General features: G+C 38.2%; 6 protein-coding genes across 6 annotated transcripts in view; 4 read left to right on the top strand and 2 right to left on the bottom strand.

Moving 5' to 3' along the window:
* LOC140244735 (bcl-2-related ovarian killer protein homolog B-like) overlaps positions 1 to 8,415 on the top strand; it is a 14,085-nt gene extending 5,670 nt beyond the window's left edge. The window contains exon 2 of the mRNA XM_072324348.1: positions 8,257 to 8,415. Within this exon, the coding sequence (XP_072180449.1) occupies positions 8,257 to 8,415 (159 nt within the window). The remainder of the gene's footprint in view (positions 1 to 8,256) is intronic.
* Positions 8,416 to 14,057: 5,642 nt separating this feature from the next.
* Positions 14,058 to 28,844, top strand: LOC140244196 (uncharacterized). Its single transcript, XM_072323829.1, has 8 exons — positions 14,058 to 14,298; positions 15,992 to 16,066; positions 17,582 to 17,684; positions 17,884 to 17,973; positions 21,308 to 21,371; positions 21,915 to 21,981; positions 24,016 to 24,142; positions 26,243 to 28,844. Exons 1-8 carry the CDS (start codon positions 14,238 to 14,240, stop codon positions 26,376 to 26,378), a joined length of 723 nt encoding a protein of 240 aa, XP_072179930.1. The 5' UTR covers positions 14,058 to 14,237; the 3' UTR covers positions 26,379 to 28,844.
* A 2,087-nt stretch (positions 28,845 to 30,931) lies between these two features.
* LOC140244970 (EF-hand domain-containing family member C2-like) lies at positions 30,932 to 42,153 on the bottom strand. The gene is made up of 11 exons (XM_072324578.1): positions 42,006 to 42,153; positions 40,899 to 41,235; positions 40,040 to 40,263; positions 38,909 to 39,268; positions 38,146 to 38,284; positions 37,299 to 37,464; positions 36,328 to 36,470; positions 35,653 to 35,849; positions 34,273 to 34,406; positions 33,248 to 33,538; positions 30,932 to 32,499 (listed from the first exon to the last, which is right to left on the bottom strand). The coding sequence occupies exons 1-11, from the start codon at positions 42,045 to 42,047 to the stop codon at positions 32,298 to 32,300; spliced, it is 2,235 nt and encodes a 744-aa protein (XP_072180679.1). The 5' UTR covers positions 42,048 to 42,153; the 3' UTR covers positions 30,932 to 32,297.
* A 1,925-nt stretch (positions 42,154 to 44,078) lies between these two features.
* LOC140244607 (cx9C motif-containing protein 4-like) lies at positions 44,079 to 46,768 on the top strand. Its single transcript, XM_072324228.1, has 2 exons — positions 44,079 to 44,328; positions 45,368 to 46,768. Exons 1-2 carry the CDS (start codon positions 44,271 to 44,273, stop codon positions 45,532 to 45,534), a joined length of 225 nt encoding a protein of 74 aa, XP_072180329.1. The 5' UTR covers positions 44,079 to 44,270; the 3' UTR covers positions 45,535 to 46,768.
* Positions 46,769 to 52,372: 5,604 nt separating this feature from the next.
* On the bottom strand, positions 52,373 to 57,766 carry LOC140244707 (UDP-sugar transporter protein SLC35A5-like). The gene is made up of 6 exons (XM_072324322.1): positions 57,670 to 57,766; positions 57,129 to 57,227; positions 56,242 to 56,375; positions 55,022 to 55,089; positions 53,267 to 54,059; positions 52,373 to 52,496 (listed from the first exon to the last, which is right to left on the bottom strand). The coding sequence occupies exons 1-6, from the start codon at positions 57,764 to 57,766 to the stop codon at positions 52,425 to 52,427; spliced, it is 1,263 nt and encodes a 420-aa protein (XP_072180423.1). The 3' UTR covers positions 52,373 to 52,424.
* Positions 57,767 to 63,970: 6,204 nt separating this feature from the next.
* Positions 63,971 to 71,177, top strand: LOC140244690 (FUN14 domain-containing protein 1-like). Its single transcript, XM_072324306.1, has 5 exons — positions 63,971 to 64,038; positions 68,465 to 68,615; positions 68,992 to 69,067; positions 69,561 to 69,689; positions 71,018 to 71,177. The coding sequence occupies exons 1-5, from the start codon at positions 64,026 to 64,028 to the stop codon at positions 71,093 to 71,095; spliced, it is 447 nt and encodes a 148-aa protein (XP_072180407.1). The 5' UTR covers positions 63,971 to 64,025; the 3' UTR covers positions 71,096 to 71,177.
* The last annotated feature ends 723 nt before the right edge of the window (positions 71,178 to 71,900 follow it).

Genomic DNA, 71,900 nt, shown 5'->3' with positions numbered 1-71,900 from the left:
GTGTGTGTGTGTGACAGACAGAGAGATGACGAAATCTTGAAACAATGATGCGCTGTCATTTTACTTATTTAAAGTTTTTTTCATTCTTATTTGTGAAAAGCACACACTGATGCACTTATGCGTTTATACGATTCATAATTGATATTATGTAGAATATGTATATTGCTTTTTTTACTAAGTTGTATTTTGTACACTTAAGTTCTTTGTTGAAAAAAAAAGAATTAAAAAAAAAATGAATGCCGTCCCTTTGCCTTTCTATCATAATCAGTTTGATATCCACAGTATTATATCATTACTCAAACTGCGATGCCTTCAACTTCAGAGGGCACCAAGTTACACCGGAGCCGAATCAGCTGCGAATCCACCCGAATACACGTATTCGGATAGATTCGGGAGCATTCTGTTCTCCTTGCCTGAATGGGCGAAAATTCGGAAGGGATTCTGGAACATTCGTGGAGGGATTCGGCTCGTTTTGAAATGTTCAAAACCAGCCGAATACCCTCAAAACTACTCCCGAATATGGCCCCGACGAATTTCATTCGGGCCACATTCGAGATGTATTCAGATGGAATTCGGTTGGATTCGGGGAGGCATTCGGGGCATTCTGGGCTGATTCGGGCCTATTCGTATCATTAGGGGAGTAACGGCCCCAATCATCTAGCCAAGACCCGAATATCACGAATAGAATGCCCCGAATACCTCCCCGAATCCATCCGAATCGTTACCCGAATACAGAGCAGAATACAGGCGAGTGAGCCGAATAAGTCAGAACACGGCCGAATAGCAGCCGAATAGGTCGATTTAGCGACCAGAATTGCCCGAGTAGCCTCGCGAATATAGCCAGATTGGCGATTCTTCTCTGATTCGGGACCTATTCGGAACCTATTCGTCTCTAATTCGGGGATATTCGTAGTAGTAGTAGTCTAGTAGTAGTAGTAATGGTAGTAGTAGTAGTAGTAGTAGTAGTAGTAGTAGTAGTAGTAGTAGTAGTAGTAGTAGTAGTAGTAGTAGTAGTAGTAGTAGTAGTAGTAGTAGTAGTAGTAGTAGTAGTAGTAGTAGTAGTAGTAGTAGTAGTAGTAGTAGTAGTTTATGATAGTAATGAAAATAATGACGATATAAAGATCATGATGATCATGATTATGATAATTCTATTTGTGAGTCTAATGCAAAGCAACCGTATCAACCTTCGAGCTGCTGAATTGTTATTTCATAATTTGAATGAATTATAGTCATTATCATTATCATCATTATACCACAACGACTCACTGCAATCAAGATATGAAATGTGTGGTGTTAATACGATCAGGAAAAATGATATTGTTGCGAACATTCCATGCCAAACGCTCTGCTGTACTCCAGTGTGGTGGAGGCCGATGGTAGCCGAGACCAGAGAGGTACAAACCCCTGGGATGCGGCTCTTATCCGCCACACCCTGGTGCCCTATATAAGGAGACGGTGACCTGCCTTGACATTCTCACAGCATGGACCTTCCCTGTACTTTGAGATCAAAATTCAATGCTCGCAGACCTGTGTGCTGTGAACGACAAGTGCTCCCGAATCCCTAGCTCTTACTTAAAGGGATGGTATAGTTTTTGTTGAGATGGCGATTCAGATTTTAACTTTTTGCGAGATGATTACAAACCACTTTTGAAAATAGAGCATACAATTCTGAGAGGAATTCAAAGTTTATTTGATGAAAATCGGTGTCGATATGGCTGTGGAATCCCCAAACAATGTAAAACAAAGTGATCCTAATAATAGGTGAATTTCACCTTTTGCAGTGGACTCCCGTTATAACGAAGTCCTCGGGACCGGCAGTTTTCTTTCGTTATAACGAAATTTCGTTATAACCGAATGAATAAACAATAAAAATACATAGAGTTGATAATGTTGCGGCCCTAAATTTTATTTCGTTGTAACCGGAATTTCGTTATAACCGTGTTCGTTATAACGGGAGTGCACTGTATTAGGATTTCTTTGTTTTTGGATATGCCAACCGTTTCAAATCAATTTTCATTAAATAAATCTGAATTCCTTTAACATGTTTAAAAATTGTATGTTTTTTAATATTTCATGAGAGGTTCCCTCATTATCTCACACACACACAAAAAAAAGTTGGATACCTGAAGCCACATCTCAATTCTTTCACCTGTATAGAGAGGCATAGTATTATAAGAGCATGACAGATCGGAAGGGGGTAGAGAGTGGTGGTGGTAGTGCATAGGGGAGTGGGTGTGGCTGGCAGTTTGTTTGTTTTTTTATGTTTCTCCCGTCTTGCGAAGATGAATAAAGATGTTTATCGCCGAATGAGTATGCGTTGCTCTAGACAGTCTCCTTGAGATGGAAATCATGCAGAGTTTGTATTTCTGCATAAATTCACAAACGTTTTGATTCATATAGCGTGATCTTCATTTATCTGTCATGAAATTTCTGTTTGTCTCTCAGTTTGTTTGTTGTTGTTTTTTATGGGAGGGTGAAAGACGGCTTCATTATTAGTGACATCTCCAGTAGGCACGTGACAGGTGTAACACAATGTAGTCCCGAGTATTCTCATAGTTATGATAGAACATGTAGAAGAAGCAACATCAGTATAGCGATAACATTATTATTGGAAATGCAGCTGTACCATAGAGCTCTATAATACAGCTCTATGAGCTATACTTAGTAAGTTGCAGTGATGTAGTGATAGGTTAGTCGTACGTTTGTCTGTGAACATCTGAGTAGTATGAGTAGCATATATATACATTGTACCTTTTTGTAAACTGAATAAAGAAGAAATGAAATAAAATAAAATGGATGTAGGTATTTAAACTGTATACTTTCTCATGATATCATTCAATAAGACTAAAACTCTCTATAGCTGGTCGGAGGTATACTTATTGATTATCGAATGTATTAAATCAAAACCGAGAGAGGGGGGACACTGAGCTGAAAGGAGATAATTAAAAATGCAGACCGACGGAAAGAAAAAATCGATTATGGAAGAAAAAAAAAACCCCAAGACAGTGCAACTGAGATAACGACAATAAACGGAGGAAAGAATATAAAACTTTGTCACTTTTCCCAGATGGAGAGAGTCATAGCGCAATACCGAGGCGCTCTCCCTTGCGGGCAAGTGTCATACCAAGCGTGTCTATACCAAAGGGCGGGAAAACAAACACCATGTCGATCAACCGGCTGTCTGACTTCCGCGCGTTTGAATAAACAGAGCACAGGAAGTTATGCCCAATGAAACCAATTCGAAGAAGCCTGTATGTTTGAAGCGCCTTGACGAAACACAACCGCTATATGGTTTTATTTTCCTCGTCCCGCCTGCTCACTTTCCTTCTTTCTTTCTTGCCTTCTTTTCTTCTCTTCCTATATACTCTTTCTGTTTCTTTCATTCTGAGAAGTCACGTGAGCAGGCTACATTATTTTCTGCAGTAGTCATGAAAGGAGGAATGCTTAGGCCTATTAATGATGCCAACCATTCCACTGCTATTGATTCAATGTTATTTTAGAGAGAATTTATGCGGAATTCGGGATCAGTCAAGGGTTATTAGGGGGAAAAACTCTCAGTAGCTGCTGACATAAGAAGAAATGAAATGACGTATGGGCACATCTGGGAAAGACACCGTAGGGTATGTTCATAATGTGAGATATTTTGTATGATGTGTGTGTGTGTGTGTGTGTGTGTGTGTGTGTGTGTGTGTGTGTGCGTGTGTGTGCGTGTGTGTGTGTGTGTGTGTGTGTGTGTGTGCATGTGTGTGTGCGCTGGCGTGGCTGTATTTCTCTGTCATAAGAGACACGAAGAGATTATACCAAAAGGTTATGCCAAAGGTTATGCCAAAAATTATGCCAAAAATTATGCCAAAAATTATGCCAAATTATGCCAAAAAATTATGCAAAAAGATTATGCAAAAAAAAAGTGTGTGTGTGTGTGTGTGTGCATGTGTGTGTGCGCTGGCGTGGCTGTATTCTGTCATAAGAGACACGAAGAGATTATGCCAAAAGGATTAAAATGTCACACAAATGGTGACAAATTCTGACTACACCATAAGCAAAATTTACAGCTGGTCAAACGCTGCTTTCCATACATTTAACTATAGTGACAGTAACCTGAAGACTATGCATTGTACTTGAATATTCTCTTTCCTGCCGTGTTAATGCCTTCCCAAAATTTTTCATGTTTACTGTCGCCGTAAAACAAACCTCATCACTAAAGCTTGTGGGTTCCCCCCCCCCCCCTCCATTCCCCGCCCACTCTTCCGTGGCTTGTTCCGCTCTACTAGCTCATACATTTTGTGTAAACGAACGTACGTATAATTGAACATGATAATGTTTTATATAACATTGTCAGACGAAGCTGCATTGCTCATAGAGCAGCGACGTATACAGTTTAATGGTGATGCGTGGTCCACGTTTTCAGGGTTTTGAAAAGGGTGGTGTTTATGATCCTCCCACGTTACTGTTCAAACGTTTCAGGCAAAGAACACGAACAACCGACACATCAAAATAGCAATAATTGTAATAGAAATGCTGATGGTAATAATAATGATAACGTTCTATGAAATGAAATGCGAAACTGTTTACGACGTACTCGCTTGGCTTCCTCGCATTTATCAATTAGATAATAATGCCCAATTTGTTTTATACAAAGTGACATAAACATCTTGGAGCTTGCTCGCTTCGCCTCCCTCATATAACTGTAAAGGTTTGTCTATTGTATCATACACAACATCATGGATAGGAAATAAAATGCAATACCATACATTTCACCCCTCGTTCACTTCGTTCGCTCCCTTTGATAATACGTCGATTAATATTTCCATCTAAAAATAATTGGGATTTTTTTTTTTACTCTAGACACCATTATGATAGGCGCAAAATTTGATTTTTTGATTTGATTTATTTATTCACCGTAAATTCAGCATAAAAAAGAGTACAGTAAAAGTATGACAAGCAATATACAACATATGATCAACAGTAGAATAATACATAGAATGCATCAAATATGGAAAAGAGATAGAAAACAAGAGAGGGAAATAAGCAACGAATATGTACGGTAGGATAGCCCATTCAGCTCAGTCTACGAAGACATGGCTGTTCTTCCATGGGGTCCTGGTATATAATTATAGACCTCTAAATCATTACTTATAATGATCAAAAGTATCGTATGTATTATTGACTTGCTTAGCTTTTTCCCTACCTATTTATCAGTTTAGTTTTTTTTTATAGTCTTTTTAGCGGCACCGATATCGTGGAGTCACCCTTTAACCACCCCTCCCCCTCCGAGAACCAGGGATCTGCTGACGCTTCTACAACAAATGCATGCATTGACATATATATATATATCTATATATATATATATACATATGTTTATATAAATATATAAATTTATGTATATATATATATATACATACATATAATATATATATATATATATATATATATATATATATATATATATATATATCATATATCATTATTATGCATATGTATATGTATATTATTTCATGAATGTGTTTGTGTTCGTGTGTATGTTTGTATAATGTGTATGTATGTATGTGTATGTATAAGAATTTGTTATTATTATTATTATTATTATTATTATGTACGTAATATATATGATAATATTATACCTGTATTATATGAGAAGGACAGACAGACACAGATAGAGAGAATTAAGGTAGTATACACTATAATTCTATTCTCTCATATATCTCTTTTTCTCTCATATATCTCTTTCCCCCTTCTCCGTCTCTTTCTCTCCCCACCACGTGCTATAGTATTCCTCTCTTTAGTCTGCTCAGTCTTCACCAGCAATATTATGTTTCAGTTTCATTTTTCATTTCAAAAAGTGCCATCGATATTTGTCAAACACCACACTCTAACGAAATAATACAATATACATGCCGTAGAGCAGCTTTGTTTGTTCACCTGTAACAAGCTCTCCCGTGAACAAGTTTGAGTCAACAGCAATGTGGCTCGATCAACAGCAAGAATACACATTTCTGTGTAGATTGTCTGTATCATGTTTGATAAGACATGTAAGATGAAAAGAAAAAAAAAACAGAGGAAGCAACGCGCAACGGATATTGTAAAACATTATCCTTGAAAATGTTTGGGTGGGAGGGGCATAAAGCGAGTCATGCATGCCACACGATTTAATGATGAAGATGATGCGAGCATGCGTAGTTGATGGGCATGATGGAAGATAATGTCGCAGAGCTGTCGCTACGACGGCCCGTGGATGACAATAGAAAAGTCAATTAACGTGGAACAAAGACTGCGCTATAAATTCTTCACGCTAAAGCAATAAAGATGCCACCAGACTTATTCTTGTCAGGTCGGAATGTGTAGTGCAGCGCAAGTGCTGTTGTGGTCATAAGACCAATCACGAGTATTTTCACTTATTAGTGCCCATCGTGTCTGACATTCAATGTAATATATTCTTTCCGATTCTGCTGTCTACATAAATGATTATAATAGCCATTGCTTTTTAGTAAGTCAGTTATGTTTATTCAAAATATCGCGCTTAGGATGTATTGTTTTGTTTGTAAGCTGGGTTTCTGTAGTCGGAGTCTGATCAGTCTCATTTAGTCTGTGTATTTTGGAAACGCTTAGAGTGAATGTTAGGTTCATAATTTGTAAACCTAAATCTTAATATAGCCTTCAGTTCCATCATCAAAAATTCCCTCTGCACATGTTCAGTTCAGTTCAGTCGAAATGTACTTTGATTTATTTCCATCTAACAAAAGGCAATACGTCAGTACGTAATGCAAAGTGTTATATCTGACAAATTATGTTGTTTAACAATTTGTAAGAAGTATACATGTCTTAAAGTTTAATACGCAAATGATATACAATAATGACTATAATGCTGGGAGAAACAATGCATATACTTTATAGTGGTGACAAAAATTAAATGAAATAGCGGTGAAAAAGACTGATCTATATACTAAGGTCTGTAATGGTGGCCTCCATTGACATTGAGACATTGAGAGTCTGGACGTGACTTGAAATTCGCGCAGTGTGATTTTATACAAGAGAAGAGCAAACTCATCCTATTCCAGCGTCGGCAATTATTCTTTGGCTTCTCTTCTAACCAATTAATAGGTACTAGTACATACATTCAACATTATTCCTGGTCCTTCGAACTAGCCTCGCTTCAAGGATGCTCAGTGGTCTTACCTGTTATTGTGTCTTTAGTTATGTCTTGTATATGGGGAATACTAATAATGTCCTTTGACTCCTGCCGCCTTCTCCAAGACTAATGCCCGGAGGACCATAAAAGCTCTAAAATTGGTCAGCTCGGTGAAAAAAAAAAAGATAGCTGCTCATCGGTTGGGTCTAGGGAGAAATCTCACAATATTGCGAGTTTATACAACTGATGAAAAAATGTGGCATTTTTTTTTCTACCGCTGGAAGTAGATCAGATCAATTTTGTCAGTTCTACAAATATACTAACACAAAACAGCCACTTCTTTAATGTGAATTATTTGTTATACATTGACATAATAATCATCCGTAGTCCTTTATCATATATATATATATATATATATATATATATATATATATATATACATATATATATATATATGCATATATATATATATATATATATATATATATATATATATATATATATATATATACATACATATATATATATATATATATATATATATATATACATATATAATATGGGGATTAAGCTTAGTGGGTTAGTCTGATTATTATGCAATCAACCTCATAATCATAAATTACACGATGGCCACAGGGATAAGTAATAACTGTCTTATCGAATATAGCATGCATTGCGTGAATGAATTTGTATTGAAATGATTTGCACCTAAATTTCATAAAAGAATCATAGTTACTTGCAATCGAGATGTCAAGAGTAGTTTAGATACACGTGTCAAAATTATGATGACATGTTGATCAGCAATACACACATGTAAGACTTTTTCGAGACAAAGCCATCTTTATGAGGTTGTAGATAGATATTTGTTGCCGTTATTTCTTGATATACCATATTCCTCGAATTTTCCCTCAATTTTTGATGAGGTAAGTGATTTTCACTTTCGTACAATTATAGCATAATTGTTTTCCACATACATGTGATTTTGAAGAGGTTTCTGTTGTTTTGATTGCAACCCTCAATGTTTTTTTATTTTTTTTATGGCATCAATTTTTATTTAAAAACAGCAGCCGCAAAAACAAAATGGCCACCATTGAATATTATGTGTCCATTTCATTTCGTGTCTTTTGCAGGTGGACCTCCTGCGGACGTTCAAGCGAAAGAGGCGAGACACTAGCGGCTACTGGGTCATGACTCTAGGTGCTGTTCTCTTCGGGTTGGCACTGATACTAATAGCCGCGAGGATGTCATTCCACTCTCCCTGGACCATGCTCCAAGATCCTCATCAGTAAAGGACAAATCTTTACCAAGACATGTAATCGAGATTAAAATATATTTTTATTACTGTGAACATAGAGAACGCCACCAGCGTTATGACGTAACGGAAGATTGTGGACGCGCATTTTCCAAAAATCCTGATATCATCACTGTTCACAAAGAATTCAATAATGAAGTCGTTTGAGTTACAGAAATCATGTATACGTGCACACGACATTCAAGGATCAGTGATAAAGTCGCAATGGTCATACACGGGAACTCTTTGTTTGCAGGTGATGGCCCCGCGTCGTTTGATCGAGAGTAGTGTTGGATACTATAAGGCCTACTGCTCGTTTATTGGTTGATCGCCGGTTACCTGGATACCTGCATCGACAAGAGATGGCGCACTCCCCTTGCTGAAGGATCAGAATTGATAAATGTAAGATTCACTGAAAAGTGCATTGAATGAAACACCTCGGATTAGAATCCAAGGCAAACTGAAGACTGTCCAAGGGTTTGACGAAGGAGATCTTGCCCACAGATGCTATATCACATTGAGTTTTGTTTATCTTTGATGTTATATGGACGACACAATACTATGGGAATTATAATGATCAGTACCTTTGCAGCAGTAAAAAAAAAAAGAAAAAAAAAGATAAACTCTATTAATATGCTAACTGCAAATTTCGCTATACAGCTTATGTATTTTGTGTGATTTTATTTCGCCCAGAGTTGTCACTATGATCATTAAAGGTATACAAGGACCCTTATTCCAGAGGGCGCTGTTGACTGACGTAGTGATCTCGGGTGCACGTCACGAGACCGACACCCACGAGTCATACAGCCCACGAGTCATAGAGCTCACGAGTAATACAGCCCATAAGTTATACAGCTCACGAGTCATACAGCCCATGAGTTCGACACTAAGCTAACAAGGCCCACGAGACCGACACATTAAGGCCCGTGTTGTATCTGTCGAACTCGAGGGCTGTTTTTACCTAGTGTCGAACTCATGGGCTTTATTAACTTGCCCAATGTCGAACTCGTGGGCTGTATGACTCATGGACCTCTTTTCAATGTCGAACTCGTAGGCTGTATGATTCATGGGTGTCGGTCTTGTGGGATGACCCCGGTGATCTCCGCCGTCTTTATTACTAAGATCGACGATGTAAAGCTGGTTATCTATGCCGTATTTACATGCGAGTTTCCGCGTGTAACTATATAGCAAGCAGACCTTATAAAAAAAAAGCGGAACCAGAGAAAAAGAATAGCCGGATATAAATATATGATATATATATATATATATATATATATATATATATATATATATATATATATGATATAAAATTTTCAACCTTTTTACGACAATTGGGGCATATCTTCACCGTTCGAAAAATGACTGATGCATGGGTCCATACAACAATAACCTCTTGAATCATGGGTCCGTTTCCCTTTAAGACATACTAAAACTTGTAATGACCTTGCAATATCTTACTCTGCGCACTTTTGATACAGCAGACCCTATACGTCATGGAGAAACGATGTGGTAACGTCGCCCATGATCGCTGTCGTTGCAGTCATTATATAATCAGGGTTGATTTTATTATCATTGAAAAAACTATTGACAATATCAAGGCTGCCAGAGAGTTCTAGCATAGCTTAGTGTATCACACAGCATATTCCTAACTCATGAAATTGCATAAGCCTATGGTCTTAAATTTCCAAAAATTCTTGTGTTATACCCCCACGTGGTCCGTGTCCACCAGAGTGATGCAGACTAAGCTTATTTTCATGGCGACATAATGCCTATATAGATTCTACATCTAAATAGAATAGAATGTGGCCAATTTGAGCCCGCCTGGAAACTGCGGCATCACAAATCGTCCAAGAGTCTGTACCGTTTGGCACAGGATGTAACAAGCTTTGCTCTAAAAATAACTTTTGTTTAAAATGCGAATTAAAGTTGAAACTTGGAATAGAACTCGCTTTCTAGTGATCAGAATTTCTGAAAGATCAATGTTCTTATAATAAATCGGAGCCTTGTGACTGAATACTAAAGAAACAAAAAAAAAACAATGTTGATGTGGATCTTAATGAAATTGTTGGCTGAAAACAACCACATGACCATTCTTTCATTTTGCTAGTCTGGCTTCCAGACCCTCTGCCCGTACTATTTCAGGATATTGACACCCTTAACGTCGAGGGTGGTTTTGTCCTGTATGCCTTCGGCAAAGGCGGCGACTTCTTCGCCGCGGAGTCCAGTTGGCAACGGTTTGGAAACCAGACTATCACTTTGCCTGACATGTCCAGCGGGCCCTGTACTATAATGTCCGGTAATAACAACCAATCAGAGATTTCCTTGATTAAATATTACGTGGCTTTCTTTATTCAGTTGGCTTGAGATGTCTGCAAAAGCCTTGTTAAGTCCTTCATAATTATAGAGGATTTAGCTCACAAAGTGTCGAATACGCATTGTATCCGAGCAGAAATTAGTTTTCGGCCGAAGCTATCTGTGGTTTAGTTGTCCTTGACCTGTTAATTTCCAGGGTAACCATTCTAAGTACTTAATTTCTTATGTTATAATATAGACCTTTTTTTCTGTACAGCACAATGCTTGGATATAAGTTGCACACAATGATCCATGTCACCATTTTATAAAACAAATAATGCACATTACGTAGTCGGGCGTTAATAAGAATTTTCCACCCTCTTTAACTTTGGAACAGTCCAAAACATGCTCGGCTTCACCTCCTATGTATATGTTTCAGACTGTTCAGAGGTTACTACTGGATGGGTAATTCTTACTGAAAGTACATTAATGACAGAACTCAACATAATTAATTACATTACTCTTTAATGTACAATACTGTGTTCCAAAATATCAACCTGTATAAAAGTATGAAAGGAGGATTCACACTGCTGGAAACCTACTAAAGTGCTGCACCAAATGAGTAAACTTGCTACAAGAAAATTGAAGGAAAACTAAGAAACATTCTTGTCTCTAACAGCAAAATCATATCCGGTTTTATATCATGTATTACATGCCGTGTTTGTGACCATTTCTCGCTTCACAATGCCTGATAGAAGAATCCTGATCTGGAATACAAGTTGTCCTTGTATCCCAGGAGTTTGAACACTTATTTTCACTTTAACACGACTCCTCTCCGTACCCAGCTGTGTAAACGGAAGTCGCGCATTTCTGTTGTTGGGTGTCCAACAAAACTGGTTTGCTCCCCACGAATGGGCCGAGCAAGGGCTCTTACCGAGATAATGATTCCCGAAACCTTTTATATGATATTCTATAAAACACTGTGATCACTTTGCTATAGGGTGAGATGGTGCTACATCGAAACATTTTGTTGTTGTTGTTGTTGTTGTTTCATTTCACTATAATAACTTGCATGGAATCATTATTATTGTTACGCTATTTTGTTACAAATTGATTAGGCTTTATAGCCCATAAGGGCAACCGAATTGCCTTTGTATGTGACTGTACTTTAATAATGTAAAGCCACCGATTGCCTTCATATATATCTGTGTGTTTGACAGAATTATAATAAACCGATGAAAATTTTGAATTCAATTAGTGATGACTCAAAGCAGGCAGGCAATGGATGCCCTTGCCTGTATGTTTGGTGTATGTGTTTCGTATCAGAGTGTATAATGTATACCAAAATTATGGCGCGGACTACCGCAGCGAGAGAAATGACGTCATTTACGTGCTTGCAGCATGCACGCAACCATTAATATGTGACATTAGTCATGCTGCATTGAAGAGTGTGTACTGTCACATTTTTACCTTTTGTTGTTGTGGTAGTAATGGTTTCATATTGTGTGTCTAAAGACCCTTCAAAACCAGCTGCCCCTTTCTCAAGAGACAATATTTCCCTCCTTGACGGTCAGGTTGAAATCAATATACGGTCATCAAGCATATGATATAACGACAAAATTATTGTCTCCGTTCATATAGGAAATGAAATATAAATGAATATAACAATGTATATGATATTATACATACATTCAAATACAAATTCAAATTCAAATTCTTATTTTCACTTCTTTTTTTTTAAACAAAATGTCCAAGAAACAATCTGATGAATTTGACATGAGAGTCGTTTAGAATACACATAGCCAGACAGGGATAACAACATGTTCATGTCTACATGATCAGTACAAAAAAAGAAAAAGAAAAAAAGAAACATACACTCTGCGAAAAGAAGTGGAGATACCCACTCAATTATTATTATATATATATATATATATATATATATATATATATATATATATATATATATATATTATATATATATATATATATATGAAGAGTTTGTTTGCAAAAACCGATAAGTCCATATTTGCCAAATGGAGATATTTGCGATTAAAGGTCAAGAAAAATAAAGAGAATAATAAGAAATTTTTTGCTTCTTTTGACCATAACTTCAAAAATATACCTCTATATGTAGTGACCAATATATCATTTAAAAGGTATTATTTTGTACTTTATGACAGAGATCGTACTTCAAAATCTTCAAAAATGGACTTATCGGTTTTTGCAAACAAACCCTTCATATATATGTATATATATAATCTATAAAAGCGAGAGAAAAAATACAGAGAAATTGACACATAAAAATGCAGACTGTATAATGTATGTAGGCCTATATTCAAAATGAAACCGTCTCGGATGTGGTATCATTGAAAATTCATCTGCAGTCACTACTCACGTCATAATCAGCACCATTATTATCATGGCCGTCGTCACGTTTTCAGAAGTATTGGAGGGCAGTTTCATCCGGGTTTCTGCAGCTGACAAGCAGGAAAAAAAGTCTTCAGCGCAAAAACAAAGGCCTTATACCGCGCGCACTTAAATATAATATAATATATATATATAAGTGGTCCACGTCTTGGCGTGATGATATCATCAAAAAATAAAACTGAAACCAAGTTCATGCTGTATTTACCAACAGTTTATTTCGGCACACAAATTTTCGAGCGATTCACTCTTTGTCAGTGTTCTTTATTTTAATATTATCCTTGATGTGACAGACAGAGACGTATTTTCGCATAACAAAAGGGGTCTTGGAAAAGTGTTTCTCTTTTACCTTTAATGGGGCAACAAATGGTATAAATGCGCAGATCAAGCTTCGGTACGAATCCTATATGTAAACAAGCCTTCGTCTGCTGTGACTCCATGATACAATCTATGATAATTCCTTCGAAGGATCAAGCATGACCAATAAACTGTAGGTCCTCTACTACAGTGTATTTAGCTTTCCGTCGCTTCGCATGTGTGTGTGTGTAATAATGTTCGTACCTGCCTTGTCGTACTAAGTACAATGTACTAGTATCTAAATTACAGTACCAGTATGCCCCCCCCCCCCCCCCCCCACCTCCGCAGAGCCCTCTCTCTGTAAAGGGCTCTAGCCCTCAACCATACAGCCTTCCCTCTGGCCCTTCACAGTGCCGTACACGGCACTGGCACTTCACTCTGGACTACGCCCTCTTGTGGTGTAAAACTCTTCGGTGCGCGGTACCACATTGACACCATAGAGCTGTATTATACGTATAATGCGATATGTAAATACAGCTCTATGATTGACACAGAACTCTACACACACGTGTGTGTAACCCGTTAGCTGTGTACAACATTGATTTCGGCGGCTGCCAACTTTCTAGATCTAGCTAACGTTAGGCGCTAGGCCTAGCCTACACTCGAGAGTATGTATAAATGTACATAGGCCTACTCTTTGTTTACTGAGTGAGTCACATACAGTACCCCTTTGATCCTTCGCACAAGTGTAACGTAACAAATCGACATAGACAGCCACCATAGTGCATTGGAAAGTGAAGTGAAAAGATGGCAGCCAACTCTTTCCATGCGGAAATTTTGTCAAAAAGCATCACTGAACTTCAGCAAGGTAGGCCTACAAAATCTACAGTAGTTTTTCGTAAATTCGTATATGTACTAGGTATAAATAGACAGTTGTTGTTGTCCTTAAATTGTATGGTATAGAGATCTACTAACGTTAAATGCACGTGACGTAGTCTAACGTTGTCGTTAGGCCTAACCCTTACTTAATAACGTAGATGGACTAGAGTCTAGAGCTGGATCTATCTAACACTACTTCGGGAGAACACACTAACTGGTGGTAAACCCACACACTATGCTAAGTAGGCCTAGGCCTACGCCTAAACATAAAAAAAGGAGGACTAGGCTCTGAAGGTTCCAACAACCATCTTTGAATACCGTTTCACTTGCCGAAGTTTTTAACTTTTCTAACAAGGGCCTGTGTACTGAGTAGACCTGCTGTATTGTACTCGTAGATAGGCCTAGCGAGCTAGGTCTAGAAAATACTGTTGGTGTTAGATTCTGAATAATCATGGTATGCTGTAAATTGGGGAATCGGATTCTGGGTTAGTCAGAATCCTACTCACCTAGTTGACCTAGGCCTAACACCGTTAGGCTTTAGTTTAGACCCACTCTCTACCTTGAATGTTACTTTGTGTCTTTAGAATATGTTTACATCTTCATTAGATTAATTTTATTAGAAATGCTAAAACACATTTTGTTGTGCAGTGATCAGAATCAGAAACAAGTTTGATATTAGTAGCTAGTCTAATGCAATCGTACTGCCTGCCTTTGAATCCTGCAAAGGCAGAGGCCTGAGTCTGAGGCTGATGTCCGTGATGAAGTGCATCACTGTTTGAAGTAGACCATCTAATGTTAAGTCTTACCGTTGGCGTTATAGCAATAAGTGTAATTCTATAATGTAGAAACCATCTCTACCCTTAAAAATGTGCAAGTGTTTAACTTTGTTTTGTTTGACGGTTGATGTTAACAAAAAGAAATGCAATGTAGAAGATAAGTTAGAATAACAAATGAAAACTGTTTCTATGCTGACCAAAAATATAAGTGTACATTAAAAAAAAAAGAAAATGAATGAACACAAAATGATTGCCACCAAGAAATGCATATCCATTTTATTCTTATGTCACTTCATGCTTTAATTGCCTGATGATATCTAGCGTTAGTGTGATTACTCATTGATTCATGAAGTTAACTATGCAAAAGAAATTCCAGTTTCAGGCTGTAACTGTATAAGTTCTGAACATGTACAGTGCACTCCCGTTATAATGAGCATGGTTATCATGAAATTCCGGTTGCAGCGAAGTAAAGATTTAGGCCGAGGCATTATCCCTCTATGTATTGTTTATAGTTTATTTGTTCGGTTATAACGAAAGAAAACTGCCGGTCCCGAGGACTTCAATATAACGGAAGTCCACTGTACCATGAACTAGCAGTGGTAGTCTACAACAAAAAGTAAGACATCCACATTTCGAGTAGACTCCATCACTAATAAAAACTAAGAATTGTAACTTCATATTAAATGTAATATTCAAATACTAATAACACATAATTTCACGGGTTGAGCAAATAGATAGGGGTCGAGCTCACACTTTGATGCTAATGCCCTATAAGATAATTGTACAAATGGAGCTTGCTATTCTGAGTTCTAATGGACACAAAAATATTACTTTGTCTAACCCATCCCCAAGAGGCAGCATAATAAAATATTGACAAGGTCTTGAACGTCTTTGCTCTCAATTCAGAGAAAGATAGGTATGAGCAGAAGTTGAGAGACATGAAAAACAAGAGGAAGGTCTTGGAGAAAAAGTATGAGACAGGTGAGTATACAGTAACTTTATGGTTTAGGATTTCAAGCCAATAGATACTAGTAACTAAAGATTGGTATAACATGATGCAGGTTTGGCAGTAGCCCTGATATGTAGAGTATAAATTTGTAACAGTGTGGATTACATGAATGGATTTTTTTTTTTTTTTTTGCTCTGTAATGTATTAATTTTCATTACATATTCATCAAACTGATGAATTATCACTTTACCAACGCTCCCCCTTTTTTATGGGAAGACAACTTTTAGATACACAGTCCATAATGAAGTCATTGCAAAATGCAATTTCTGACTAATGTCACTCAGACTATTTGACTATACAAACTAGTATCACTTCAGTTGTGCTGCAGCAATTATATTGTCATGGTGGCCATTAAGGTGAACATTTAACAAATTAGTCAATATTTTCAATGTTTGTGTTTTTTGTTGTTGTTGTTGTTGTTTTTTGGTGGGTTTTTTTTTTTTTGGGGGGGGTGTTTTAAAACATATTGACCCTAGTCAGCTAGTAATAGAAGTAGATGTATCTATTTTGTAGACCATGATTTTTATTTTGATTTCTGTATTAAAGATAATCGGATCCCCCAGTTATAATATGGTCTAAAAAAATATTTGTACTTATGTTTCCCAAAATCTGATTTTATCACGGGACCTGCGGCTCTATACAAGCTTGCTTTTACGCAGGCCCCATCATATTTTTTCGCATTATGATCTCAGTTTAACTCGCATGTATACAGACCTTGTGTATACCAAGACAAACTTTTGAACATTCCGGTGAAGTTCTATTTTGAATTATGTTCTGTATAAATTTCGCATCAATTTACTTTATATTGTGATATATGTGAGAAAATATGAAAATAAATTGAAATAAAAAAAAAATGAAAAAATATTAACTCGAATTGTAAGGCATTTATTACCATACCCAAAGGATTTGCCAGATTGTTTTGAAAATTACAAGCAATGCTGTGTGAGTGCATTGATAACCAGGAGTAACATATTGAACAGAATAATTTGAATATGCAAGATGTGCATGTGTATTGCTCACATATTCTACAAATCTGATATTTAAAGGGTGTGTACAGTTCTGGTCGAGGTGAGGATTTAGCTTTTAACGTTTTGCGAGATATTCAGAAACCACTCTATGAGATGTCAAAGAGCATGCAGTTCTAAGGGGTATCAAAAGTTTATTCGATGAAAATTGGTTTTGAAATGGCTGAGATATCCAAACACAAGGTGAAACAAAGAGATACTAATAAAGTTGTGGCATGTCGCCTTTTATTATTAGCACTTTTTTGGATACCTCAGCCATTTGAAAACCAATTTTCATAAAATAAACATTGAATCCTTCTTAAAATTACATGCTCTTTCATATTTCATAAGAGGCTTTTCATTATCTCACTTAGGAATGTTCAAAACATGAATCCCCACCTCAACCAGTACTGTACAGTCCCTTTTAACCATGAAGTGCTTTAATTGTTAATGAACTGCATGGTATTCTTTTTGACTGCAAAGATGTGCTAAAGTTCAAACAGACTGATGAGAAGCGGTCCAAGATGACCGAAACAGTCAGGATTGCCCAGCACAAGGTGACCCAGTCCCAGTCAGAGCTGGACAGGTGAGGCAAAATAAAAACTATATAATATTATGATGATGGTAACACTATGTAAGCCCTACTTGAAATGATGTTATCTTCATATGTGTGGACGTCACAAATCCATTAAACCCTTTGAACATACATACAGCCTGTATATCGATCTTGATCTATAACATGCTGTACATCCCAGATATTTTCCCTACTTTATCTCGTCCATTAGTCAGCAGACGGCAAATAATCAGCTGCAAGCAAAGATCCGGCACATTGAAGAGTCCATACAGGCCAAGGATGATGCTCAGAATAAAGAATTGTAAGTTTGCTCGTCATCCTTTCTTTCCAACCCTCGACCAGCCCTTTGTTTGTTTTGTGTATGTCTCGGTGTGTGTGTGTATAATAATAATAATAATAATATCAATTTATAAAGCGCAAAACCTATAGACATATATTCTTCTGCGCTGCAAAAGCTTCTGATGTGCTTGATAATAACGAACAGTTAAAAGAAGAGATGTGTTTTGAGTCGTGATTTAAAGACTGCTACTGTTGGGGATTTCCGGACTTCTAGTGGTAGATCATTCCAGAGTTTGGGAGCTGCACAGGCAAATGCTCTGTCTCCCAATGTTACTTTTGTTTTACATGTTGGAATCTGTAAAAGAAGAGTGTCCTTAGAACTGTATGTCTGTCTTTGAAGCAGTGATTAGAACAAGTGTGATGAAAGGCATGATTGTAGTGATTTAATCAAAAGGTACTTGATGAATTTTGTCATGCTTATATCACTGTAAATAATAGAAAGGATTTCAAGACAGTCGAGCTTATTTTCTTTTCACCTTGATCTCAATATTTCATCTTTATTTCCTGTCCCTTGCCAACAGAAACAGACATTATGCATCCCCTTTCCTTCTCTTTCCAATTATGCTTTCTGTACTATATAATGGAAAATGCTACCTCATTCATACAAGAACGTCAAGTTGCTTCCACGCATGACAACTTCCCTTTATGCTGATCAGTCGATCAGTTTGATATATATGTAAATGTATGGCAAATATTTCCTTTCTGTACTTGCAAAGCATGGAGTCCTTTTCAAAGTTGTTGTTTTGCTTTGTTTGTTGTTTTGTTTTGTTTTGTTTTGTTTTGTTTTGTTTTTGCTTTAAGATTTGATATAATGCACCTGTAGTAAAGACATTCTACATACTTTGTCACTCTCGACCAAGGTGTATACAGGCAACACCTCTTATAACAAAGTCCTCAGACCGGCAGTTTTCTTTCGCTATATCGAAATTTCATAACAGCCACGCAGTAAAGTATGTATAAGAATATATAGATGATCATTTCATTACCTGAATTTTTACTTCGTTGAAACAGGGATTTTGGTAACCGTGCCCACTATAATAAGAGTGCTCTGTAATTAGGTACAAAGTAACTCTGCAGTAACATTAATGGCAGGAACCTCTTGGAGTAGTGCTTACACTGAAAAGGCTACCCTGGGTCAGTAAGACCTTGAATTACTATAGTTGGCATTCTCAGAAAAGTTGAATTCAGGAATGATGATTGTGTTGTTTGCTAAAAGGTTTCTGATGTGATTTATTTGGAGAGCTCTACAATTAAGAAATTAAGTTGTAAGATATTTGTTAACTTACTGAAGAAGCGATTTCTTCGTTTTCTCTGGTTACATTTTACCAATAGCAGACTTGTCTTTATCAGGCGTTTTCACATCAGCCCGATGTTTCGAAATAGTGCGCTATTTTCTGACTTGGGAAATTAACCTGATCACGAAATAGGGCGCTATTTGATAATGTGAATACAAATTAGCGCGCTAATTGATCAAGAAAATTTCTCGAGTCCAACTCGGGACAGTCCGAAATAGCAGGATAATTACTAAGTAATGCGAACTAGCGTGCCATTTGATAATGTTCGGGCTGATGTGAATAGGAAATTAGATAGCGCGCTAATTTGCGATTGCGAAAAATATCTCAAGCTTGGATTTTTATCGGGCTGATGTGAAAATGCCTACTTAGAACATTCACATACAAATACATTCATGTTGCAAAATAACAGCACATCAATATGGGATATTGTTAAAAGAAACTACACTTTTGCTTCCACGTTGATTTATTATGCTTGGATTATTTGCATCTGCCAGTTCATGATATCAGGTAATCTTTGCTAGATTCTTCTGCACCTGATTCCAGAGCAAGACAATAAGTCAAATGGAATCATCTTTTGAGCTAGTCCTGCATACAGATTAGTTCAGAATGGATATTTGTTCATTTTTGTTCATTTTTTTAAAGCAGGCTGCACTAATTTTCTTGAAAGTGTTGACCTACTTTAACTGATGATCTAAATTGTCTACTACTGCTAACAATGCTTTGCAATTAGCTGGGGGAAAAAAATCTGAAATGAATTGCTCAAAGGCAGCTTCACCTACGTAAAACAATCATCTTGTTTATCTGATGGATATTAGCGGTATTCAAGGAAAGCTTTCACTTTGTGTGCTTCTACTACACTGTATATGGTATTTTGTCTACAACTGCTATAAACACTGCTTTGCAGTTAGCACCAAAAAGTGTAAAAGGAATTGGTTTGAAACAACTCACCCTACACAAAACAATCCACCTGTTTAAGGAGGGCGGGATACAGAATATGTGTAAAAGATTTTGTGTATTTTTTGCATGATCGATTTCTTTTCATATTCTGGAAATTTCAAGAGGACTTGATGGAAATGCAATACTTAAGTGAAACTCTGTAGGGGTGACCATTTGAAAATGGTGGAATGGAATTCAATATGGGTAATGAGGAGGGCAATGAATATATTCATTCAGTTGAGTCAGTGACATTTTTTCTTGCAAAATGTACATTGTATAGAACAAAGATGTCAACATAGCAGCTGTTGTGACATACAAGCCAGTATGTTCACATCAGAGGAAGATTCCAGTTGCAATACTGCCTGTCCCATCACTCTGTTTCCTTCAATTAACCCGAAATTTGCTGAGTGCATTTTTGGAATTTTTAGTTTGGGGGGCTACACAAATATTTTGGATATTATTTGAAAATATTTCATTTCTAGTTTTTATGCCTCCGCCACAAAGTGTCACCAGAGGCAGTAGTATGTCAAGTTAAACCTCATTTTGAAGCAGATAGATTGAAAATTTGAACTAACAAAATTTCAGTAAATTTTCAGTAAATTTCAAATATCATTTTCATATTCCAATCAAAGACTCATTTTTGTATTGAAATAATACCATGATTGTCATTAAAAATATGAAAAGACACCACTATGCAGTAATACACAGTATAATACCAGCTACATCAAGTACTTAGCTCTTCTGGATAAGGTCAAGAAGAATGTAATGTTTTGATTGTAAAAAAAAAAAAAAAAAAAAAAAAAAAAAAAGCCAAACATTTTGTCTCGCAGGAATGTGATAACTAACCACCATGGGAAATGTTGTAAGGATAATTCAATCATATTGGTGCAAAATGAGAGTTCATTTCTGAGAGCAAAATCATACAGTGACACATTGGATAGGGTTTAATTGCTTCCAGAGCCTAGATTTCACCAATATTCAATTCAATTATTTCTCAGTCACTCTAGTCTCGCTCTTTTTTTTCTTTCTTTTTTTTTTCTTTCTTTCTGTCTCCTGTTCTCTCAGGGAGGCATATGAAGAAAAGCTCTCCGACTTGGTGGATCAATTTCAGCGTGCCAGGCACTTCTATGTAAATATGAAATTCCCCAATGCCATAATTCAGTGTTTGATTGACACTGAACTTTACTCTCTCTAGCTCAGAAATACATGTATGAATACAAACACATTCAGTGGACCCTTAAATCCATGAATGTAGAAGGGGAAAAAAAATTTATACCACGTAGTGTATCTGGAATGTCTACAGTACAAGTTGATGAAATATTTTCTGCTCACATGTCTTTGATTATGAGAAATATGTGTTCAATGAAGCACATTAATCTTTCCTTCTTAATTCTTCCTCCTCACGTTTTCTTTGGATTGCATGTGGGTATTTTATTCAAAGCCAGTGAGTGCCACAGCTATTCTATAAGATTCACTTACGTTTGCAGCAGACTTGCAGAGCTTGATTGCTTATGAATGTTTGACTCACAATCGTGAGATTAGTTAAAGCTGGGTATTACATGTCTGGAGTGACTTTGGGTATTTACAGTCCGTGTGAATTAGCTGGGATACAAGAAAGCTTTTGAGTTTTACCTTGTCTCAACAAATCTTGTTTTCCTCCTTTCACTTTCAGACAGATGAATCACTCCTCAGTGAGATCAGTCTTATGAAGCAAAAAGAACAAGAATTGGAGCAAGAGAGTATGTTTTACAGATCCTAATTTGAGAGTACTACAAAGCCAATATCTATGAAACAGTGATATTGATAGTACCGTAATCATTTTGTAATATCAATAGAATATTTGCATTTGTAAAGCTAAAAGACTTGCATTTGACAAGCAGAGGAATTTTTGTTTTTTGTGCAGCAACAAAGTAAACATGAATTTAATTATTCTGTAAATAATATCAACAAAATATTTTTATTCATAGGGCTGGTGTGTAAAGAACTGCTGCATGGCATAACGAGAAGAATTTTGTATTTTTGAAATTCATGAAATTCTTCCATCGAGATATAAATATAAAGACACAATATAAATAAAAAGATTTTTCTCACTCATGTACTTCACTGGTTACTAATGGTGCTAAGGCTGTCGGTTACTTTATTGCATTGTGTGATGAAAACATACGTCGATGTAGGGCCATTTATCAATCAGTTGCAATTTTGTGTTTGTTATACTGTAGTTGTTCATCACAATTTCAAAGGTGATTGGTATCTCTTCATTTGTTTATTTTTTATTGTCCCAAACAGCTGGATGGGCAATTGCCCTTTCTGTTTAACCAATGGGTATTTAACCAATTTAACTCGAGCAATTTTCGCTAAAAACACAATTATGTATACAGGTCCAAAATATTGGAATGATCTCCCAACAGAAGTTAAAAGCTGTTTGTCATTATCAGCCTTTAAGCATGAACTCAGACAGCATGTATTGAATAGTTACAACACACAAGTGCACTAACATTCCTTTTTATTATGCTCATGGCTGTTCTGTTATACTACTCGGTTGTTGCCATGTGAACAGACTTATGCATATATATACATTTAGTTACATGCTCTCTCAAATTCCTGAACATCGGTGTTTTTCCTTCCACTTCTAGTAAGACCTTCGGTCGTGTAGCATAGCGTCCATAGTTTCCCCTTCTTTCTTTCTTTTCTTTTTTTTTTTTTTTTTTCATGCAGCATTGCAGCTGGCTGGTATATCACATATAGGAACTGCAATTGTTCATGTTTTCCATTTTTCGAATCTTTCCCCGTGTCTACGGAAGCCGGAATGTTTAAACCCTAAAATTATGTCGTATTCACAATATCACTCCCATGTCAAAATTGCTATTAGAGCAACTGCTATAGTGTGCAGCATGTGGTTACTTGTTTTGTTTGTTTTTGTTTAATAGATACTTTATTTTCTGCAAATCAACAGATCAATCAGCAAATCAATATACATAAGGCACATGATCATGAATATGTGGAAAATATACAAAATAGATTCAAAACAGAGTCGTTTGACTTGCGTAAACAAAGATATAAAAGGTAATTAATGATACAATATACAGTATGCATGTCTATGCAGCGGGGATTACAACAATTATAATTATGGAGCGATAATGCAGAGGGCCGCCATTGTAAGCATAGCTTGAAAAGATGGCCGGCCAGAGGAAAAGGTAGGGGAGTGTACTGGTAATACTACAATACAATACAGATTCTGCTGCGAAGATAGCAGGGGAAAAACGTGATGGTGGTGGATGTGCGTGCAAGTGCTAGAAAGTTCTCATTTTATCACACACTTGCATACATATGTGAGAAGAATCTTCTGTACCCCCGAATATTAATAGTCATTCTCTTTTGTTTATCCTTACTTTTTGTCTTTGATTTTGATTTATTTCTCTTTGCATCCTTCACTTTGATTGAAAATGACACATCGACCGCTATGTATTATGTTTATCTTCCTATTTCTTTATGTATGTATCCAAGCTGGACATTCTGTATTATCATATTTTGTTATATCATGTATTCTTCATCGAGAAATACGAAAATAAAATTGAAATGAGATGAAATAAAAAAAATACCTGAGATCACTATTATCAAAACAAAACAAAAAAGTTTATTCTGACTCATTTATGTACTTCACTTCTTATTAATGGTGCTAAGTCTGATGGTTACTTAATTGCACTGTGTGATGAAAACATTCCACATTAACCCTTCTGTCCTTGAGTGTATCTTTTCCTTCCCACTTGCCATAGCTGTAAATGTCAAGGTCGAGAGCGAGAGGGTTAGCGAGGCATTCCAGGAGCTGAGCAAGACTCTGGAGCAGAGAAAGGAGGCAGAGGAGAGGGAGGGTTTCACAGTCGCAACCCAGAAGGAAATTATGTAAGCTGTATCATCAATTCCTTCATCAAATGTCGCATTTTATTTCATTTCATTTCATTTATTTTCATATCCAAATAATACAAAATTATTGCAATATTGCATTGTACAGTATGTCCCCCCCCCAAAAAAAAAAAACTAAATAAATAAATAAAATAAATTTTAAAAAAAATTACGATCGGATTTTTGCATTGATAACTTCTAATATGATTAAATTGTCTGAATGCTATTTCAAGGGCAAAAAAAACAAAACAAAAAACAGAAAACAAAACATCTTAACTATATTTGGCAGAAAACCCCATTCAATTTGGTCACAGAGAAATGTGAAGCGTTTTGAAGCATGTTGTGGATGTGATTCTTCCAAGTTAAGCACTTGGATGCTCTTGGAACTGCATATCAATGTGTAAACACAATGGACAGAACTTGGAGGGAAGGGATTCCTGACATGCTCTACAAAAGTCCTAGCCCATTTCTCTTTGACCACTGAAGCAAATCAGATGGGGATTTCTGCAAGACGTAGGTAATAAGTTATAGTTTCATACCCTGAAATTGTATATGGATTGATTCTCTGTTTTTAAAGTTATAATTGCGGAGAGTCCCGTTGTATTTTTTTTTTTTTTTTTTTTTTGGGGGGGGGGGACATTCGATATGCATTGTCAGTTTGTGTAAAGGATCTCAATAGTAGCTACAGTTGTATTGAGATGACAGCAGCCAGTATATGACATAAGTGAAGATCCTTTGTGGTAGCTGTGAGGATTTATGTCTATCTATATATCAGTATTCATTTATGATAATGTATTCTCGAGAGGTATCACTTTCCCAATGGCCAACTGTATCCATGAAAGAATGGGAGATGGGAGAATTTGTGACAGCTTGGATTGCTTTGTGCAACATTTATCTGTCTAGCTACCCACTGGCAGGCAACAAAGAAAAATCTAACGCCCTGTAATGACTGTGTATATATTGCTTGCATATTTGCAAGAACTACGTGCTAATAGAGAAGCAAAAAGACACCTGTACAAACCTAAATAGGAGATCACAGATTACAGTGCTCTAATTGTGGAATAGCATACTGCTACCAAATTAAGGGAATTCAACATTACTAAATACCTTTGAATCAAAATTGAGAATGCATCGTTTCTCTAAAATATTCATGGTATTGTGATATCAGAGAGAGTAGGATATCAAGTTATATTTATCTACTGGTATTTGTCATTGCATATTTCTTCTGTATTGTATTATAGACCACCGTAATTCTGGATCAAAATTCATGTCACTTCTTTGACTTCAATCTCTTCTCTACAAGAACATACACACTACAAGTCATGGTGATACTAGTAAGCTTATCATGATAGAAATAAGTAAACGAATAAATAAACAAAACCAATAAAACTTCAGGCATGTGTTACTGTCTCTGGTGCAAGAGTTTCTGTTCACCACAGTAGACCTAGAGTTGCATCATTTAATTTGACAGTGATCTATTTTAGAAGCAACTGCTTGGATGGTCAATATTTCTAAATAGATATTTGAGAGCATTCTAACTGTAATGTTCTTGATCCATTTGTTATGTGTGCATGACATCGGTGGATTCATAACTCACCAATATGCCATTGCCAGAAAAAGGTCAATGATGAACAGTACTCAATGGGATGAACCTCTTACGGAAACCTGACTGTAAAGTGATATGGTTTGTGTCATATAGATCTGGGTCACAAAGATTAAATGACCAAAATCATTCAGTGCTTTAGGAAGTCCACAGCAAAACATTCAGAGTCGTGATGTTGATGTTGACAAATGTTCAATAGCAAAAGTGCAGATTAACTGATATTGTTGATCATTTGCATGTTTTAGTTGGATGCGAAACAGTGCATGACAGATAAGAGTGTCCTTCCTTTGTTTTGTGCTTTGTGAAAATGATTATATCACACAATACAGCACAGAGGAATGACATATGGGTGTATTAAGCAAGTTACAGACAATTACAGTGATATATCCAATACTGTAACCTTTCTTTAAAAAGCCATCTAGCACAAGTTCTCTCTCCTTTTCCTTCTCCTCCCTGCTATTTCTTTCCCTTTCCTTCTGTAATTCCTCTCTGATCAGCTCTATGCTAACTGCTGAGAACCAAGAATCGGAGAAAGCCTTGAATGACCTGAAGGAGAGGAAGGCCCAGATCGATGAGGAGCTGAAAAATCTTCGAGATTGGTTTCCACCAGAGGATGCGCGGATTGAAGAATAGTAGGAATTTCAGGGCACAGTAAAAGTGGAAAATTCTCAGCATGAAAATTTTCACCTGATTTACTATGGCTTGAAACTATAGCACAAAAACTGAAACACATGAAAATTTTGCGTGTTGTAATACTATTTTATATTTTGATTTCGCAGAATTGAAGAATATAAAATTTATCTTAACCAACTGAGTGTGAAAAACTACTCACGAAAATTGACCACTTTTACAGTATAATATGGGATATAGGCTAAGACAATGTTGTGCCTGGAAAGTATCATTACATAGGTCAGATCCTATTAAAACCAGGGAACAGTCTTAAATTCTGTCTTCTGTAAAAGTGTTGTCCAAAATCACAATAATTTGAGTGGAGTGAATAATGCTGCTAGGGTAAAAATCAGCTGTAAAAATAAAGGCTCTAGGCTTTGTGAGTGCATTGCAAACTCGAACTGTGTAAATAACAAATGCTTGATAAAGCTGTAAAGGCTCTCTGTATAAAAACCCTGTCCTATGTTGTGTGTCATAAAGTTCTGAACTAGGATAGTGAGTAGAATTATGACGTGGAGTTGACCGGCTTCAGATCTTCTATATGTTTTGTTTGTGAAATATTTTTCCAAGTTTCATACCTTTTTGGGTAATTGGATTTATCATGAGCACGTGAAATACATTGCTGGCAGTTGCTAGTAACCTATCACACATCCTTCGTTTCTTTGCCTGTGATTTTTCAAGGCAACAATACAAAGCCTCCCTGTCTTTTGCATCTTTTCTGTTACCTCATAGCATAAAAAGCTATTCAATCTTGCCTTTGGAAATATTTCAGATTTCTCCTTACTCTTTAGTAGGCTCCTCAATTAGAAATCTTGCAGCGATTTAAAACAAAAGTCAACATGCAAAGTGATGAGATTAAAATTTTGCCTTATCCTTACTCTTCAGTAGGCTCCTCAATTGAAAATCTTGCAGCGATGTATAACAGAAGTCAACATGCACAGTGATGAGATTAAAATTTTGCCTTCCAGGTGTAAAATATATTAAAAGGTCCACGTTGTCTTGCTACCTTGATTTCAGTATGCAGTCAGTATTGTGCTTCCTTTCCAAGAGGGAGATAGAGGCTTTATACGTTTTTCGTTTGTCTGTCCATCCATACATCCACAAGTCCATCTCTACATTAATTTGTGTGACCCAGATTTCATTATTGAAATTTGAGGGAAAAGTCCATGCTGAATCTGTCAAAACTTGATGCAAGTATGGTATATAAGCAATGACTTTGGCTAAAATCAACTGTTCTTGGTTGTGATTATGATTACATTTTATATATTTTTAGGAGAAAGGTATAAATACACAAGTTTATATGTAAAGGGATTGAAGAGGTCTAAAAGGTGAGGTCATATCACCAAAACATGTTTGTGAACTTCAGCTGAAATGTCATTTCCCATGCATGACTTCAGCTACAAAGTTCATCTGAGAATGTAATGTACCAAGAAGGGTAGAAATGATGGAGAAATGTTGATGCAAAGGGGGTCATTCTGCAAGCCGGGTTACTGAACATTGATCATTTTTTTAAGTCAACTGCACGGCAATCATCAGATTGCTTGTTTTTCTCTTCATCTTGTAGTCATGTGACATGCATCCATCTGAGATTGAAATTTCTTTTCGATATAAGGAATTTTCTCTCCACAAATTAAACCCATTAGACTACTCTGCTGAGGGAAGGGAGATGATGTTCAAGGCAAGTCATGAGGTCCTGAAAGACCAATAATTGAGTTCCATTGATGAATTCTAGTGGTCCTTGTAAATACATCCTGATTTTCAGACAAATACAGTCGACCTTGCTTAAGTCAACCTTGCATAAGTCGAATAATCGCCTAAGTCAAAGGTCTTTTCAAGTCTTCTTCTCTTTATATTCTAATTTTAATTTAATCCCTCATAAGTCTAATTTTTTCTAAGTCAAAGCTATTTCTCCAGTCCAAATAGATTCAACTTTTTAGGCAAGGTTGACTGTATATTGATCGAAGCATATCATATAAACACACATCTATCCCCTGTTTTGGCAAAGTTCACCCTGACTGCAAGCTTGTAAATAAATATTTATTTGTGTTGTTCTGTGAAATTCTGAGTAATGTGTTTGAGGACCATCAAATTATAAAAAAATGTGACTCGCTCCTCACTGCTGAAATTTAAGCTAACGATATCAAATGCAACCGCTAGCTGGTATTGAAACCTTGAAGCAGTCCAAAATATCTGCTCTGCATGTCCTTGTGTGCTTCCTGTCGCACGGCTGTGTTAGAGTGTTTGCACGGTGCAGTTAAATGCAATGAACTCTCTGTCAAGGAGAGGGAAGAAAGACTGATACAGCTGCTGTAGCAAAGTCATTATATTACCAATCTTGGCACTCGGATTTGTTTCTTTGCACATTGTTTTTTTGCACATTGTTTTTGAAAAGCCAGATGTAATAAATCTTCATATGAAGCTGATCCGTGAGATCTATGAGTGAGATTCATTTGTTGAAGTCGACAGCATTGGAAATGAGAGAATGTGAGGATGAGGGATGGTGCTAAGGAAGAGAAGGAGAAAGAGGTGGAGGAGGAGGAGGGAGAGGAGAAAGAAGAGCGGGAGGAAGGTCATTTAAGGGTTGCTGTGACAACTAACTGCCGTTAGAGATGGTGGTCACCTTAGTGTCAATACTGATGACAGCAATGTTGATGGTGCAAGATATACTATGGAAATGTAAGAGATTTAACCCTAATCAGGCTGGGCTTTTTTGGCTATGCTATATCTGGGGGGGGGGGCGGATTCCGCCCCCCCTTCAGATCTCGCCTATGGAACGCGCGATTGCGCCGAAAATCGGCACACGCCACGCCCGCGACGTATTCTATCAAAATGTATGGTTGCTTTCTCCGAAAAATTTTCCTTATATTTTATATTAATTAATTATTGTAATTTATGCATAAAATCAGTTTTGGGCTCTAAATCACTTATTAATGCTCCAATTAAGCTAATTTCATTTTAAAAATGTTTCTTGTATCATTCTTCTGAGACATAGGATAAAAAAAAATCTGTATCGAAATTAATTTCTTATGTATTTTATTGTTTTTTGAATTTCTTATGTATTTCTTTGTTTTTTGACCTTTTGTTTTTGTTTGTTTTTTGGCCAAAATTTGTCACAGACATTTTTCGCAGCATTATTATGCTAAAATAAATTAATTTCGGCCATTCTAAGTGAAGATATGAATTTTTATGTGAATTAATTGAAAAAACACAATTTGCATTGGATTTGTACACAAAATCACGTTTTGGAGCAATTTTGGGGTTGACAAATTTTTTTCGAACGGGCGTCGCGTCAAAACGGTACGCGCGGGCGCAACAATTTGGGTCTCAAAAGTTGCGCGATACTTCAAAGAAAAAAGTCATGAAACATCGCGGCGGGAGTGTATCGCGTTGCAAAGATATTGCGCGAAACGTCGAGGGGGGGGCGGATTCCGCCCCCCCCCCCCCCCCAGCCTGATTAGGGTTAAACTCTACAAGAACAGAAGCTTTGAGGATGTATGCCATTGATGTTCCCACATTGATTATGCTCTCATAATTGCTACTTATGCAAATACATTGAGCACTGTAGGATATGCTTGGAACTTGGAGATGAGCCTTTCACAGCAATATATTGATGTTTTTATCATCTTGCGCAAGATACAGAGATTACTCTTGATATGCCTCACCATGTGGCAGTCAAAATATCACATTTTGCATGTTAGCTTGCTCCTTATTTCTGCAAAAGGCGGTACCAGTCACAATGGAAACATACCAGCAAGCTGTCAAGACGAAGAACTATCAAATCAAATGAATTGACGTATCAAGTCAGGCAAGTTTACCCTTCTCTGTTTCGGTCTGAGTAGCTTTGACTTATTTATCATCTGCATTAACAAATCTTTCCCTGTGACTTTAAAAACCCGGTTTCATATGATATCATATGCAACAGTCACAACTGTACCTCAAGAAAAAAAAAAAGTTATTGTGGGACAGCGTAATAATGTAGACAGCGCTGAAACACAGGTCAAGTGTGTTGGTAGGTCATCCTACAAGTGACCTTGGGTCATTGTTTTGTTGCGCATCCATAACTGATGTTGCATTTACCTTTGGCGTGAAAAAAGTGAACACTATGCATGTCATTGGAGCCTTTTAGCGTTCTTGCCTATGTGATACCAATACTTTCTCACTTCATGTTGCAGGTAGCTCTCATGATAGTACTAAATGACAACTGACACAAAAACATCTGTGATAGAAGAATTGAAGATCTTATTTAAAACCAGGTTTTGGGCATTTTCTACAGGTTGCACGATACAGATTAACTTGTCTTGTACATGTATCATCGGCTATTGTGTAACCACACTGATAATATGAAGTAATTAATGCATTTCCACAAATTCCAAATATGCCCCCCCCCCCCATACACACACACACACACACACACACACATACACTGAAAAGAAAAGGAAAAAAATCTTTTGCAGATGGCAGCTGTAACCTTTACAAGACGAGAACAAATGCACTGGGTCGAAACAACCATCAGGCACTTACATTTTCAACAATATTTATAGGAGTCTTTTATTTCTGCACAGTATATTTACAAATGTTGAAGAAAAAAAAAATGTCCCAAACTGTATTGGTGTATTCTCAAATAAGCTTCATGCATTGTCATCCTGAAAACCATTGCTCTTGCCTTGGATTTGTGGGATTGTACAATACATTGAGGTATTCTACACATGTTGTATGATGTGATATTACAATGCACTGGTTTCACTTGCTTTAAAAATCACAGTTTACATTAATTCCCAGTATTTTCAAGTGACAGATTGTAGCCATGAAAAATATTTTTCAATGTAAACAGCAATACTTGGTACCATTAATCAATGTTTTAAGGTCTTCAAACAATAATACAAAGGACTATATTGCTCAGTTACACCAGTGATGAAACAAAAAAGCAATGGTTTTCAGAAAAATAAGCCACTTGAACATTTCAAGGAAATCCTTACCATATGTGCACTCGGAAGGCATTGTGATGAATATATTCAACAGGACAAAAGCAATATATGACAATAAATATACATGAAATGCATGATTCTAAAATTTGGGACATTAATGTAGGTTTAATATATCACCAACACATAAAAACGTTGGTTGAGAATGATAAGGGCGTTAAGTTGCCACTAAACCCATAGTGTTCAAGACCACTTAATGCCCTTCTCATTCTCAACAGACGAAAATGTCTTTCCATATACTGTATATGTACATTTCAGTACAGTACTACACTGAATTCTGCAAAAAAAAAACCTTTTCACAATATCACAGCTTGCATTCTTTCCCCACATACATTTAATGGATGGAGGGTTAACATTAAAGTTTTATTGGTCAATGAGCAAGAGGCATCCACACACACCAGGTGGAAATAATATATTTCTGATGCTGACCAGAATCATGAAGTCAGATCTGCATGAAAGTTCACAAAAAAAAGAAAAAAAAATCATTGACTAAAAAATATATTTGCAAAGCGATCCACTCAAACCCTGGGTATTATTCAAAAGTTTGCATTTGCACTTGCATGCAAGATATCTGCTTATGTGCTCCACTAGTATTGTCAATTGTGTACCAAAATATTCAAGCTTTGCGGTGAAAAAAATGGTTATGACCAATCAACAGTCACATTCTCTTGGATTAGAGCTAGATGAGCACTTGAATAATCGAGGACTTTTCATCATGAATGCATGGCAGCATTATACAGTCACATTGTGATGACTATCCATTCAAGGCATTCATATCTCATAACAGGCTTCACCAAATGTTGACCCGCCAAACTTCACACGAAGACTAGATCATGTGTGTTCTATGAGGGGGAGGAGTCCTTTTGTTTGGTCATCACTTGCATCCCTTATCTTGTTTTATCTACATATCGGGGAAGAGACTCTGCAGCAGTGCCAAGTAGTTGACCCTCTTCACTCCGTCCTTGCTCTCTTGACCCGTCCAGGACTCGTCAAACTTGGCTGGGGGAGCAATGTACTGGGCGGTGGTCACAGGGTTGTCCCGCCAGTTCAGGTGGACGATGAAGGCATTGTAGTTCACTTGACCATCTCCATTTGTCTCCAGTCTGCAACAAAGGGAAATGAATTTACATGAATCATCATAGATGAAAGCACATGTACATTGTACATTGCAGTGCAGTGTGATCCCATCTGCACTGATGTGGGTGTAGGACTTCATTTGTGATCAGTCGTAGATTTTGCCCCAGGGTTTACAGTCCACTTTCAGTCCCCTTATTTTCCAAGTTATCGCAAAGGTAAAACATTGCCCCACTTTCGAATCATATCAACCTATACCTCAAACTAACCAGTGGAACTACATTGCTGCAATATAAATGAGGTATTTTACAGGCATAGCAACTATCATAACAAAAAGGTGGCTACAACCACAGGTGAAGGAGGGAAATGTAGTACAAACATGCTGGGAGTGTTGGCGCCGACTGGGAGTGAGCCATATAATCTGTGATGATAACCCCACATGAGATACTGTCTGCACAGTATGTTTTGCCAATTGTTAATTTTTGAGAATTTCCAAAGTTTGTTGATGTTAGTGACTCACAAAGCTATTGCCTCCCACAAAACAAATGCCCCATATATAATTATATTGTATCCAAAGTTGGAAATTACTATCTCCTGCAAAGAGATAATACTCAATTCTCACTTAAACTCATTCACTTGTAAAATTGTCAAACAAGTGCCAATTGCACTATGTGTCATATACAGCATTCCATATTCACTGACAGAAGAAACAAACTGAATACAATAGCCCCCTTCAAAATTGTCCACCCAGCAGAAGAATTGAACTTGGGTTCTAACCTTGAGATGAGCACCCTCAGGAGGTCGTCTGGGAGAGGGAGGTGGAAGGCGTTGCAGGTGCTGCGCACGAGGGCAGCATCCAGGTACCCGGACTTGTCCGTGTCGTGCTGCAGGAAGCCCTCGCGCAGCTTGGCAAAGTTCTCGAAGGCGTTCTTCTTCAGCTGCTCCTGCACGATGGAGACCAGCGCCTCCTGGCTCAGCTTGACGTCCTTTGTGTCGCTATAGTAACGGGCGATGACAATGATCTCGTGCTCCGACAGGTGGCTGCCACCAAGTTGCACCAGTAGGTTTCTGCATTTTGCAAGAAAACAAGGACAATGCAAAATGAATGCCCCAAGTAATCACAGGCTACAAACTAAACTTTAATGGTGCTGCTGAGTATAAATAGCTACTTTCTACATAGCAGTGTATTGTCAAAGAAAGTAGCAGTAAAAAGATCCCAAGTACAATTACATGTTTGATTACATATACAAGTGTATAACAATTGCGGTTGGTATATACTACCATAGCGGCTGGGAAATGACTAACAAATGGTGAGAAAGTAGTTGTTGCTTAGTAACCTCGGTTATCTACAGGCTGCTAGAAATTAGATGGTATTATGGAAGGGCATCAGAAAATAACGGTTTGAGGTTACATCATTTTGAGACAGTGGACTCCTGTTATAACAAAGTCCTCAGGACCGGCAATTTTCTTTCGTTATATCAAAGTTCTGTTACAACCAAACAAATAAACAACAGAAATACATGGAGCGGATAATGTTGTGGCCTGAATTTTGTTATAACCGTGTTTGTTATCACATGGGGAGTGCACTGTATGCTGTTTGCTCTAATTTTGACAAGTATTATCAACTGAATCATTCATAGCTACTCATCCGGACGTAAAGTGTAATTACCATAGAGTGAAACATATGGGTTTGACAATCAGATGAGAAATTCTCTGAGAAAAAGCGAGTACGGTGCTCCAATTTAACAGAAACAACTGAAGTGCAGTACACTGCAGATTTGCAAGACTGCATTCTTCTTTACCTGAACTGGTCGTACTCTAGGTGGCCGGTATTGTTGGAGTCGTTCCGTTTGAGGAACTCCTTGATTTGCTCGCGATGCTGGGCAGCAATGGAACTGATCTTCTGCATGATGGCGCCAATGTTGGCCATGGGAAACTGACAGGTGGAAAACAAACAATCAGAGATCTTTTATTTTCACTTCACTACATACATAACAAGAAATGGCTAGTGTCATCACCAAACCTCTTATTAAAATTCATATCAAATTGTCTCAAAGAACACATAAACAAAAAGGTTAGGCAAGATTTCAACATATTTGCAGTCTTGATCAGATTTTCTTCATCACTACTCTACACTCATCATCACTAGAAATACCAAGGTGCAATATTATCAAATATTCTGATAATTATTCACATCACATTTTTTTTTCACATTTGCTAAGTATATCTTTTTGCATCATTCTCCTGTTTCCAGTGTAAACATAATGTGCAATATGTTATGTCTGTGTATTTGTGTTTGTTTTATACATTTTTAGCATTTGGAATAAATGAAATTGAATTAAATTGAAATTGACATTGATTCAAAGGAGACATAAAAAGAAGGGCTTCCAGTATTGAAGATTTGTCCCTTTAGAAGGGCAGCAGAAAGGATTTATGACACAATTGGTAAGCATTAACGTCTTCCTGCTCAGCAATATCTGTATACCATTTGTGACCGTGCATCACAAAATGAACAAAAAGTCACATGCACTTATTTTGTGTCGGGACTCAAAACTGGTGAAATGGGTCAAACTAGCCAGTCTTGAGTTTTTCATATTTTCTGACAGAGCAAGTCTTTCTTCCACACTATACTAAAGTTTGGGATTATAAAACGAACAGGAAATTGTGTTTTTAGCAGGTTTTCTTGTACATTTTTCCTTGTACACTTTCAACTCTAATAACTTTAGAAAGGATGATGCTGCTGATTTGGAAGTTAGCATTCATTAATCATGGACTGAATATGTTGATAACGCATGCTCAATTTCAATTTAATCATGTAATCCCTTCATTGTTTTTGCTCCGGCAGTTTACATCTTGTTTTTGTCTCATTTATCACACACCTAGCACAGCTTGGTAAAGATTAAGCATTTTAATAGACCCTGTACTTCAGGGCCTCTTTTCTCAGTTCACTTTTCCAGAGTGTGTGCTTTCTTTCCAATATTTAGATAGGTTAGGAAAGCTTCATTTGAATCGACTTGTACATCATTTTTAAAGCTTAGAGTCTACTCTTCCAGAATCTTCTCTAACCTAATAATCCATGTCTGGCGACTTTTTGTTGGTCTTGTGATGCAGGGTCACATTTAATCTCCACATTAAATTATGTATTAGAGTGCATCATTCGCTAGTCTTGGTCACAGACTCACCTCATCTGCATGTTTCTCCATGTATCTGAAAGCATACTCGTCAGCATCGATGAGAATGAAGAAATGGCTGTGGAAATTGAGGCGACTGCCCACATAGAGATCACGAGCGGTGAAGTACTCTGAGAGTTCGGTGCCAAATCGCGGCTGGTTCGGCTTCTTGATCCGCCCACGCTCCAGGAACTTGCCACCAATGATGCCTACAGGAGGGAAAATTGATGAGCATAAGTGGAACGGAATCTACGACAGTAACAGCAGGCTGTCATCTGCGTTTGAGAATATAATTTTCCCCATTTAGACATGACACACAAAATACAGCAAGATTATAATGGAAGCATTCACTGAGAAACAACACATAACTAAGAAAAAACACATCTTGAGTGAATGCCCTGATCTCCCACCAAATGACAACATGGACCTATTACACCCTACCCCTGAGTCTGTAACTTGGCTTGAGCAACTGAGAGACGTTACTTAGCTGCCACTGCCTAATACGCAAGAAGAAGACTGCGAAACAATACATAAGCGTACTGAAAGTTTCACAGGAGGTAACTACACCAACAAAGCAAATGTCACATGCATGTGTTAAAATCTCTGTCGTTTGTGAATAGCAATGCCCCGATACATTCTCATCTCTTGAGGGATGAACAAGTGAAATATTTAGAAAGAGAATCTCACCGGAGTTCCTTTCAGGTGGCTCGAACACAGCAATGGTGTCGTCAGACAAGAAGTATGAGATGATGAAGCGGCGGTCGACATCAATGGGCTTGGTGGTGTCCAGACGAGCCACAAAGCGAATCACATTGCTATCGAGACCATGTCTACAATGAGAATTGTGAAAGGTAATGATTATAGTGACATGGGCAGTGCATTTATAAGCAAAAGGTCTAGGTCAATCATATCAATAAAAATTCTTTAAACATTCCTCCCCCCAGGAAAAGTGTTGTCTTCCCTGTAGCATATGGGACCACTGAATTGCAACGATGTCTTTGGTTGGGGAAATTAGATGCACAATAAAAATCTATACAAAATAATTGTGAATTTTGGAAAATCCCCCCAAAAATGGAAGAAGTTGTTAGGCAAAAAATAGAGATACTACAAGAAACGGGATCAAGGCTGCAGAATCACCAATGTGTACATTGTACAAATGTGAACAATAGTCAGACAGAATATTCTTCCATTGTGAATCCCCTAGCAGACCAGTCAAATTACTGTACTTCACTGGTGCTCAGCAACAGGCCACAGATTTGACATTGTTCACCATTTGCAGATATAACAAAAACCCAGCTTTAGTGCTTCAAAATAGCTCTGAAATGTGAGTTAGGGACAGAAACAACCAGTACAAAAAAGTGAATCGGTATAATCAATGTCAAGTATCATTTATATACAAAATGTGAACAGTAGTTATAATAAGATTGTTTCTGATTGTTTCTGGACTAAACCATCTATGGTTATGGTTTAGTGAGAAAAATATTAATATCTCCTTATATTTTATGCTTTATTGCAAAATTCTTATATGGTAGGATGTTATGTGAAACACAAACTGACCCACACATATGCATCAGATGTGATAACTCGAACATTTTTTAAAGCACTGCTCCCAAAGGTAAACATTACCTTTAAGAAATGACACTTCATGAAAATCTCACCTGTCTTTTTCCATGAACTTGATGAAGTCTCGGCGGGGCGGCTTGGGCAGGAGACCCATGCAGGAGCACAGGGAGTCCTCCTCAGAGCCGAAACCGGTGTAAGGTGGCCACACCCGCTTGCCTGCGCCGCCGGGGTCGTTCCTGTAGTTGACGGGAGCAAAGTCATCTGTGGAGAGAAGGGGTAAAGTTGATCAGTTGGCATACAATGCTGGTAATGAGGCCTCTGTGCTTAACCCCCATGCTCCTATATCTGATTGCTGCATTAATGCTGAAGTTAGTAGGGTAAAGTAATATGTTTATATCAGTAAACAATATAGGGCCTATATGTTTATGTTTTTTGATGAGCACACTATTCCTTTATATTGGCCATTAGACATAAATCCTAAAGCTTCTTGAAATCATAAGATGCATGCTTTAATTGGCAGTAAATCATAAAATCAAAGATTTGACTATCGTTTAATAACTGTGGTATTTAGTCATATGACAATTTTGAATGGTATTTCTCCTTTGTGCATGGTACTTTTCATACACATGAGCACCCAGACAGAGTGCAGTGTTACAAACAGGCATACCCCTATATTTATCATCATTGTGTGGTATACATGTACAGCTGTAGCAAACTGCAGCAATCTTTGAAATTGGAGAAAAAAAAAATTATGGTCATACATATACTAGTAATCTATGCTGACTGATACACATACATTAGAGCAATTAATATTGGCTATGTTGCAATACTTTAAAAAAAAAAAATGTCGCAATTGTAGAGTTCTGGCTTATCCTTGTGTTTTAAGCTTGATTTAAAGCAGCATAATTTGCACAAACAGACACAGGGACATGGCATACTTACTGATGCCATATTTCCTGGCGTAGTACTCTTTGGTGAAGTCATCACAGTCAGCCAGAATGAGGGTACGGCCGTTGGCATTGATGGTGCTGCCGATGGTCAGATCACTGTCATGGTAGAACTCAGAATGCACTGCTCCAGTCTGCAGACGATGGAAAATATGAAGCACATATATCACAAAAATGTACTTACAAAGGCAGATGAGAGGTTACTGAAGGGCGAGAGTTGTTTCAGTTGTTGACTGTGTATAAGTTTATGTGTATATATTTCTGGTTGTATTTTGTGTAATGATCTGTATGCTTTACGTTTTGTAAAATTGCTTCACTCATATTCCCTCTTAGGCCGGCTATCTAAAGAGGGGTAAGATTTTTCATAAAAATATTACTAGACTACCTTAGAAAAAAAAAAACAACAACTAAAAAAAAAAAACAACTATCAAACTCAGAAAGTTGCAGTTCTTCTATTGTGTTACTTTCTCATGAAAGCATCCAAATGACAGTGTGTAATCTTCAGAATTAGATCAGAAGGATGGTCACTAGGAATGCCCGTATTACACACTTTGCTTGTAACAGTTTACAGATGGATTAAAGAAACAATTCTAGGTAAATCACAATTTGAATTACAGCATATCGGTATCTCGACTTCAACCTATATTGTGAAGATAGCAGTCTTTTTCACATTCCCAGTACATATTGTCATGGTCACATACTTGTATGACTAGTACATATTTCAGCAAACTACCTTGTGCTCGTGTAAATCAGCATACCTTCAAACTGTCAAGAATATAGCGCCCTCCATGGCCAGTTGGCCCAAAGACGTTCAGCACGGTACGACCGGTGATCTCACCAGGCTGCCGCAATGACTCGGGAGAAGTCTTCGACAGGCGGCCCCGCCTGAGGAACATGGGCGTCTTGTCGCGCCCCGAGTTGGGCGGGATGATCTCCTTGATCTCGATGGTGTCGTCCGCCAGGAAGTAGTGGAGGTAGAACTCGCGCAGATCGCCAAACATGTTGTCCCTGTCGTCCCAGAAGCACAGGAAGCGCAGCACATGGCGATCGTGGTCCAGGAACTGCTTGAGGGTGTCCACCTTCTCGTAGGGACGTAGCGGCTGCTGAGCTTCATCCATCTGTGGAGGATAGCATGAGAAAGGAGATGACTTTGATATTCATGAACCCGCTCTAGAGGTGTGCTAGGAAAGAGTTTGCTCAAATTATCTAAATGCAACACAGACATTAAGGAGAGCAAAACAAAGAAAAAAAATAAGTGCACAGTTGTTTAATTCATTGAAAGGATGATAACAACAACAACAACAAAAATCAATGGGACATGAAATGTTGAAAGATGCCCTTTATCGCAATCAAAGCAGTCACTGATGCAGAAAATCTGGACCTTTGGATATGAAGAGAAGAAAGAAAAGAATTGGAAAACCAGAGCAAGGCAGTGGCTCCTTGCTTGTTTATTGCACCTTTAAACTAAATTCTCATAATATCTATTTCACAAAACTGGCATGAATATGATGTGAACGTAATGCAAAACTAACAAGTTTATCTTGAGTGTACCTTACAGTTATTAACCATAGTTTGTCTTCTGATACAAAAATGGTCCACTGTCACTGAACCAAGATTTCAGTATATACAGTACACTCCTGTCATATCAAACACGGTTATAACAAAATTCTGATTACAATGAAATAAAAATTCAGGCCGCAATATTATCCTCCCTAAGTTTTTTTCATTGTTTATTTGTTCGGTTATAACGAAATATCAGTATCACGTAAGAAAACTGCCAGCCCCAAGGACTTTGTTATAATTGGAATCCACTGTATTTTCAGTGAACTGGCAAGGGTGAAAAGAGTAGAATACATTTCATACAGTACAGAGCCAAGTTTTGCACATACCCCTTTCCTGAAGTTGGTGTAAGGATCCTTAGGTGTCTCAGCTGGTTCTCTGACACGCACTCCGAGCTTGCGCAGAAAGTTGAAGGTGAACTGATCGCAGCCCGTAATCTTGAAGGTGCGGCCGTACAAGGTGATCTCTTGGTCCACATTGAAATATTCCACGGTGTAAAACTGGTTGTCATTGGGAGGTGGGAGAGGGATTCGATGTCTTCTGATGAGGGTTCCTGTAATCATAAACAGGTTTTACTTCACAGTGAAATGTGCACTGCTGATTTCATTTTAGAGGCAAACTATACTAACAGCTATTCCATATTGACAAATACACAAGTATATTGTAATGTTTTGAGCATCACAGATTCATGTGTAACATCCTATTATGGAAGATTCAAAAAATCTCTTCATCTTTCTGAGATTCCATGCAATCAAAATGCTAAGATATTAAAAAAAAGACTTAAAAATTAGCATTTTACATTTGTATTTTAAACGGTTTACAATGTATGTATTTGGTGGGGGTTTTTTCAGATAAAAGATCAGTTTGAAAACAAAAATCAATGATTTTGTCTGGCAAAGATAGGAAGAATGGAAGAGACTTGACTTCAATAAGGGTTATCACAACAAAAGCAAAGAGCAAGAAAGAAATGCTTCAGATGTCTCTCTGCCCTACAGCCATGAATCCGAATTTTCATTCTGACCTCAACACACAAAACTTTAATGAGAACTTCAAGAATAAATGCATCGATAAAACTTAAATCTTATCTAATACTCATACTTCTTGTCCATCATTTTATAACTGTAAGAAAATCTGTCAACTTCAGTGTGTGTCATATTGATCATGCACTTGAATGTACATGATGCCCACCTTGTGGTATGCCGCTGTTCTCAACCTGAGGCTCGATGACCTGGATCGAATCATCCTCCAGATAGAAGTAGATCTTGCACTTGCGGATGCGGTATTGCTGCCGCATCTCGTGAACGGCTTCCTGGAAGAAGGCGTCAAACTGGAGGACCTGCTTATCAAAGGCCACCCAGGCCGGTGCCGCATTGCCCTGCCCCTGGGGGATGTTGCTGGACTGGGGCTTAGCCTTCTGTCCGAGGAGTTTCGTGCCCCCGATGCCAGGCTTGTGCTCGCCGACAAGCATGGGAACCTCATTGCTGTAGTCAAAGTGTTGTGACTTGTGGAACTTCTCCTTCCCCAACTAAAATGAAGAGATAAGAGGTACAATGATGAAAGAACAATAGGGTCTAGGCCTAGGCCTTATCCCATTTTTTTTTTCAATATCAGACTGAATTCTTACAAAAATTGGCAATCAACAAGGACACTTAATGCAAACTAGACAGTGCTCCCCCCCCCCCCTCCAAAAAAAAAAGGAGCAGGTCATTTCAAAAAACAGAAAAAAAAAATGCACATCATGACTTGATTAAACCCTACATCGTACATGTCGATGTCATGGTCATGTAGAAGTATAGGCCCTGAGTCAACCCTACCCCTAACCATGTTAGAACCAAATTCTATGCTTTTACTTTACGGCGCGATGAGATTGAGATTGAGGACTGCGCGGGTGTGCAACTGTAATTTGTACTTAGGAAATTGTAGGCTATGCTGACGGTATACTGTCTGAATTTGTAAATCTAACGTTAGGCCTACTAAAAAAATATCAAAAAAATGGTCGGGTGTCATACCAATCAATAGGTCCTGTATCAGAGTATGTACAGCTATTGCTTGAATAGTAGCAACTTATTTGGTATAATATTATCTAACATTTAGTCCTAAGTAGTTGCATACACGGCGACTACCGACATGACTGCGTCCGTGTGTGCCTTCACATCCACAGCACAGGGAGGCAATAGCGAGCCGGGCGAAGCCGTGCTGCTGCTGCACTGGTTCCGCTGCACACACACTGACACGGCACAGCACCGCCACAGACAGTCCATCATGATTTGCGATTAAATTTACTGGAAAACTCACCCTTGGGTTGAAGGAGTTTCCTGGCAAAAATGGTAGTGACATGTCGTCTTCTGTGATGTTATTTCGTGTGTCTTTCCTCCTTCTTGATAAGTTGCCCTGATAAAATATTCCGATGCAGTTATTGCTTTCCAACTCGAGTTGCACTCGTGTCTGCGATTCAGTTGTTATTGTGTGAGCGAGGCACTTGGCAACGTAGCGTTTTCGGTCGTTATGCGTGACGTCACATACTAGAGTATGTAGCTGGCATGACTGTACTGAGTGACCTTATTGTTACGTAACTACGGGCTTCGCGCTGAAGTTCGCAAGTTATCAGTCTGAGAAAACTCAGTTTTTAGCCTATAAATTCATCAAATTAATCGCAAAGAGATGGAAAGCTCGATCATCCAACATATTTCTGCCCTTTTGTTAGATAGATTAAATGATGTGATAATGTCACTTGGTCCTGGAGCATTTCAATAGAATAATAGGACTAATTTACTCAGTATAATTATTGTAAATGATTAATATAGCCGGAAAACTAAAAGGAGATTTTTGCTGCCTGTATTGGCACAATTGCACGGCCTGTATGTTGACTGTTGCAAAATTTTGTATTGATCTTCTATTATTTTGTTCAATACATTGTAATTGATTTGACTTTTCCCTCAACTTAAGTTTGTTTGTTAGTTTATTCATGCAAGTGTCAGGCCTATGTGCTTTTCACTTCAGTTTTGATGATTTTGATGATGGTGGTGGTGGTAGTGATGATGATGATGATGATGATGATGATGATGATGATGATGATGATAATGAATTACACATCAGGGCAATTAAGAGGTCCTCACTCTGTCACTCATGCACGCTTACATGGAAAAGCAAAGCTGAAATGATGAACAAATCAAAATAATATAGTTTAATTATCAGATCCTCCTTGCAGGCTTATTCCGGATAATTATCTACATAGTCATATCTAGCTATCTTTTACACTATGTAGGCCTACCATTTTCAAGACATATGTAGATAGAAATAAGTGACAGAGAATGATAAAAACAAAAACAAAAATAAAAAAAGTTTAGATTTGTGCACCACACACCTCTGTGAACAAGTGATGGCATTTCCAATTATTGCTTTGGACTGACAAATCATGCCCTATCTCTCCTTTGAAAGTGATAGTGGCCGCAGGTCATCAGGCCACTGCTATCCACCTGCTCCCTCCCCCTTCTCCCCCCCCCCCCAAGAAAGAAAGAAAGGATCCAGCAGGGGCCGCGGATCAGGAGGATTGCAGTTCTCCTCCCCCACCCCCAACCCCCCCCCCCCAAACACACACACACACACACTTTTTCGTCTTCTTGCCTCCCCCCCCCCACACACACACAAATGAATAGATGAATAAATAAACAAATAAAATAAAAATGTTAAAAACAAAACAAAACGAGGTAATCCATGAATTCCCAATAAGATTCATCCCGTCTAGCACGGGGGGGGGGGGCAGGAGGGGGGAGGGGGCGTTCCTTGACCTTTGAAACCCCTAAGCTGGTCCGAGCCCCCCCCCCCCCCCCCAAAAAAAAAAGTCCCGCTGCAGTGATCTCTCTGTGCAGGGAGGTGACCTCCCTGCTCTGTGGCAGACCTTGCTAACAGTAGTAGTTTATCATATTTTGTTTTCTTTTGTTGTACTGAATAATGAGAGCGAATCTATAGAACTATCTATCGAGATAAGAATTAAGGTGTGAATATTCAACATTGAATGCAGCGCCTTTAATCTTCAACAACAACACCATGCATTTAACCGCATACTCTATTAGACCCCTCCCGAAGAACACCCCTCCCCTCCCACCCCCCCCCCCCCCCCTCCCCCATGCCCCGGTCGCGTTTGGGGCATGGCGCGTGTTAAACCTATGGGAAAAACGTTGGGTTAGGGTTTATGGTTAGGGTTAGGGTTGGGGTTAGGGTTGGGGTTAGGGTTGGGGTCAGGGTTAGGGTTAGGGTTAGGGTTTGATGGTTAGGGTTAGGATTAGGATTAGGGTTAGGTTTAGGGATAGGGTCCCCAATCTGTGCCGTCTAAAAAAAAAACACGCCCCCGGTCCCATCCATGACGGCGCCAGGTGCAAGTACATTTCATGATTTAGTGTGTGTTGGTTGCATAATAATCTAGACACCATGTAGCGCAGTCTTGGGTGATCTTGGTGGCTTTCCCTGATTCTTCCACTTTCTGTTTGCGACATTTGTCTAGTAATAGGATGTAGGATCTTTAGCATCCCAGGCCAAATCGCGATATCCCGTTGTGCAAAAATGCCCAAGGGTGATCCATGCCAAAGACAAGCGTGCGACATCCAAGCCTGTTTGCAAGGTAGGTCGTGCTCAGTCCCATGTATTGATTATCGTGTAGCGGTAGTAATTTTACATTTTTAAACGTGTAGCATATCCTATTGGATAAGATTACAAGAATGATGCCAGTATAGATATGGAGGTAAACCTTTGGGCAATTCTGCATCTTATAGCTAGAATCTCTAGTGTCTATAAATTTACCTCCTATATATTAACTTACCTGTCTACAATACATAAATTTAAATCCTACATTTTTTTTCAATCTTAAATTAGAATGAGAGATCCGTGAGGTAAACTTTACTCCTCTCTGTAATCGGACATGTAAAAAAAGGTACAAAACAAAAACAAAAAAGAAAGGGGAAAGTGATATGGTAGACCTTCAAAAACGGAAAATTGCATCACTTGATGTAAATTTAAATTGATGACGGAAATTTTGAAGTTAAATTTAGATTTAATTTGTTTATCATGTCAATGATTAATTCTCAATCATACTGAAGTGTAGTCCATTAATACTGCTTTAATAATCATTGAAAAATAATTTACATCTCTTAAAATTGAAGTGATGAATTGGTTTGGGGATTCGGGGGGGGGGGGGGGATGCCCAAGTTCTACAGTCAAAACATGCCATGAAAGCTTCACTACGATCTCTAAGTTCAATAACTGACAGTGTCTTTTAAGAATTACAGTCAACCTTGCCTAATGAGTCAAATCCAGAAATTAATCAACTTCCATGAATTTTGACTTACACAATACAATTAACATTGATTATACATGTAAGTTTATATCCTTCCAGGTAGAATGCTTCTTTGACTTAGCCAATTTTTCGACTTATGACTTAAATTTACAGCGAATTACAGAAGTTATAGCTGAGTTGACTCTTCACATTGTACCGGTACTCCAGGTACTTTGTTAGCTTTTGTGCATTATGTGTATTTTACTTCGGTCTTTATACAGATCTCTATGTGTATTGTTTTTTTTTTTTTTGTTTTTTTTTTTCCTTCAACCCACAATCCAGTCTCACTTTACAATGTATGACCTTGAATTGTCATTCTCACTCTCAGCTTACAAATACAACGAGGCTAAGTGTATCCACGTCATCGAAGCCATGAGGAAGTGCTGTGACAAGTTTGACTCCCAGCAGTCCGTCTGCTGCTCCGGCTTCCTCAAGACCCATGGAAGACATTCCCGTAAGGGCTCTGAAAGTGAATCTTCAGTCAAGACATCCTGACAACTGGAGGACCTTTTGTTAGCACAGAATGACTGAAAGTGTTCTCAAACCAGCAATCCTTGCCACTTATGTTAGAATTGTTGATGTACAAAAACAACAACAAACAAACAAACAAACAAAACAAAGCAGTATGATCAGAAACTGCCAAATTGGAAATTATGTGTGGCTTGCTTGATATTAAACATGACTTATTATAATTTTGGTTTGTTTTTGTTTTGTTTTTTGTCACATACATGTAGCATGAGCAGCCTGTAAAATTAGATTAATCATAATGGCTGATTGGTGCTCCTAGTGTGGCACATTGAATGCTGTTTCAAAGATTGTTTCCCAAAGTGCTTTGTTTTACGAGGTACCCACTTAAATTGTTTTAATTATGAGTAAAGGCACTGAACTTCAGTAGCATTCATTGATTGATGCCACACTCATAATTGATACCATTATTGCCTTGATGTCACCTGTGTATTGATTATTACACTTCTACATTTTTTAATGTACAAACAGAGATATCATTCAGTGCAATCATTCATGTTTGAACTGCTTCATAGGCGGAAATAAATATATTCTATCTGATGTTACCTACATACACACTGTATGTGTTCCATGAAGTACAATTTATGTGTACACAAACATGAGTGCAAGTTTGTAGATAGTGGATGAATATTGTGTAGTTCATCTCTTAGGTTTGTCATGAAGGGATGGTATCTTGATACCAATGTCATGCTCTGGAACATGGAAATTAGTGTTTTATGTTTTAGGACAATCATTGCTATTTGAACACAGATTCGAATTTTGGCAAAATACAATGAACTTGTTCTGGACTACTGTGCAAAATTTTAGACCTTGGGTGCGGTTGTCTAAAAATTTTCTGAGGCAGAATCATGGCCCCTTAATGCGTTTGTGGCATTTTCGGGACATAGATAAATGCAAACGTGTTTTCAAACTTGTGTAGAAACGCCGTTCAAAGGGTGTTTTGAAACATGTTTGAGGCCACGATCACCTTTCTGAGAGTAGATAAACGCAATGCTGTTTTGAAATGCGTTAATATCTCTGAGCTGCCAACGTTGCCTTCCATGCATGCAGTATACAACCCCAGGTTACAACACAGGCCTCAGTTTACCTCTGCTTCTCGGGTCAAACTGCGCAAAGCAGATGAGCAGTGAGAACACTCGAATCACAATTCAGTAATGGGTAGATCACACGGCACCCCAAGAATCGCATTTCAAACCACGTTTGCAAACACCATTCCAAATGCATATTGAAACATGATTTTTATCTCTCAAGTTAGATAAATGCAGCCTTTGTGCGTTGGTACATGTGTGTGCGTGCATGTGTGTGTGTGTGTTTGCGTGCGTGTGTGTGTGTGCATGACGCACTGTAACATCACCCATTTTAGTTCCTGTCATTTGGTTGGCAGAAAGATCCTGACAAATTTTGAAAAAATATCAATTCTGGTTCATTGATATCAATCAAGGAGTTTCAAAAATCTGGATAGTCAGTATTAGTTTGTAAACTGAGCTTCATATCCAACCATATTCAAGTTCTAATGATAGCTACATGATTATTCTTTGTCAATGCATCAATACTTTCTAGCTTGGTTTTCTTCACAACCTGTGAGTCAGATTTCAGAATAATACTGAAAGACACTGGTAAATGCCTCTAAATTTACAAAAATATTTTTCAAATGTGCAAATAATTGAACTTCTTCAAAAACAAAGTAATCATTGTCAAATCAATATAACTATGGAATACTTTGATGTGAATGGAATGTTAGCTTGTGGATTAGTTTCTTTCTCTTTTTTTTTTAAAACAAGCAAAATTTAGGACAAATTTGTGATCAGATAAAGAGGAAAGTTGTAAGGGATGATGTCACTGTCTTGTCTAGGTGCACATCAACTATGATGAAAAAAAAAATTGTTTCAAGAAAACATGACAAAGTCTGATATTGCATAACTTTAATATCTAAGGTCCAAATGAATTTCTCATACTATGTACAGGTTCAAGTTTCAAAGTGTTCCTACATTGTACCACTCCATGAGAAACATCACAAGTATACAATGACAGAAATTCTTTCACGTGACAATGAATCTGAGAATCATAACAATGAAACAAAGTGCAAGCCTTATATTGAGGAAGTAAATATGTATTTAATTTGTAGATGCTGCATTTAACTTAGATACAAAAATACTTTGAGTTTAATTACACATTGTATTATGATAGGTTTTGGTCATAATCGGACATCCAGTTATTGCATGACATAAATATTTCATTACCCTTAAGCACACAACCATGAAGGTATCACTTCTTCTATGTTGATAACATTGAATGTGTCACATTGTGTAAAGCAAGCTGCATGACTTCAAACTTGAATATACATGCATGCACCCATGAAGTCAACAGGTCGACAGAAGCAATGCTTGTGACAGATGAATACAACTGTAATCACCCTTCATCAGTACATGTACTGTAAATCCAGAAACATTCCCAGCATGAAACTTTCTTGAATTAGAGCCAATGGCCTCTTTTGCAAATTGCCACTGGCATAATACATGTACATGTAAATGCATTGTGTAGACAAGTACTTTCACGTGCATTTTAATTTTGCAAATCTTGGCTCTTTGACAAATTTGCAAAAGTTTCATGCATGTGCAAATTTCTGGAATTGCAGTATTTCTAACAGCTGAAGTAAAATGGTTACACCCTGTACAACATAAATGTCTGAAAACAAACATAAGCGCATTTAGCAGTGCTACATGTAGAAGATATTTACTGTATACATTTTTACTTTAGACAAAATTTTGACAGGAAAACACCAATTGTGCACATCTAATGCCAATTCTTGTACCCTGGTGTCTTTTTGTGAAACACATCTATCTGAATACTGCAGGTGACAATTGTTTTTTTTTTTTTTTAAACAGTCTGGTGTATAGACACAAACTATGGTGTGGTCATAATTTGACATCCAGTTCCTGGATGAAAAAAAAAAAAAAAAAAAAACCAAAAGAGAAAAGACAACTGCATGATATGCTTATAAGGGCTGCATACACAGTAAGTACATTGTATATATGCCAATTGGTTTTTTTTTTTTGAACTTGTACTGATAACCATTGGTCACATTCAAGGTTGTCTCTAACATTTTCACATAAATCATCATTCTACAAACTTTTTTTCTCTCTCTGTCTTCAATATCAAGATGGGTGCGTATGTCTTGTAACAAGTAAAGAGTGCTATAAATGTAGACATCCAATTTTAGTGACACTTCCAGCCTCGGTGGAATCCTGGACATCTGTTTCAAATACTCAATCTGTAAGATACTTGTCCACTAAAATCTTCAGAGCAAAATTGTCGTACCGCAGAGAACATGATTAGAAGACCAGTCCTGTAGATGATGCACTTTATCGCCATAGTAACAAACTTTGCCTTTCCCCAAACAGAAACGTGTGAGGGAGTCCTCTCTCTCTCCATGCGAGAATAAGGAGAAGCAAACTTTACCTCCTTCAGTAATTACCAAAGTTATTTTGAATTGGCAGAAAAAAAAAAAAAAAGTTTAATTGCTTGTTAATTGCGTATCACAAACATCATCCGAGAGTATTCCTAGACTACTGCATATTTGGATACTCGTATAAACCACTGCATGAGTTGCATTGAAATGTGTTCCAACCAGAACTACTCACTAAGACATGCCACTAGGATTCAACTTTCACTACTTCAACGAAGTTGAAATTCTGCAAACATCCTACTACGTGACTGTGAAGTCTATGGGAAGGCATACCACAGAAAAGCCTAAATTTGGCATCTGATGTTTCATCCTCCAAAAATACTCTGTGCTGCTTCACCATTGCTTTGCAGATGGGTTACAGATCATATCATTAAAATGTACATATAAAAAAGTTTTGAACATTGGAAAAAAGCATGAAATTTAGAAAATAAGTCAGACATGTTGACCAATCTACACAGAATCAACAGTAATAATATGGCATGATACTTGTGATTGTCAAGAATCTTTGAGAAGATGAAATAAGATTTACATTTAGGTAAGCAAAGCAAAAATGTTTCACTACCTATTCACAATTATATTTCAAATGGTGTCTTAGTCACATATAGATGATTAGAAATAGCTTGTAGTAAACAAAATAACAATTTCAGAGCAGAAAATATAAGAGACTTTCAGAAAGCCACTATAACCAAGCTTCTTCCAAGTTTATGAACAAAATCAATTGCACATTAAGTTGACTGGAGATATGGCAGGTACAGTACAGTGTATAATGTCCAATTTATATCCTTAACAGTTTGTGTGCTTTGATTGCAGGTTGGCACAGAAAAAATTAAGTGATACATGTATCTGTCTAGTTCGCTTTAAAACAATTTATACTTGTGTAAATGCAAAAATCTATTTTTATCTCAAGTAGCATTTTCTGAATAGGAAGCATGTAACATGTAACATGGATTATTGATTTTTGTACACAGCTGCAGATCTGTCAACATGATTGAATCACACTTGCAACAGAGCAGCATTGTATCTACAGCTGAAGTGTGTGCATGATTTTACACCATTTATTTCTTTGTAGAAAGTAAAGTAGATGTGAATGTTTGTACACGTAGTGGTAGAGTAGTTAAACGTCCTTTACGCCTTGTTTTGTAAACATTTACTTATATCTGTTATTTTCACATGTACATGTACATTATCACTTATATTTTTGTACAGTTAAACTCGCATAAGTCGATCTTCTCGGGACTGAGCAAAACACATCGACTTAGGCGAGTTTCGACTTGTGCGTAAGTCGAAAAAAATCGACTTAACAACAGTCACACCACATGTACATTATGTATAATGTACATGTATGTTGTCTACTCTGGAGCCGAGAGCTGGAGAGGTGTGCCGCAGCACGGGTCGCCCGGCAGGGCCGCGGCTAACTTTGCATGGACAGTGCATTAGCATTGGCACAGGTCGGATTACTTTACACCCTCGTTAAACCTTGGGGAAGTGAATATGAACGATATTTGAGCAGTGATTGATTCCAGTTTACCATACCGTGGCTTGAAATGCGTGTAGAGGTGTACTTCTGATTTACCTGTGCCCGTAACTTTCCCCCTACTTTCCGCTTTGAAAACTCAGCAGCTTCATCCATCCACTGCACAGCGCAGACTGCAAACATACACAGACTATACACAGCCCAGTCGCGCTGTACGTACGTACGTAGCGCTAGCGCGACAGGGCTGTACCAGCGGATCTCCAAACACGAAGAGAATTCAACAATCGCATGCGATCGCTTTGAATTTTGATACTTCAGATCATTTTTTTTGTCACCTGTCTGGTCGGGCTAGTTCTTATGTAAACAAAAACTGGCGTCTCGTGATTTTGACAGTGATTTATTGCACAATAAAATCTTATTCGACTTAGGCACAGTGAATTTAATGGTTTTTCCGTGAAAGTGTTCTTGGAATTTCATCGACTTAGGCGAGTATTCGACTTACAAAATTCGACTTGTGAGTGAATTATTACACGTAAGTCAATGGGGAAAAATCGGGACTTTTTAAAATCATCGACTTGCGCGATTATTCGACATATGCGATGTCGACTTAGGCGAGTTTAACTGTATTCATATATAGACTCTCATACCCCGAGAGGGGGTCGATAGAGTCAATAAAATCTTACAAATCTTACAAATCCCAAAACAGATTCACTATAAAACAGGGATGCTAACCTTGTAAACAGCATAAAAGCCTTTCTTTTTACCTTTTATGCAACAAACACAAGAAGTACAATTGAGGAAAAACATTACTGTCCATGAAACCTGCAGTATTTTTTTTTTTTTTTTTTGCACGAACAGCACAAAATACTGCTAAAAAGAAAGTAACAGTTGGCATCTCCCCTGAAACATTGCACATGTGAAGAGAAAAGAGAAAGAGAAAAAAAAACATACTTTGCACTTTCAATCTTTGATACCACTTTACACAGGCTTGTGCATCCGACATACTTGTGCTTGTAAATAACAACCGAACAAGCAAGCAAACAAGCATAAATATGTTAATATGGTGGAACATAGTACCCACACACAAATTCTGCTGAACGTTCAGGTCAGGAGCAGACTGAGGTGACGGAAGTTGGACAAGTGTAATCTAGTAGTGTGTGGATGTACAAGAAAACCCTGTTAGAACAAGGTTGCCAGGATCGCCGATTTTACCTCGTTACAACTGGTACCTTTTTGAAAATGTACTGAAAAAAGAAACCAGCTAAATACAGTAATGGACAATTGGGACCTTATGATTTACCTCTTTAAAAGCGGTATCTTGTATAAAGCAAGCTTGTTATAAAAGGGTTTCCCCTTATGCACTTTCAGTGCTTAACATGATAGGCCTGTATTCATCCCCGGTCATGTGGGGGATGCCTTTTTCTGATTTATCCTGGGAAGATCAGAGTCCATAATTTAGTGCACATGGAGTCTCTCACAAAGAAGCATGATCGCAATTTGGGCTTTATTTAGTCATTTCACATTTTTATTTATACGGTAGGGCCTGTAAGCTGAGGTGTGTTCTGTGCAAAGAATGAGGTATGTCTGCGACGGAGAAAAAAAAAAAAATTGTTTTCTGTCAACTTGCACTGTTGACTGTGAAAAAATTAAATGACTCACCTATCTGGAACTAATGTGGTAGCTTTAATGTGATACATAAGCACATCACACAGATAGGAGTATTTCCGCTGGCAGTCACAAGAATACCCTGTTACTCTTGCCTACAATATCTTCTTTGCACGGCCACTTGACTTGGTCCACAGGATGAAGTTTAAAACATGATTGACTCCCAGCAAGATATATACTGCAAACAAGATGTCCCCCTGTAGCACGGGTGTCTGCGATAAACTCCTTCAACACAGCGCGCCACGAAGATGACCGCTAAGTCGTGATGTCTTCCTCCTCCATACTCATATCTGTCAGAGGTACCATCTCCTCCCCCATGACAGAACCCTGGAATGCAGAGGAAAAACCCCGAGACAAATTCCTAGAGCTCTGATCTGTACTCAACTTTATACCAAATTCTAATCAGTTCTTTGCTAAATTTGATGATGATTAGGGTTTGAACTAGAGAAAAGAATGTGTAGTTTACATTATTAGAATATACTGCCTTAAACTTTCAAAAGATGAAAATTACTATGTGTAAAGATCTCCATCTGGAAAGTAAAATTTCACTCAAGCGATGTGGATTTTTATCCCTCAGTTACACAATAATTATCATCCACAAGAGAAAACAGACATATGTTTCATCCAAAGGGTTTTAAATGCCACTGAGGAACAAAAGTCATCACCTTTTATGATACAGGCCAATCAAAGTATTAAAAGACCACATACCTTCCGCTTGTCATGAAAACCCTGCTGAGCCGGAAATTGATTGTGTTCACACACTCTGAAGTCTTGTGAAAATTCATTCACTCGTGCTAAACCTACCATTCCAACACTTGGAATCATTGGCCGTGTGTTTAGACTACAATGTTCTCTCAGGTAAGGAGATAATGTAATCTTCTCCCCATTAAGAAACATAGCAAAATGTTCCGATACACCAAATAACTGTGTCTACTTTTTGCTGACTGATATCTTATTGACAAATATGACATCAATATAGGCGAGTTTGGCAACTTATAGACATGAAGAGAAAGTTTCATAAATGCAAACACATGGAATAAAGATAGAAGAAGATGCTATAAATTCAAGATAATATATTGACTGCTGAATCGACTTACCCTTTTCTGCTGTGCCCCGTGTCCTCGTGAAGCCCTCAAGCTCTCTGAAGGGGTCCTCTGCCGTGCTCCACCTGTCACTGATTGGTCAGGGCTGTGGCTGGAGTTGTAGATAAAGATGGCCAGAAAAACAGTGGGCATCTGCAGGAAGAAGTCCAGCGATGGCTGGAAGCCGGTCAGCCACATGGACAGACTCAGGACGGCCACCATTGTCACCTGGGCGCTGAGAACGTGGAACATGTTGTCCCTGTACTTGAGGATGAGGGAGATGGTGAGACCAACCAGGGCTGTGTCGAAGATGAGGAGGGTGGCATACAGGTTGTAGCCGGCGAACAAGCCGCAGTAGAGGATGCGGTTGCGAAAGCGCGGGATGATGAAGAGGGTGAGGAGGTTGAAGATGACACCAAAGGTGTAAAGCCGGGTGTTCTGGATGAAGATGCTCTCTGTGTAGTTCTGGCCCTCCTTGAAGATCTTCTCGTTGTACACATTAGCCATCGAGGCCAAAAAACATTGCACAATGACCAGAATGTGGCCCAAACTGACGGTAAAACTGTACTTGCTCTCCACACTGTTTGTGATCGTAGGCTCCACATTGTTTCGGGGCTTGCGGTGGCAAAAGTCTGGCGGAATGGCAGACCGCTTGTCCATGCTCACCACTGTTGAGTTGCCGACAGATTCTAGAGTGGTTGCAGAGCGGTGGTTGTGCAATGCCGTCCTGTGATCTTGGTTGGAAAGCGACACAATCGCCAGAAAAAGGACAAGCAGAGAAGCCCATTGCACACGGGAAAATTTGCGCCTGTTGAGAGACACAATAGATAGAAGAAATAGGAGGATCATATCAGCAAGAATTTCACAAGCATGCAGATTTCTTTCAAAAAAGGCTCTAAAATAGATAAACTAAATTTCAAGTGTAATCAGAGATTCTACAACAAACAATTTGCCCAGTTCATGCAATGTGAGGCATTATGGTGACAGCACAGAAGTAACATAAACATATCATGCAAGGGAACAAAAGGGCATAATTTTTCAGAGCTAAGTGGAAAAAAGGGTACTCTCTATCGTGATTCTATCCAAACATATTCTCCCTTGTTCCACTATGAATGATTTGCATGCTACAATGGACAATTTTGTCTAGCAGACAGAATATGAATATAGTTTACTGTACTCATAAACTCATGCAGTCCTAGAAACCACATTTTAATGGTTTTGTGTGATTTTTTTATCATAATTTTTACTGTTCATTGTAAGTGTTTCAGAAGACAGAGTAAAAAAATTATTGTTCATTTTAGCTCTTTGGTATCTATTCTGTTTCAGTTAAACACATTTAAAAAAAGAAGAAGAAAAACAACAACAAAAACTCTTGACTGTTTAATCAATACCTGATTCTTAAAACTTAAGATTGGATACACATTTAAGAGGAAGAAAGTTCTTCTTTCTCTTTCAAATTGGTAAATTTTGTGCATGAAATGTAATAATGAATTTCATCATTTCCTTATCATTCTTCAATATGCAATATGCACAAAATTTCTCTAGGTGTGCAAGATGATAATTTCAGCAGCAAAATTCCCCCAGGAATGATGGGATGATTGAATTGCTCTTTAAAATAACGCCACGTTGTGCTCTGACTAAACATTAACAAATAAATGTGCAAGCACTTTCAAGAGACAGAAATACTATCACCACTGAAGCAAAATGCATGAACTGTTAAATGTTTAATGATGTGTATCTGAACTTTACATGCACAATTTCAAAACTTACTTTAGAATAACTCTGAAGAGTAAGGCTGTTGATATGATGCCAAAATTTGTGAGTAAAACAGCAACCGCCTGGAATTTGAAAATAAACAAACAAAAAGATAAAACAAGTATACCAGTACATAGTGAGACACTATAATCAGGAAGAAGTTTGCACTGATGGAATGGAATGGAATGAGACAAACTGGGACAAGGAGGAACAAAACAAAATGACAGCTGTTGATTGGTTAAACCAAAGTTAACTATGAATAATTACCCACTATAATCTGAGTAAATCTAAGCTGTATATGATAACTAACTACCAGGATGACATTACAGACAAGCTTTTTTTCCACCTTTCTGGACTTAACCATACAGCAAAATCTTAATGCTACAGGTTTGCATGCATGCATGAAATCTGTTCAAAGACACAAATCATTAGAATACTGACGTAGCCTCCTTTACCAAGGGTAACTTCTGAGGGTCTCAGTTGCAATTATGAGCACCACTGGATTGCCAGGTACCCCTATTCATACAGCTGATTCTAGAGAGTCATTTTGGGTATCAAAAACATTCCGAGGAATGATGACTGCAGCAAGCATGGTTTGAACATACAACCTTTTGTGTATAAATTTGAATCCACAATACCACAGTGCCCCAGCATGCTTTCCATACTTCATCTCTCAAGAGATATGAGGGGAGCAGAGACTCCAACTCTCCCTCTTTCAACGGGAGATCTCCCGCCAGAAGCCCATTTTCGCAAAATCTCCCATTCTCTCGTTTGAGATTTAATTTCTCCCCCCTAAACACCTTTTTTAAAATCTGGAACTAAATTTTGATGAATCCAAGGAGATTCAAGGTCGAGCATCATTAGATCTATAACATCTGTCTTCATATGATATGATATGATAAATTACGATATGAAGTTGTATCAAACCACAATATATGATCTGAATCATTGAATTATCTGCTTAGTGCCATCGTATGTTGAAAAAAGCCTGAGATAGCACAGGAGAGGTTCTAGAATCCTAGAGCCGGACCCCGGCCACAGGGGACTTTGCGCTCGTGATGTGCACTTTACCATTCGCGCACATCAAGATAGAGTCTCCCGTTTGCTAGGGGTTTCAGGCGGGAGAATCTCCAGATCAGAAGGCGCTTGGGGTTAGACTCTCTGGGGGAGTACGGACAGAATGACCAATGAGATAGAAATTGTATGAATAAACCATTTTGCAAGCACACACTTACCGGCTCAAAATAACTCATGACGTAGAAGCCAATCAAGTTGTCCAAGAAGTAGAACAGGCCAGGCACACTCCAGTGAAAAAACTTGAGACACTCGGGCCAGCTGAAGTGAAAGAGCTGATGGAACATTGACCTACCTACAGCACCCAGGGAGAGAAACCAGGCATCAAATTAGTCAATATTTAGACCTCTGCTTAACCCTGCAAGGGCACAAAAAATGCACTAGGCCAAACTTTGCTGCGGCTATTGACAGGAATGATATTAAGGTTTGTTGAAAAAATCTGGAATCAAAATTTTCAGGTTATTTTGATACATGGAAAAAGGCAAATGTGTGTAGACTTGAGAAAAGAAAAATCTGAAATCAGATTTAAATCTAAAGAATATCATGCCTGTATTGAGCTGCAACCTCTGACAATGTTAGAAGTGAAATGATTTCCATTCTTTTTGTCGACGAGGCAAGTCATATATATTGAAGTTACACACTTTGCAGGACAACCATTATGTTATATTGCAAACAAATACTGTTCCCTTGCACACATTTTACTTATTATAAACTATATATTGTCATATCATAAGATTGTCATACATACAGTCAAACCTTCCATAGCAACCAATTGTTTATAGTGGCCATCTGCTGTATATGACCACTAAACTCAATTTCCCCAACAGGAACGTCACGTTTAAAGATCCTGTCTAAAGCAGCCACCTGTCTACAATGGCCATTTTTTGTTTGCTTGTTTTGTTTTGTTTTGTTTGTTTGTTTGTTTTTTGGTCTCCCTTGGGTAGCTGCCATAGACAGGTTTGACTGTATACAGGGATTTTGGGCCAAACATGCTCATGGCAATCAATAACGTCATTGTGGTCTAAAAATCTGTTTTTTCAGCACTTACCATTCAGCTCCATTTTCAGCATGAGCAGGAGACACACAACCAACTTGACCGCCTCAGCACACACGTTGACCGTCACCGGCAGGTAGTCATACTTGTGGTCTGTGGTGCAGGTTAGTGTAGAAGAGAATGCTCACATTAAAACTTGAAGGAAAAAATGGCATGGTGTTCCTCAAGGTAAAATTTGTAACTCACAGCAAGTTTTAACTATGTAAGAGCTGTGATATACACAATGATGATTCTATCAAAGTGTCATCACAACAAAGTAAAATTTCAGGTTACAGACATGGTTTGTATATCTACATTGTATATTATCAACTTCATTTGTTCGGCTACAACAAAATTTTGATAAAACGAAAATAATCTGCTGGACCTGAAGACTTTATAATAACAGGAGTTGACTGTACACAAAAGAGCAGTAAATGTTTTAGAGGAAATTAAGATTTACATTAGGAATCTTACTACAATCTGAAAAGTGCAACTATCTACTTTTTGAATAAATTGTATTATCCCCTCATAAACTGGCACGGCTTCAATCACCCACCTCTGTTGGCGGACAGTTTCATCAGCATGACACGGCCAGCACCCAGGAAGACGTAAATCGTTGCCAAGGCAACAGTAGTGCAGGATGGGTACTCCATGACGAGGGGGTCCCTTGATTCTTGATGGGAAATCTTGTAATGATCTTTCCCTTTCTCGAGAGTATCAATCCAGGCTCTCACCACAGACCTAAGTGTGATAGGGTATAAAAAATGAAATGGATCCTCTTTAATGTAACCAAATTTTGAACATCATCAGTAATAATTTACTGTGGAATGCAGGCAAAACAAGGAAAAGTAGAAATTACGCGGTGCGTAATATATGTCCCCGCCGGAAGTAGCATTTAGTAGCAAAATGTGCAATATAGGTAAAAAATCAAGGTCAAAGGTCAAAGAAGTCAAAGGTCAAAATTCTGTGTAAAAGTTTTGAAGCCCTCACCTAGTGCCATCACATAAAGCAAACGGAATCAAAATCGGGTTAGAAATGGCGAAGGAGTAGCATTTTATAGCCAATGTACAATACAGGTCAAAAATCAAGGTCAAAGGTCAAAGAAGGCAAAGGTCAAAATTCTGTGTAAAGTTTTGAAGCCCTCACCTAGTGCCATCACATAAAGCAAACGGAATCAAAATCGGGTTAGAAACGGCGAAGGAGTAGCATTTTGTAGCCAATGTACAATACAGGTCAAAAATCAAGGTCAAAGGTCAAAGAAGGCAAAGGTCAAAATTCTGTGTAGAAGTTTTGAAGCCCTCACCTAGTGCCATCACATAAAGAAACGGAATCGAAATCGGGTTAGAAATGGCGAAGGAGTAGCATTTTGTAGCAAATTGTACAATATAGGTCAAAAATCAAGGTCAAAGGTCAAAGAAGGCAAAGGTCAAAATTCTGTGAAGGAGTTTTGAAGCCCTCACCTAGTGCCATCACATAAAGCAAACGGAATCGAAATCGGGTTAGAAATGGCGAAGGAGTAGCATGTTGTAGCAAAATGTACAATATAGGTCAAAAATCAAGGTCAAAGGTCAAAGAAGGCAAAGGTCAAAATTCTGTGTAGAAGTTTTGAAGCCCTCACCTAGTGCCATCACATAAAGCAAACTGAATCGAAATCGGGTTAGAAATGGCGAAGGAGTAGCATTTTGTAGCAAAATGTACAATATAGGTCAAAAATCAAGGTCAAAGGTCAAAGAAGTCAAAGGTCAAAATTCTGTGTAGAAGTTTTGAAGCCCTCACCTAGTGCCATCATATAAAGCAAACGGAATCAAAATCGGGTTAGAAATGGCGAAGGAGTAGCATTTTGTAGCAAAATGTACAATATAGGTCAAAGGTCAAGGTCAAAGGTCACGACTGAAATTCTGTGTAGAAGTTTTAAAGCTCCCATGTAGTGCTATCATATAAAGCAAACAGAATCAAAATTGGCTCATAAATGACAGAGAAGTAGCAAATTGAAGATTTTGATCACACACGGACGCACACACGGACGCACGGACGGACACACGGACGGACGCACGGACGGAAATTAGTATTCAGGGCAATTGTGAATGGTTAAAAGTTAATTGCGATTTGTTACCTTTGATCCACATCTTTATTTTGTGCCTTTACTATGTACTGTAGAACTAAATAAGTTTATGGAAATGTATGAAGGGGCAGGGGTGCTAATGACGTGTACATTCCTAAAATATCTAAAATTCTACTATCTATTTATACCTGAAAGATTTGTCTCATGATATTGGACGGTTAAAGGGACTGTACAGTAATGGTTGAGGTGGGGATTCATGTTTTGAACATTCCTAAGTGAGATAATGAAAAGCCTCTTATGAAATATGAAAGAGCATGTAATTTTAAGAAGGATTCATCGTTTATTTGATGAAAATTGGTTTTCAAATGACCGAGATATCCAAAAAAGTGCTAATAATAAAAGGCGACATGCCACAACTTTATTAGGATCTCTTTGTTTCACCTTGTTTTTGGATATCTCAGCCATTTCAAAACTGATTTTCATCGAATAAACTTTTGATACCCCTTAGAACTGCATGCTCTTTGACATGTCATAGAGTGGTTTCTGAATATCTCGCTAAACATTAAAAGCTAAATCCTCACCTCGACCAGAACTGTACACACCCTTTAACATCATTATCAGTTCAGGTTGTGCTGGCAGTGTTCATCACGATCGCTCATGAAGAGCGAGTTGTTTTGAGAGACAACATGAATGTCAACATCCAATCGACGCTCCCCGGCCCGGTGACCGATTTGGTTCAAATTTGAGTGAGTGATTGGAAATGTTATTCAGTACATGTACATACCCTGCACGTGTGATTTTGGTGCAATTTAGTTCTGTAGAATTCAAGATAGTTACATGGATACAAAAGTTCATTTGTACACATTAGTGCTGGTGGAAGGGCGTGTCCCTGTCCCACACTTAATAGAAGCACTGAAATTCAAAGATGTGGAACACACTCTTACTAGTCTTAGTTTTGGTTCTAGCTATAAAATTTCTCTATAGTATAGGCCCTATCATTTGAGCAGGTTTCTGGTTTGCATATTTGATCAAAAAGCAGAAAAATATGATTATAAATATTCTAGTTGAAAAACATCACCCTCTGCTGTCAGCCTAGCCTCTGATCTCCCATGCATGCATGGTAACATATAACAGTTAGCGTGTATTTGTAGCAACACACCCCTTCATCCATATGATAGCATAGTTCTTCATCTGATCATGCACAAACTCACCCTAGTTATTCAGTAACCTAAATACTTGCATCTGAGTGAGATTCAAGTCCAGTAGAAATGAAATTTTCACCATTTTGACACTCATCTACTTCTCGATATCGCAGCTACTCGCTCGGCGAGAACTGCGTTGCACAGGGAGCAGACAGCGCAGCACGCATGATGTACAAAACTCATGGCAGCACAGCCGTGACAGCAGCGAGCATCGCGATTGATCTGAATGTAGCTATCTCACAGTGACTACGGCAAGTTCTATTATGGTGTCTTTAAAGAGATAATACTTTTTCCACCTTTCTCTTGGCTTCTACCGACGAGTCGCGGTATAGCGATTTAGGATTGGGGTTGGTCATATTGTGTGTGTGTTTTGTTTTATATACAAAATTCGTGATTTACCTTAATTTACCGTGATGTTGAATCAAGGTAAATCAAGAATCTTGTATTTAATATTGACAATGTAGAATTTATGTTGCTATAAATTAGTATAATAGAATGTGTGTTATTTTGCAATGAAATAATTTGTATATTATTGTTTATATGAAAAAAGAAAAATAAAAGATTGACAAAGACAAAAAAGTGTGTGTGTGTGTGTGTGCGTGCGTGTGTGTAAATTGGTGTGAATGAAAGAAGATTGTGAAAATGTGATAAGACAAGGGTGAAGAATATAAGGGAAAGGCTAGGAAAAGGGGAAAGGAAAGATGGATATGAAGGCAAGAAAGAATTATACAGATTGAAAAGGAAATAGAGAAAAAGGAATCCTTAGAATGACATGTAAGAAAAAGATTGGAGAGGATAGAAAGGAAAGGCCCTTTAGTTGAGGGAAAAACAACCCATGAAGGAAACAAAAACAGGCAGAAAGTAGATCTATAGGCGCTACAGATTAAAAAAGGAAATTGAGAAAGATAGAGAAGAGGAATATCACAAAGAAATGATTGATAAGAAGGAAGGGGGAATTTAGGAATAGATTCTACCTGAAAATTAAAGAAGAAAATATAGAAAAAGGAGAAAGATATAAGTGGCAGCATACACTCGCGCACGCGATCAACCGCTGCCATGAAGCTACAACCGCTATAAAACGGAAGACTTGGCCACAACCGCTAACGGAAGGAAAAAAACATATTTTAGCTTTTCAACGACACCATAGAAAAAGCCGCTCTGTCGCTACATTCAGACCAATTCGTAACTATAGTTGTGCTTGTGAATATACATACAGAGCAGCAATTCCAGCGATCATGATTTTCCGATTTTCCGACACTTGTAAACACTAAAAGTGTAAAAACTGAACTTATATTCGACTTTGGAGACTCAGATGGAAGTATTTTAGGTTACTGAATAACCAGGGTGAGTTTGTGCATGTTTGGAGGTCGTTTGACAAACAGGTGCGAAAGTACACTAGCGCCCTTTTTATATTTAAAGACTCTATCATATGTATCGGTAGATTTCTATCATCACTGAACATTTGTGAGAAAAAAGGAAAACAGACCTTCTCTTTTCTTCTGTTTCTTGACTGCCGTGATCAAAATCCTCTGAAAAAAAAAAAAGGGGGAAGAAGCCTGAGGCTGACAGTCTCTATTATCAGTCACAGACAGTCACTCACACTTTGGCATGCCCACACTTTTCCCTAACTTAGACTCTTTCTACTTACTTTCCGTATCAGTCTGGTCCGTGTCCATGTCCGCCTACCACTAACTAGGCCTACTGTTAGCGATCTCTTCCTGTCGCTATTTCTTTAGCCGGTCTCTGTAGCATTAGCAGTGCTGAGAGCAGCTCATGTAGCAGGCAGGTAACAAGCTAACTGCGACCAGCCCGCGCCCCGGGGTTTTAGTAGCAAGCGAACCGGTACCGTCGATTAATACGGCGCGTCCGTCGTCGGGCTTTTTTCCTGCCTGTGTGGCGTCGCAAGTCTTGATCTTAGTAGAATCTCTACATGTAGATAGTGTAGGAATGGGCGATCTGACCGCTTCAGGCGCTAAATTTGCTTTTCCGCAATGATGACGTGATTGTCACAAACAACCGGCAGTTCAGCACCAACATCGCATACGAATTCGGCTAGGCCTACGTCTACGTGGGGGCGATGATGTTACGTGTGCTGTGTATGTGTACGACGTGTCAGTCAGACCGCAACGTCCTGAAAAGCCTTCGCATTTATCGTACGCGTATGCATGGACCTCGCGGACATGAATACGTAATGAGCTGGGAGACCACATTTTTAGAGTGTCTGTAAATCTAAACGACATTATCAATCTTCATGATTTATATATCGATAAAAAGCTGAAGAGTTGTACTTTGATGAAATTCGACCACTTGAAAGGTTATGACATATAAAATATACTGAACAAGGAAATTATAAAACACAAAATTTGCATATTTTCCATTCTTCTTAAGGGGTACACTAGACCGACGAAATTAAGGTGGACCAAAATGGAAGAGGTATAAAATGAAAGAGGAAATATCATTCTATGAAAACATAATGACTTTATGTGGACTGATCCTATGAACGGGTCAGGTTGGCGAATAAATCATTGCGTTGTACAGTTAATTTTTGACGAGATTTCAGTTTGCCGCGAATACGCGTTTCTGATTGGTTAATTCCCTCTGAGTGGAGAGTTGAACGCACCTCGCGGAATGACAGTAAACGTGTACTCTACATAACAGTAATACACTGTGTGTAGATGACAGTGTAGGACCCTATATGGTGTGTGTGTGTGCGCGCGCACAATGTGTGTATACGCGCTCAGGTTCAGGCAACTGCAGCTGGTGTAAGATCTCGACGTAAACAACAAGAACAACACTCCACTCTGATCGACAGCTCAACTTTGGCTTGAACTTTTTTTTTTTTGCCGGCACAACTAGATAAAAGTAGAGTGCATTAATAAGTAGCATACAAATCAATAATACAAGATCTAGCACTGTGTTTGCACACATGAGTTCTTTGGGGCTCTCTTTTTGGTATTAGAATAATTATTCCTTATTAATCCACTGTATACATCGCTGAGTAATTTATCTAATGATACCCTGGGAGCGCTTGTATCTCAAATTGCCACACTATGATTTTTACTCGACGAGACTTTCAATTTTTATTGTTTTCTAAGCGAGGGACCAATTCAGTTCTTAGTGTGCTGTTATAACAGGTATATCTAAAACGTTGACTATCATTCATGTGGTGATTCAACCTATGAACGGGTCGGGTTGGCAATAAATAGAAAGCCTTGTTCTAATTTGTCTCAGGGTCGTTTGGAAAATATCGATATAATGCAGAGATATGAATAATGATATCATAAGCTCATTCTGTATAATGTAAGCATTAAAAGGTGTGATTTATTTCAAATATTCACAAACCATGTCAATTGGTCACGGATAGTAGATCTTCATGTCGCCAATAAGTGAATCTCGTAGACCATGCACTTTGTCTCTGAATTATCTCGCAAAATCTCGGGTGCTGAGAAGGACATGCGCAAAAACCTGCGCGTACGATAAATTTTTGATTTGAGCTCATTAACAGCAGCGTTGCGGTCTGACTGGTGTAGAGGAAAAGGACTACGATTCTGAGTTGACTGCCCTCTATCGCTCTGTATGCGTAGCATCTGCACACTTGCACTCCGTCGACCAAAAACCAAAAGAGAAACCATCATCTGCATCCTGATCATGGCAGCTGAAGTGAAGGTGAGAACTTTATGCAGATATATTTTCACAAAATTGTTATGAACGTCTTTTGAACACCGCAGAGTATCTCGTTATTGTGAAGGAAATGACCTAAAAAGTAATGTAGGAGTACTAGGACCCTACCTAAACAGGCCCCAGTTTTTCGGTGTTATCGTGGTCCCAAATACTGATATCTATGTCAGTTACCACTAGATCTCTATAAATAGTAATAAATTAGTAGACACCCTACTACACCTTCTAAGTGTGTTCTAGGGTAAGAGTAGAAGGAAAGACTTCCTTTTGAGACAGCCACCCCAATCACGCTAGTACTAAATCAATGCAGATCTATACAACCCTACCTAGCCTAACCTTGCTTGCGATACGCACGGATGCATGCACTCACTTTACCCTAGGGTGGCTGTCTCACTAGCCTGACCAGACACTGTGCTGCGCACAGGGTCTGACATGTGTTAGTGTTTCAACGTTGTAAACGACCGTCACTATTGACGGCAAAATCACATAAAATACCTTTTATTTTGTATGATTTTAAGAGTAATATAATTGCAACACTTACCTACAGCATATTTTCCTGATTGCTGAGTTGAATTCGGCGTTTTGTTGGTATCCAGACCTTATTGTTGAATTTTTCGGAGTATAGATCGTGCGGTGGCATCTTTTCCTTCGAGAGCTTCAAAAAATCAACAAACTACCACGCATGGGCATTCAGAAGTGGTTGCTTTTTACCTACGCCCGTGCGCCCGTGCGTTTCATGTGTTACGTAAAACTTGTAGTAGATCCGCGCGTGCTGCACCGGCAATGATTTGACCTTTTTTAGTCGGGGTCATCCGACTATCTCTGACTACCTACGTTGTAGTATACGAGAGTGAATGCCATTCATATAACACGCAGATGAGGAGTGAGGCAGTAAGGACGTTTACAGACCTGATTTCAGCCATAGATTTCAGTAAGTTTTAGACATAATTAAACAAAAAATCGCATCCTACCGGTTATTGAATGATGGTCATAGATTACGATAATTCCTTATATTTTAGTTTTCCACGATTAATAAAGATATTCATGAAGGAAACAGTGAACGATAACAACGTCCGCGAAGGAATAGAGGTGCAGCGCTGTCGCGATTCGCGACAGCGGCTGCGTGTAGTTACTGTCTCACAAGCCAGTAAGTTCTACTGTCAGTGTCACAACACATGCAAATCACATCAATTCACATACTTGCACACTCATTCACAACAGGAAAGTCCCTTAGCCCTTCCAAAAATCCATTCAAAATCCCAAATTTCACTGTCAAAAGTGCAGAATCGCCATTCCCAAAGCGTGCACAGATATCCCCCCCCCCCCCCCCAGATTAAAGATAATATAAAGTTTTGGTATTACCTCAAAAGTTTCCCTGAATTTCCTTGTCTTAGTTTGTGTTTCAGGTTAAAGTACCTTTCATATAACTAACACTGTGAGACTTACTCGCCCCAAAGTGCTCTCATGTCTTAGTAATCATGCAATAATGGTTTTGTACCAGAGCCGCCGCCGTACGGCGACGGCGAGGTAGTACACGTATTGTGCGAATATCACTGCGACCAGCAGCGTACAGCCCCATACGCATACTGTGTAGCTAACTGCGACCAGCAGCCCCATACGCATAGCTAAATGGGGCTTCGCATTGTAGCTTACAGGATCATGACAGATTTAGTATCGTGGGTAAATATCAACTTAAAATCCAAAAATTTCTTCAATTTAATGACTTACCAGTTAAGTTGAAGTATTGAAAACAGGCTTTGGGCAACGTTTGGTTCTGCCAGTAGTCCCTTTCTGTTCGAATTGATGACTGAATGTGACTCGGTCGAGAGGACCTTGGGAGAGCTACACTGAATTGACGGCGAGCGCATGCGCACACAAACATCTTATCCGTTCATGGATTTGAAATTTGTTCGCATGTGATGTGTGCGTATGCGCTGGCCGCAGTAATCAGTGTATGTAGCTCTCCCACGGTCCTCTCGACAGAGTCACATTCAGTCATCAATTCGAACAGAAAGGGACTATTGGCAGAACCAAACGTTGCCCGAAGCCTGTTTTCAAGACTTCAACTTAATTGGTAAGTCTTCAAATTGAAGAATTTTGTGGATTTTATGTTGATATTTGCCCGAGATACTAAATCTGTCATGATCCTGGATGCTACAATGCGAAGCCCCGTTACGCTATGCGTATGGGGCTGCTGGTCGCAGTTAATTGCATGATTACTAAGAAATGAGAGCACTTTGGGGTGAGTAAGTCTCACAGTGTTAGTTATATGATAGATACTTTAACCTGAAACACGGAAATTCAGGGAAACTTTTGACGTACCAAAACTTTTTATTATCTTTAAGCCCAGTTTTAAGAGTACGGGTCGCCGAAAAAGTGCTAAAAATCAAGAAATATGCTGTTCTTTTGCGGGATTTTTTGCATCGTATAAGCTCGGAGTGTGATGGTATCCTCAAAAACGCAAAAGAAAAACAAAATTTCCATACGTGCCGATGCAGTGACTCAATAGACAATGTACAAGGGTTGAATGCAAGTGCCGATTCCCCAGTATTCGGTCACCAACGGGCGCCGTAACGTCTCCGGTGCATTTTTGCGCCAACAAGGTAGTGCGCGGCGTATTGTTCAGCTGCCTTGAACACGCATTGACTTTGAACGCGCATATCGCCTGACCGAATTCTGGTCGCGGTGACCGTAGTTTGGGGGATTTGAAGGTGATATATTTTGGGATTTTGTGAAATTCTGTAAGATATTTAACAAAATGTAAATTTAGATTAAAGAAATTTGATATATTTCACATACATTGCTATAGACATTATGTATGTATTAGTTTAAAAAATATTGCAGAAAAGCTTAAATGACCGAATACTGGGGGTTTTACCCTAACCAGTGATGAACCAGGTTGCTTGAAGTTCAAGTGGAACATTTTGAAGAAGTGTTAGTTTCTTTGCTTTTCAAGCAGTAAGATTTCTCTATAAAGATGTTTTTTAATCTTTTCTTTTTGGAATGCTTGTTCCTTGTGTACATCATTTGTGCTATACGTATTTCAACATTTTTCTTTTCTTTTTATGAGCCAGCCATGTATGATGCCTGTCATGGGGGAGCACTTTCCTCTGAATGTGGGGAACGAAAGTCCTCCCTGCGATTGGGATCTTTTCTATATAGTCAACGATTGACTTCCCCAAAATGCAGCAGATTGTTAGCAGACCATTCATTCAATCAACTCTTTTGACTTGTGCAACTAGTGTGCCTCAAAATAAGTAACACTGTATTCTTGCAATATAACAATCAATAATATTTATTATAACCTTCAGTACAGATTCCCAATTCCACTTGATCTTGAGCTTGGTTGCTCTGCTCGTTGTTTCTAGAAGCTCCCTTGTGCATGCTGGGTTGCTCTAGGCGGTTTACGATGCCCTGCCTGAAGTAGCGGGTTGTCTCTCCTTTCTGATTGTTGGCTTCCCAACTTCGGTCCTTGTCTGAACCCCAACCTTTGGTCCGCCTTGGAACTCCAAACACCCTGTTAATTTGATAACATGATACCCGGTACTTCCCTTATAATTTGTGGTCTTTTGTTATTCTTGATTCTATTCATACAACTTTAACAAAACACATTTATAATGTCATCCTATTAACCGCACATAATTTCTATAATAATGTTTCACAATGTATCATTATCTTTTAACGTTGAGTAGGGGATGATTAATCAGCCCATTAAAATCTAAGCATTGTTCTGGGTCTCAATTTTTTCCACAACGCAATTAAAATTCAGTTTGCCATACAAACTTTACATATACAAATCATGCCATATCAGGAATTACATAGAAACTTACAAAACACAAACAACTTTCAATTAGATGGTCGTGTACAATGTACAGTGTACTCCCGTTATAACGAACACTGTTACAACGAAATTCCGGTTACAACGATATAAAAATTCAGGCCGCAAAATTATCCACTCTTTGTCTTGTTATGGTTTATTTGTTCAGTTATTACGAAATTTCGATATAACGTAAGAAAACTGCCAGTCCCGAGGACTTCGTTATAACGGGAGTCCACTGTACTTACAACAGTTGTTGGTGTTTTAACTTGAATCCTCCTTGAATCCTTTGATTTTGCTTCAACATGCTTTCCCATAGACACATGCCCGAGTATACTCGGGACTCGTGTCCTCATCAGGTTGAGGTTGTATGACCGGTCTGATTGTGTGGGTGGTGTACGGTGGGCTTTAGTGAACTGATGACATCTTATGCCTGGTACAATTTCTTAGCTAAACTCTTCCTTTCCATCATTTCCTATGATTGCGGTCTCTTTGTCGCGATCAAAATAACAACCTTTTGTGTTTTTTTGCTTTCAAATCTTGAAATGCTCATGTTGTAACAATTTTTGCATTTCTTCCTTTCATCCTACAGGTAATAAGCAGGAGGAGAAGAATGCTGATGAGACATTTGAGATACTGGAACTAGCAGAGGTTGGCAAACACTGGCTAGAGAGGGCGCTAGACGGAGAACTTTCCAAGAAGTCAGTTCCTGTTCAACTAGCCATGGGAGGAACAAGTGGCTGGTAAGCACTGCAAATCCTTGAAACATGTGTGATTCTTGAAAGTACTGGTCTTCACCAGTTTATTATCAGGTAGTACATGTCTTACAGGCCCATGCAAAAAGGAGTTCACCCACTCTGAAAGTATATTACAAGTTTAATCATACATTTAATGATACATTTTGGAAATGTATTCTTCTCCTTTGAAATCTGTTTTTACCGATGTTCTTAATTCATCTAGAGTTTCCTTTCTAAACACGTTTTTCATGTGTGTAATTACAGCAGTTAATTATGCATAGATTCAATGCATTCTGCTGAATATAATGCACCTTGATAGCAAATGCAGTGTCTAATTAAGAATATCTCATTACTAATCACCTCATGCATCTTGTCATTGCAGGGTAGCAGGGTATCTGTTTCAGAAAGTTAGCAAGGCAGCAGCAACAGCAGTGGGTGGCGGATTCATGCTCATCTTGGTGAGTTTACGTCATCTTTAATTCTGCTTCTGCTATCCACACTGGCTTACCTGGAGGGGGATTTACTCGAGAGAGAGCAAGGAATGTTGTTTGAAAATGATAAAATGAAAGATAAGGAGAAGAAATTTCAGCAGTAGACATACATGCATGCCAAGAACATTTTGATTAACCTGTTGAAGAATAGTCCCCAGTATACCTGGGCAGGTGTCTATGGGAAATGTGTGTTATAGCAAAATCAGCCCGTCCTCAATGAGTTAATAGAACTTAATCCAGGAATTCCAATATATCCCTCAAACTAGACATCTTCTTCAAGCTCACTTCATTCTACAATGCCACAGGCTGCAGTATAAAAGACTGTTCACAAACCTCATTATAGCAGAAAGGGGGAAATTAATAGCTTGTAGTCTTTTCTCTTAGTCCCTGTGTTGACTTTGCCCCCCAAAAGCTGACTGATTGTCCAAATTTTACCATTGACATTCATGTCTGTAATCAGATTGGACATCAAACAGGCTACCTGAAAGTCAACTGGAAGCAGTTTGAGAAGGACGTCAACAAGACGAAAGAAACTGCAGTGAAAGAAGTGGAGAGGAGATATCCAGCAATCCAAGATGCATTCAGCAGAGTGAGTAAATAGCAAATGAATGTTTTTTGTTTTTTTTTAATTGTGAACTTCAAATTGCGGCCTGGTTTATGTAAATTTTGCAAACACTTACCTCACCTCAAGTTTAAAGCATCAAAAATCTTGATGTGTGGAGCTTTAGATAAAGCTCTCTTTTACTCTCTTCATGACTTGATTGAAGTGCATTTCAGGATGAGTAGCTACAGAACCTGACAAAAATGTTGTTGCTCTTCTCATATTCCTAAATCAGAGGATATACCGGTAGTTTGATTACTCACTTCTTTGAACACGCTTGTGTATTCTACACATATGACTGCACATGCCACAGACCATAATAAGTGCTATTAACTTTGTTATCGTCATTGTCATTTCTCCCTCGTCTTCTCACGTGTGCGTAAATGTCACCTTGAAAGGAACAGAAATATGAGAGTGTTTGACTTTGCAAGATCTTTTTCATGTTTAGATAAAACATGACCAAAACAAAATGTTCAGGTGTGAGTTTCTTCTATTTGTCTCCCTCTACAAATTGAATTTGTTTTGTTAAAGGGGACCTCCGGATGATTTTCAGACTTTTACATTTGAACAACTATATATAAATCAAACTGAATACAGAGTTGCAGAATTTATAGTGATTGGGATAAGGAATGAGAATGTTTTCAAAATTTATAACAAATTGCAACGAACAAGGGTGATGACATGACAGCCTCACCATAAGAATGCATGAGTTGGGGCTCAAGGAAGCAGAACAAAAGAAGAAGGCATGCATAGATTTTTCACAGGTGAACTTGTCGAGCAAGCGGTATTGTAATGCAATTACACTGTTACATTTCTGAAATATATGAGGCTCTGATGTCATCAGCACTGTTCAGTGTAATTTGTTCAAGATTTTCAATTTATTGGTTTCTCTTCTCAAGGACTACAATAAATTCCACGAATCTGTACATGGACCTGTTGATTTATGTACTACATGATGTGAAATTATGAAAATCATCCGGAATGCCCCTTTAAGATCGCAACTGCTGATCTGTAAATTAACAGACGTGTTGTTGTTTTTTTCGACATGTTTTTTTAATTTACAGAACAGCAGTTGTAATCTTAACAAATTTAATTTGTAGAGGGAGACAAATTGCAGAAACTCACACCTGAACCTTCACCCCTCTGAAAAATATCTTTCTTTCAAAACAAAATGTTGCTATAAGTTTGCAGGGCTTTTAGTCTCATACATATTGCTTCATTGCCTACGTTTACTAATCTGCAGGAAACACATAACCTCTGGTGCATAGTTTGTCTTCTAAGTAAATATGTTTCTTTATCTTTTTTTTTTTTTTCAGGGGCAGGACCTGGTGAAGAAGAATGTCATGATATCCAGCGGCTTTGCAGCAGGATTTCTCCTGGGAATGGCCATGTAGTGCATGAAATTCCACCCACTTATGGACTTGAACAGAGACTAAGGAATCCACTTATCTGTTATGTTCCCTTTGGGGGCAGTAGTCGAGGACTGTGTACCGGTGTTGGAGGATGCCAAGGAGGCGTAAGATCCGAGAGGAGATCCTATAAATGGAAAGTTTACCCTTCAAGGAGGTGTATCTACAATTATCTCTGGATAATGTACATCTACGTATGATCTTCTGCAATGACAGAGAATGACTTTGTGGTAGTATCACAGCAGTATACAAATAGTACACATTAGAGAGGGCATTTATAGTAGGAATTATCCACACAATTTACCTTTGGCGGAACAGTCTAACACACCAGAGCGTGTTTGGACTGTTTTGAGAGTACCGATTGTCGGTGATTAAATTATGCTAAAACCCGAACAAACTGATGTGTATTATTTGCTTTATGAAATGATCAAGCAGATCCTTGTCATTTGATAAACCACCTTCATTGCAAGTAATATATGTAGGTGATGAAATCTTGCCCAGTCACCATCGCGATATGCATGTGCTAAAAAAATAAATGGCACCCTATTGAAAAATAATTTGTCCCAAACAATGCTGACATCACATCTGACCATATTAAATCTTAAACCAATCAACCATTATTATTTACATTGTTATGAAATATAAAGTCTCCACGAGGGAGTTCATAAGGGAGGTCTCCACAATGGAGCTCGTAATGAATATCTCCACAATGGAACTTATATACACATTAATTATTACCATAATACTCAATAATGGCAATCGTATAAATGCCTCAAAGAAGGAACTCATA

The sequence above is a fragment of the Diadema setosum genome, chromosome 21 (genome assembly GCF_964275005.1).
Source record: "Diadema setosum chromosome 21, eeDiaSeto1, whole genome shotgun sequence".
Lineage (NCBI taxonomy): Eukaryota > Metazoa > Echinodermata > Echinoidea > Diadematoida > Diadematidae > Diadema > Diadema setosum.
The sequence above is the reverse complement of the archived record's forward strand: the minus strand, read 5'-3'. Positions and strand labels throughout refer to the sequence as shown.

What these genes read in the sequence shown, in the direction of transcription:
- LOC140244970 (XM_072324578.1), bottom strand. Translation starts at nt 42,047, where the DNA reads ATGTCACTACCATTTTTGCCAGGAAACTCCTTCAACCCAAGG. An exon ending in GAACAGCGGCATACCACAAG is followed by an intron (nt 40,264 to 40,898) that starts GTGGGCATCATG and finishes TTATGATTACAG; the next exon opens with GAACCCTCATCAGAAGACAT. An exon ending in ACACCAACTTCAGGAAAGGG is followed by an intron (nt 39,269 to 40,039) that starts GTATGTGCAAAA and finishes TATCCTCCACAG; the next exon opens with ATGGATGAAGCTCAGCAGCC.
- LOC140244196 (XM_072323829.1), top strand. Translation starts at nt 14,238, where the DNA reads ATGGCAGCCAACTCTTTCCATGCGGAAATTTTGTCAAAAAGCATCACT. An exon ending in GGAGAAAAAGTATGAGACAG is followed by an intron (nt 16,067 to 17,581) that starts GTGAGTATACAG and finishes TTGACTGCAAAG; the next exon opens with ATGTGCTAAAGTTCAAACAG. An exon ending in GCAACCCAGAAGGAAATTAT is followed by an intron (nt 24,143 to 26,242) that starts GTAAGCTGTATC and finishes CTCTCTGATCAG; the next exon opens with CTCTATGCTAACTGCTGAGA.
- LOC140244707 (XM_072324322.1), bottom strand. Translation starts at nt 57,766, where the DNA reads ATGGAGTACCCATCCTGCACTACTGTTGCCTTGGCAACGATTTACGTC. An exon ending in GAAACTGTCCGCCAACAGAG is followed by an intron (nt 57,228 to 57,669) that starts GTGGGTGATTGA and finishes CCTGCACCACAG; the next exon opens with ACCACAAGTATGACTACCTG. An exon ending in ACGGGGCACAGCAGAAAAGG is followed by an intron (nt 52,497 to 53,266) that starts GTAAGTCGATTC and finishes TCTGCATTCCAG; the next exon opens with GGTTCTGTCATGGGGGAGGA.
- LOC140244607 (XM_072324228.1), top strand. Translation starts at nt 44,271, where the DNA reads ATGCCCAAGGGTGATCCATGCCAAAGACAAGCGTGCGACATCCAAGCC. An exon ending in CATCCAAGCCTGTTTGCAAG is followed by an intron (nt 44,329 to 45,367) that starts GTAGGTCGTGCT and finishes TCTCACTCTCAG; the next exon opens with CTTACAAATACAACGAGGCT.
- LOC140244690 (XM_072324306.1), top strand. An exon ending in ATGGGAGGAACAAGTGGCTG is followed by an intron (nt 68,616 to 68,991) that starts GTAAGCACTGCA and finishes TTGTCATTGCAG; the next exon opens with GGTAGCAGGGTATCTGTTTC. An exon ending in TCCAAGATGCATTCAGCAGA is followed by an intron (nt 69,690 to 71,017) that starts GTGAGTAAATAG and finishes TTTTTTTTTCAG; the next exon opens with GGGCAGGACCTGGTGAAGAA.